Source organism: Saccostrea cucullata, unplaced genomic scaffold (assembly GCF_032062105.1).
Source record: "Saccostrea cucullata isolate Sc308-1 unplaced genomic scaffold, CSIRO_AGI_Scuc_v1 ctg3308, whole genome shotgun sequence".
NCBI lineage: Eukaryota > Metazoa > Mollusca > Bivalvia > Ostreida > Ostreidae > Saccostrea > Saccostrea cuccullata.
Genome location: NW_026921161.1, coordinates 59,836 through 131,924, shown reverse-complemented (window position 1 = coordinate 131,924; position 72,089 = coordinate 59,836). Strand labels below are relative to the sequence as shown.

General features: G+C 33.6%; 2 protein-coding genes and 2 long non-coding RNA genes across 12 annotated transcripts; 3 read left to right on the top strand and 1 right to left on the bottom strand.

The window, feature by feature from the left end:
- Positions 1–9,514: 9,514 nt before the first annotated feature.
- On the top strand, positions 9,515–13,499 carry LOC134259317 (uncharacterized). Its single transcript, XR_009990328.1, has 3 exons — positions 9,515–9,912; positions 12,477–12,541; positions 13,428–13,499. It is a non-coding gene; the product is annotated as an uncharacterized LOC134259317 (long non-coding RNA).
- A 19,826-nt stretch (positions 13,500–33,325) lies between these two features.
- LOC134259307 (uncharacterized) lies at positions 33,326–34,415 on the top strand. The gene is made up of 3 exons (XR_009990321.1): positions 33,326–33,363; positions 33,865–33,982; positions 34,229–34,415. It is a non-coding gene; the product is annotated as an uncharacterized LOC134259307 (long non-coding RNA).
- A 2,803-nt stretch (positions 34,416–37,218) lies between these two features.
- Positions 37,219–47,756, top strand: LOC134259316 (methyltransferase-like protein 25B). The gene is made up of 12 exons (XM_062741915.1): positions 37,219–38,145; positions 38,457–38,560; positions 38,808–38,941; positions 39,078–39,193; positions 40,739–40,899; positions 41,894–41,918; positions 42,359–42,816; positions 44,295–44,624; positions 44,961–45,091; positions 45,871–46,003; positions 46,161–46,348; positions 47,396–47,756. The coding sequence occupies exons 1-12, from the start codon at positions 38,044–38,046 to the stop codon at positions 47,470–47,472; spliced, it is 1,959 nt and encodes a 652-aa protein (XP_062597899.1). The 5' UTR covers positions 37,219–38,043; the 3' UTR covers positions 47,473–47,756.
- Positions 47,757–51,489: 3,733 nt separating this feature from the next.
- On the bottom strand, positions 51,490–71,884 carry LOC134259313 (uncharacterized). Of its 9 annotated transcripts, XM_062741906.1 has the most exons (7): positions 63,652–63,861; positions 62,075–62,195; positions 59,848–59,968; positions 57,252–57,566; positions 55,802–55,960; positions 54,805–54,909; positions 51,490–52,695 (listed from the first exon to the last, which is right to left on the bottom strand). In XM_062741906.1, exons 3-7 carry the CDS (start codon positions 59,909–59,911, stop codon positions 52,580–52,582), a joined length of 759 nt encoding a protein of 252 aa, XP_062597890.1. In that variant the 5' UTR covers positions 59,912–59,968; positions 62,075–62,195; positions 63,652–63,861; the 3' UTR covers positions 51,490–52,579. The 9 variants fall into 9 exon arrangements, with proteins under 9 accessions (XP_062597890.1, XP_062597891.1, XP_062597896.1 ...); XM_062741907.1 differs by lacking the exons at positions 59,848–59,968; positions 63,652–63,861 and adding an exon at positions 71,792–71,884; XM_062741912.1 differs by lacking the exon at positions 59,848–59,968 and having other exon boundaries at positions 54,814–54,909; positions 63,652–63,862.
- Positions 71,885–72,089: the final 205 nt, after the last annotated feature.

The following is a 72,089-nucleotide window of genomic DNA, read 5'->3' as shown; positions in this document are numbered from 1 at the left end:
ATCATTCCTTTTTTTTTTCTTTTTTGTATGATGTTCCCATATCATACAGGATATAGCTCATGTAAAATCGTATCCAACAAGTAGATGCAGTTATGACGTCACAATGGCGTCAAGGCTAGTTGATTAAAAGCACACAACTCGTTGGATAAAAATCGTATCAAACTACAAACAAGAGGCTCATGGGCCTTATAAGTCACCTGAGCATTATTCAACAACTTTCCAGTGTTTGAATTAAATCCTTGTTTTAAGTCAGATGCTATAGAATTTACAATTTGGTCATCATAACTATACACCTAGCAGTTCCTTAGTTTGGTTACTAAATACCAATAGGCAGGGTAGGGGAAAAAATGCATTTCAACAAATCAGTAATATTCCGCAATAATCAGTAGTGCTGCTACCACACATGAACCCTTGACTCTTAGGGCTAGATCCACACATTGCACAATTTTTGGAAAGCCATCCTTGCTTTTCAAAAATATCTGATTAATACCAAGGAGCACATTTCAAACAATTCATTCACTTTCAGTATATAAGTACCGCCCCCCCCCCCCCCCCCTATGGTACAACTGACCCTGGGGCCTTGAAATTTACAATTCTTAAAGATTAGGGCCCTTGCTCATAACAATAATGTAGTTCATCTGCTTAAAACCTAGGAGCAAAGAAGAAAATATTCAAAGATTTAATGTTTTTTCACTATACATATATAATCAATACAGCCCCAACCTAACACTAGAATCCCTGACCCAGGGGCCATGAAATTCACAGTTTTTGTAGAGGAACTCTTGCTCATCATAACTATGTACTTAGTTAGTTTATATAAAATCTAGGTGTAGAGAAGAAGATTTTCAAAGAATTCATGTATTTTCATTATATAATCAGAGCCCCACCCTTAAACCGGAACCCCTGACCCAGGGGCCATAACATTCATAATTTTGGTAGAGATACTCTTGCTCATCATAACTATGTAATTAGTTAGTTTATTTAATACCCAGGAGCAGAGAAGAAGATTTTCAAAGAAACGAATACACTTTTTTAAAAAATGGAGAGAAGACCCAGAGACCACGAAAAATTAACTTTTCCAAAAAAATCCAAATGTGTGAATGTGGCGCTTTTTTGTCCTTTTAAAATTATCTATTTTCACAATATAATCAATAGAGCCCCGCCCTAACACCAGAACCCCTCACCCTGGGGCCATAACATTCATAATTTTGGTAGTGGCACTCTTGCTCATCATAACTATGTACTTAGTTAGTTTATTTAATACCTAGGAGCAGAGAAAAAGATTTTCAAAGAATTCATGTATTTTCACTAATAATCAAAAGAGCCCCGCCATAACACCAGAGCCCATGACCCTGGGGCCATTAAATTCACAATTTTGGTAGAGGCACTCTTGCTCATCATAACTATGTACTTAGTTTATATAAAATCTAGGTGCAGAGAAGATTTTCAAAGAATTCATGTATTTTCATTATATAATCAGAGCCCCACCCTTAAACCGGAACCCCTGACCCAGGGGCCATAACATTCATAATTTTGGTAGAGACTCTCTTGCTCACCATAACTATGTACTTAGTTAGTTTATTTAACACCCAGGAGCAGAGAAGAAGATTTTCAAAGAATTCATGTATTTTCCCAATATAATCAATAGAGCACCGCCCTAACACCAGAACCCCTCACCTTGGGGCCATAACATTCATAATTTTGGTAGAGGCACTCTTACTCATCATAACTATGTACTTAGTTAATTTAATACCCTGGAGCAGAGAAGAAGATTTTCAAAGAAATTATGCATTTTCACAATATGATCTATATAGCCCCGCCCTAGCACTAGAACCCCTGACCCTGGGGCCATAAATTTCACAATTTTGGTAGAAGATTCAATGCTCATTATATTCATGCAAACAGTTTGCCTGCTTGATGTCCAGGAGTATAGAAGAGGATTTTTAAACATTGCACTAATTTGTGTGGTTTTGGCTCCACCCCTCAGGCCCCAGGGGGGCGGGGACCACGAAACCTGACAAAGGAGGAAATACGAGAACGCCATATTTCACGTTATTCTACAGCATGGGGGTATGCTGAAAGGTTTGAGGAAGTGAACATAGACCATATGAGAAGTTTGTTTTGTTTTGTTTTTTGTTTTTTTTTTAAACCATAAAGTGTTGCTCCATTATTATCATGAGAAAACATATAACATACTTTACAAGCTTAAAAAGCGAAAGAAAAGCATGACAAGTTTTTTTTCTCTCAATTTGAACAAGAGGCCCATGGGCACATCGCTCACCTGAGTAACTTGGGTGATGCAGATCTTTACCAGATTCCCCCTCTTGCTATACCTATCATGCCCAACAACCCCCTTCCCTTTTTATTTTAAAACTTTAGAATCTACACTACCCAAGGATGCTTCCACATAAGTTTCAGCTTTCCTGGCCCAGTGGTTCTTGAGAAGAAGATTTTTAAAGATTTGTTCTATATATTTCTATGTAAAACTTGGATTCCCTATTGTGGCCCCGCCCTACCCCCGGGGTCATGATTTTATCAATTTAATATCTACACTACCCAAGGATGCTTCCACATAAGTTTCAGCTATCCTGGCCCAGTGGTTATTGAGGAGAAGATTTTTAAAGATTTGTTTTATATATCTCTTTGTAACACTTGGATTCCTTATTGTGGCCCCGCCCTACCCCCGGGGGTCATGATTTTAACATTGGAATTTCTGCACTACCCAAGGATGCTTCCACATAAGTTTCAGCTTTACTTGCCAAGTGGTTCTTGAGAAGAAGATTTTTAAAGATTTGTTCTTTATATTTCTATATAAACTTGGATTTCCTATTGTGGCCCAACCCTACCCCGGGGGTCATGATTTTAACAATTTAATATCTACACTACCCAAGGATGCTTCCACATAAGTTTCAGCTTTCCTTAGAAGAAGTTTTTTTAGTGACCCCACCCTATTTTGGTCTTTTCTTGATTATCTCACCTTGTAAGGGAACTAAGCCCTTTATTTCAACAATTTAAATTTCCCTTTACCCAAGGATGCTTTGTACCAAGTTTGGTTAAAATTGGACCTTTGGTTCTTGAGAAGAAGTGAAAAATGTGAAAAGTTTACACACGGACGGACAGACGGACGGACGACGGACAAAATGTGTTCAGAAAAGCTCACTTGGGCCTTCGGCCCAGGTGAGCTAAAATCGGCCCACGTCTACGTCAATAAAATAAAATTTCAGCTCTTCTGGAAAGCCATACTCGAAATTGAATAAACGTCTCTATACTAGTCTCATTGAGATAGCACTCATGCACCACGAGTTTTGTCGTGTTTATAATAGAAAATGGCATTAAAATCTATTTCAGAGTGTGTTGAGTAGAAAAACACAGCTAATGTCAATTATTATTGAAGCACCTCTGAAATTTTTTTTTAAATTTTTTTTTTATTTTTTGTGTATTTTATTCTTTGTGGGATAGTCAAGTCAGTACTTCTTGAGACTCACAGTCACTGACATTCAAAGACAACCTTTTAAATTGTTTGCATTGAGTTTAAGAATACCTTAATGTCTTTAAATCTGTGTTTATTGAAAAATTAAACATAAAAACATTAAAGCAGTTACATGTGCATACATGCATACGTTACTAATAAATCAAAACAATCAGAGTAAAAGTTGCATTAGAAAAGTAGATCAAACAACTAAAACAATACATGACAAAGCAAGAATGATGATGATGATATTTCTATGTAATAAGATAATTTTAATTACAATGATTACGGGTATTAACAGTGATATTATAAAATGTGTATTTACACAAAACAATCTATGATAAGCGCCAACACAGACCACTGAAAACAGGATTGGATAAGGTACAATGTTGCAGTAGGAATCCTCTGTCAGCGTGTGTACCTTATCATAATTTGGAAAAACATTATAATGAAACCAATAATATCATCATAGAAAAGCAATGAGACATCAATATGATTCAAGAATATTTACCATCACTTCTCCATCTAAGTTTAGCTAGTACACAATGCCAAGCACAATCATAAACGTCTTATAACACAGGTAACTTATATAATTTATTTATTTAACATGGTAGGTGAGCTTCAATTTCATGTGTTCTTTAGTGCAGTTTATTTTTAATCATCATGTTTCTTTTAATGCGAATATTAAAGAATGAAGCTTATTTCAACTTTTGTTATACGATATGACAAAACTTGAGGCAGTTTACGCTTTATAAATGGCGAAGCGGTGACGTGTTACAGCTAAAATTAAATTATAACACCATATAATCACGTGTCCCTTTGTGCGGTTTTATCATCTTGTCTACATTAGTGTGGTCTTATCATCATAACGGTCTCCACTATCTGGCCACCACCCGCCAGGGTCGGGCGCCAGGGACCGCGCCATGTTCCGAGGGTCCAGGGTCCGTTGAGAAATGTTTAATGGCAGCTGTTAAACCACCAGGCACCGTTGTTGATGCGGGCACAGTTTAATCTGTACCTATCTTTGTCTCTATCCCAGGTAGTGAACGGCATACCGGAGTGATACGTCCTACTGTCACCTAGGAAACATATATACTTCCATTTATTCATGCATAAACAAGATTGATACGTCATATTGTCACCTAGGAAACGTATATACTTTCATTTATTCCTGTATAAACCGGATTGATACGTCATACTGTCACCTAGGCAACGTTAATAAATATATTTATTCATGTTTATACAGGAGTGAAATATTTTTTTTGTATATGTGGGAATTAGAATGTACAATTATGTTGGAGAATGTACACAAATGTACATGTAATACCAATGTTTTCCAGCAATTTCTTATGCAGTGGTTGTAGTTATTATTTCCTCATGCAATATTTCTTAAGGATAATCTTTAATATGGATACAACGAACAATATTAAAGATTAAATGTCCGCTAAAACTATTCATATTGGAAGCAAAACAAACACCGAACTATAAAACATCAGAAATGGGATCACATTCAGGGGCCAGCAAAATAGATTAAGATCACTTTAAATTTTAGTTTCATCTTTTCTAGCCCAGTGGTTCATAACAAGATGTTTCAATGCTTCCTCATTTCACTTTCTTTACACGTATTGATATTCTCCACTAGAAAGAGAGTATTGCCCTTCTTTAATACTTTAACCGAATTCGCATATTCTTTACCAAGTATGGTTGAAATATTGACTCCCTCGGGGCTTTATGCTAAGGTGAGGTAAAGTGCACTGAATGTCTATTATATTTTCAGACCATGAGCTGAGAATAGACTTAAATCAAGATTCTAAACCTAAAAAACTGTAAATGAGTTAGATAGTGAAACAAATATTACATCAAATGCTTTCATTGCAATGCCACACATATTGCAGATGAGTATTATGCGAATACGTAAAATTAAACTAGATATATAAAATAAAGAAAAAGTCTGTTTATTCTCCGTTCTTAGTTAATGGTCTTTGAGCCAGATTTTTAAAGACGGAGCATAGCACAAAAATTTAATAATTTTCAGTAATTTAATTTTAACTTATATTATTAAATCTATTTAATGCAACAAGTTATTTTCAATTGATACCCAACAATTCTATTTTTTTCAAATATTAAATTAAAAAAATCATAACTTTTTTTCACCTAAAGTGTAGTGGACACACATTCAATGAATCAACTGAAGTTTTGTTTGCATCTTTTTATATAAATTTAAAAGTACCTTTGGTGCAGAAATACATAATAATATACCCGCAAGTAAGTATAATGACTCAGAGGTAGTAAAATGGATTGAAAAAGGTTTTGAATCATCTAATCAAATCATTTCATGTGTAGCCAATCATAGTTTACAAAGAGCCGACCAAATGATTGGAATGTTTAACCAATCAGTACAAGTTGAACAGATGCAAAATAGTGTAAATAAAAAGATGAAACTAGCTTTGCTTACTTTTGGTGTATCTCTTTGTTGGAGTAAGGTGACTAGGGAAGGGTACATTTACTGTGTAGGGAAACCATAGAATTGTTAGTTATACCACTCAGCCCAGCGACCCAATTCCGTAGTGTCTTTGTGACTAGCTATGGTGTCTTGGTGACTTTAGCTTGTATTTATATGTCTCAAGGTGTATCTGTGACTTATGGATTTTTAGGGTGCGTTTAGGGTAGTTGCAGACTGTGTTTCGAAACAAAAGAACTACTGTTCGTTATACCAATCAGTCTACAGCTACACTGATATAACATTATAGATTGGATTATTTTTTTTTATTATAAGTGATTCTTTTGTTAAAGTTCGTTATCTTTTGTTTACTAATCATTATCCAGTTAGGACGAAGGAAAAAAGTATATATAGTGAATTTCATTCAGTTGTTCTTTTAGTGTCACCGTTCACGGTAGCTCAGTCGGTAGAGCGCTCGCTCCGTGATCGGGAGGTCGTGAGTTTGTATCTCTGCCGCGACTGACCTAGTCGTTAAAATGGGTAGCAACTGTTCCTTCGCCATGCGCTCGGCACTTTGAAGTGAAAGTTGCGGGTCCTTCGGATGAGACCTAAAAAACCGAGGCACCGTGTCAGCGGCAGGCGTTTGCACGATAAAGATCCCCCACTGCTCAATGGCCCTGAGTGCAGAGTAATTGAAGCCCTTCACCGGCATACGGTGACGTCTCCATATGAGTGAAAAATTCTTTTAATGTCATTGCTATTGAAGTAATATGTTTTGATCTTATATTATAAACGTGATTCTTAGGAAGAAAACCTAACCGAACCAAACTATATATTAATCATTTGTATTTTGTAAAAACCTTTCATATTATAAGGTTCTCATATTTGCTAGAGTAATTGAAATCTTTGACTTCACAATTTCCCATCCTGTCCATGATTCCAATTAATCGGGAATTTATATTTATGTTTAGCTACATTTTTTATTACTTTTTGTTTTCTGATCATCTTGCAATGAGCTATTGTGACGAAAGTGTAGTCAAATAACTTAAAATTATGACAATTCTCAGGTAAACTTGGACTTTCAGTAATTAAGACGTGGCATTCTCGACATTACATAATTAGCATCGGAAACTTATTCACTGTTGGAATATACATGGGATAGAAATTTGGTCAAATACCAATTAGTGTATCGAATATCCAATAACATTGTCTAGTTATGTTAGATGGGGCTTAATTCGTCTCATCCTTGTCAACAACAATTTAAAGTTTCTTGATGTTATTAATTTCTTAACCAATGAGAATCTATTTGCAATTTGACAGACGCTAATTGCGTAGTGCCGAGAATGCCACACCTTACTGAAAGTCTAAATTTACCTGAGAATTGTTCTAGGAAGTCTCAGAAAAATCTTGAGTTAATTAATTAAAAGTTTCCTCAACCTTTATAATGTTTGAGTTTATTTTCTTCTTTTCTGTATGATTTTGCTTGATGTATAACGTTAACTGTCCTCTTTAATATTCTTTCCACATACACCTCCGTTTAGAACTATGTACATCAGCAAGTAAAGTGTGTCTAACGTTCGATACTGGTATATCTTATGAAATTCCCTTGGTATTTTAAACCCACCTTTCATATAGAGATGGATATATACAGGATTTTTGTTCCTACTGACAATACTCGGATGAAAGGTTATCCTTTTTACTCTGTTTTTCGAAAATCATCTATTTTCAATTTTACTTCCTAGAAACCTTTCAATACCTGAAGGTCAGCATCGCATCTCAAAAGATTCTTTTTAAAAGATATATAGGAAACAAGAGCCTAAAGGGTATGTCTGTTGATTTAGTCACAAATTGTGCTATTTTTCGTCCATAAAACCTATAGTTTTGTATATTTTCAATGCTTACATCGTATATTCCTTCTTTTGTTTTGTATGATATCATGGACAATCGGGCAACCGTGTCTATCAACATCTAATTTGCAGTAGTCCTTCGATGTTCATAAGTCTGGGCATCAACAAATCTTGGTTTGCGTGGAATAAACATTTCAATTATTAATCCTGAGAAGACGTGTTGGTCTAGCAACGTTTCTATCCATTCCATTAGCGTTAAACATGGGTCAAACCTGTCAGAAAAGTATTTATCTTATTAAAGAACTTTGAAGTTTATATCCTTCTTAAGCTTCCGTAACGTTCCTCCGCTCACTCAAGAGTAATGTGTCACACACTCTTTCGGACTTGGGGTCAAGATGTGCTTTAAACATGCGAACTTATTCCGATAGAATGTCCAAGATGACGTATAAAACTGTCCAACTTAGACACTTTATTTCGTTAAATGATAAAATTGTCAAATATTGTTTAATCTAAGCTATATACATTTGTAAATCATGGCATTTTCTGAAAATTTCTTATATTATCCTTTAAGATTACATGAAGTTTAAATAGCGATTTACTTGTCTTGTACAATATTCAATTTCCTTCGTCGTTTTATTTATATGTTAACCCAGTTTCTCTTCATTTTCTGAAATCGCCAATGTATTTAAAGCCCAATGAATGTGTAGGTTTCATGTTAACTCATGTACTTAGTTTCGGTTTGTCAGAACTTTAAATCCTGTTCGTCACAAAATGTTATTGTTATTATTTTAAATCTTCTTTTTTCAAATTTACTTCCTGGTAATTCAATATTTTTAATGGTTCATATATTACATTTTAGTCAACAACATATCCATTACTTTAGAATAATAAAAAAAGATACTTTTCTTAAACATTTCTATTACTGTGTCAATTTATGTTCAACAGAGGTAAGTTATTATCAAATACGATTTATTTTCTTTTTAAGTAAAAAGAATACATGTAACCGTTGTATAAGCTGCTTCCACGTTTGAGAAGGAAAAGAAAAAAAGGAATGTCCCATACGTACACGAGTCGATCAAGAAAGGACTGATAATTTAAGACAAGGATACAAGCTAACTTCCTGTCCAGAATTCACAATCATTGAATGGGAATTGAGCGATATTCAAGAAGAGCTCATGATACATAAATTTTTAATGTTAAATTTGTATATTGTACATGTAAAAGTATATCATGTTGTTATATCTTTAAAAATGTTCGAATACAAACGAAAAAAAAACATTTTCAATGTTTTACTTAGCGGGCATAAAAAAATGTTTGACCGCTGAGGGAGATGTTGGACCTGTCGACGAAATGTTTATGCTGACCTCTTACGTCACACAATGGACGGAGCTTAATAATGTCATTTGCATTCGTTGGTGCACAACAGTGACAGACCTGAGAGACCGTACAAGATATGTTTATCCCCCCTCCCCCCCCAAAAAAAAACCACAAACAAATAAAAGGTATTAAAAAACATTTACTGACAATGTTTATTGACCCTCGAACCAAACTGTGTTTACATAAAACAGTTTGGTTTTAGGGTCCCACAAAACGCATTTTGCCCGAGAATTCAGTCAATAATGTACAATGTTTGGATAAAAAAATTCTTTACAGCATTTGTCCTAATTTATAATCTGATATCCTCTTCGTCATCAATATGAGTTCGATTATCATCTAAAATAAAGTGTTAAAAGGTAGTGTAAAGGATATATATGCAAATGACTGTCATCTTTCATGTGTGTTTCTAAACATTTTAGATTATGTGACGTGCACCTTTTCAAGCGACTATTGACAATTCCTTTATTTTACACTGTTTTTCGAAAACTCAGTTGGAAAGAATGCACCTGGGATTTACAAAACGTGTCGAGCATTTAAATGAATGCATATATATTTTTTTCAGTAGTACATTGTACCTCTGTTGTATCGATTTCTTTTAGTAAATATTTCTGAATAACTTTCGAATTCGTTTCTTCGAATCTCAGCCGAAGAAAAAAAGAATTCTTATATATACAATCCCGAATCTTATAAAAATCAAAGTAAGTACGAAAAGTAGGCAGTAGACATCGGTTGATGACGCGTGTTTGTCTAAGTATTATACTACACTTACTTGGGTTAAGGTAAGTCTAGGACTAGTCGGTTAAGTTAAATGAACATAATAGTACAATTATCTTTTTTCTGATCAAATTTTGTGTGTTTCTTTGGCATCGTTGTCGCAATAGTTCATTTCTAAAAGCTTTATTTTTTCTCCCAATACTTTTTAGCTCACCTGAGCCGGAGGCTCAAGTGAGCTTTTCTGATCACATTTTGTCCGTCCTCCGTCCGTCTGTCTGTCTAGTTTTCCGTCTGTAAACTTTTCACATTTTCGACTTCTGCTCAAGAACCACTGGGCCAATTTTGACCAGACTTGGTACAAAGCATCCTTGGGTGAAGAGGATTTACAATTATTAAAATGAAGGGCCAAGTCCCCTCACAAGGGGAGACAATCAAGAAAAGACAAAAATAGGGTGGGGTCATTAAAAAACTCTTCTCAAGAACCACTGGGCCAGAAAAGCTGAAAATTATGTGTAAGCATCGTGGGGTAATGTAGCTTTTAAATAAGTTAATTCATGACCTCAGGGGTTGGGTGGGGTCACAATGTCGAATCAAAGTTTTACATAGAAATATAAAGGAAAAATCTTTGAAAATCTTCTCAAGAAGCACTTGGCCAGAAAAGCTGAAACTTATGTGGAAGCATCCTTGGGTAGAGCGGATTCTTAATTGTTCAAATAATAACCCCCGGGGGTAGGGCGGGACCACAATTGGGAATCAAAGTTTTAAATAGAAATATAAAGGGCAAATCTTTGAAAATCTTCCTCTCACGAAGCACTGGGCCAGAAAAGCTGAAACTTATGTGGAAGCATTCTGGGGTAGTGTAGATTCTAAATTGTTCAAATCATAACCCCTGGGTGTAGGGCAGGTCCACAATAGGGTATCAAAGTTTTACAATGGGGAATAAAAGCATCCTATGGTAGTGTAGATTTCAAATTTTCTAAATTATGATCAATGGGGTAGAGTGGGGTCACAATATGTATTACAAGGGGGAAATTTGGTAAAGAACGGAATGGTCAAAGCTACTCAGATGAGCGATGTGGCCCATGGGCCTCTTGTTTCACTACCTATTTTGCGATTAAAATTTGCATAGGAATACCTTTGAAGAAATCTGTAAAACCTTTTTAAGATCTCTGAAGTCTGGAGTTGGTTGATTTGTATAGCAGTATCCTCAAAAAGTGAAGAAAAAGGAAAAGATAGGCAAGGATTTTATTTCGGCCCTCGGTTTGGGGTGTCATTTAAAAAGATGCAACAGTTTATCAACTGAATAAAAATTGTTATCCCTGCCATAAAATGAGCATTTGAATTTAATGGAAACAATCAATCAGAAGAAGATCATAAAATATGTCTAATTCCATATTTTATCCCTTTTTATGCAAATTTTCGTCCCTTTATGGCACATTTGGTTCCAGAAAGCATAGAGCAGTAGTTCCCCTTTCGACCAAATGTACATATTTCATACACTAGCATCGATCGGGAGAGGGTGAGTTCGAATCTCGGCCGCGACTGACCTAAGTCGATCAAAAATAGGTAGCAACTGTTCCTTCGCCATGCCCTCAGCACTTTGAAGTGAAAGTTGCGGGTCCTTCGGATGAGATCTTTTAAAAAACCGAGGCCCCGTGTCAGCGGCAGGCGTTGGCACGATAAAGATCCCTCACTGCTCTATGGCCCTGAGTGCCGAGTAAAGGTCAAAATTTGAAGCCCTTCACCGGCATACGGTGACGTCTCCAAATGAGTGAAAAATTCTCGAGAGGGACGTTAAACAATCAATCTTGTCTATATAAATTTCAGATGAGCAAGCTTGTGCTCCTTGTTTTTCCGAAGTGAAATATAATGAAATTAATATCAAATCAGGGACAGGAGCCGGTCCTAACAATATCTTGTCCTTTGTGAAAAAAAATGATGCTAGGGTAGGTTTTTCTCACATAGAGAAATACAAGAATAAGCTAAAAATCAAAATTCAAGCTCGGCAGTCCATTAAACAATTCAAAATTGGAGCAGAGCAAACAGGGACCTCCAAAAAATTGAGATGTGATAGGTGCCAACAAGGAATTAGCATCTCCTGAAGAACATCTCCTAAAATATTAGAATATACATGTATTCGAAAATATCTTAATATTAAAAACTACAAATCTTGTGGACGACAAAATGATGATAAGTCACTTTAATACGTGGGGGCAGTTTCAGGTAGTGTAGATGCAAGTTTGTTGAAATTTTAACACCAAATGGTAACTTTGGTCGCCAGAGTGGATTAGAATTTAAGAGAAAATATTGAAACCCTTAGTTTACAGGATTAAACAATTTTTGGAAGTTTGACTTTTTCCAGTATCTTTTTAAAGATACCAAGACCATTTTTGGAAAAAAAAATATTTTGAACAGGAACTGACTTTGGAATAACGTATCTAAGCTAAGCCTGCAATAACATAATAAACATACATAAAACATCAGCAAAAGACCGTTTCATAAGAGATATGGTAAAAAGCAAATGCTGGTTCCATGTATAAGATCAATGAATTTACTAAAGTTATATTTTTTATGGTAGGCACAACACACACACAGGCTTCTGTATATTTAAATATCGTTTAATTTTCAGACGATAAGACATCATGGAAGCTACACAGGATATGTTGAAGATAAACTTGGGATCCAAACGAAAGGGTTTGATACTAATTCTCAAAATAATTCTTTCAACTTGTACATGAATTGGTCATTTAACATTCACTCAATTCGTTTATGATTATATCATTTTTAAATTTAAAAAACGGCATTGCAGAAAATTTCTACCGAATTCATGTACATGAGCTTTGCTAGAACTTTCTAATATGATGAATCTTTTATTAAATCATTTATGAAATTTAATTTTGATATAGAATAATCATTGAAAATGATTTTTCCGATAATTTTAAGTTAAGGTCAGACGATACGTTCCCCAAACATCTCTTTAGTATATCTTGAAAATTATACAAAATATTTATTATTTTCTGATTTCTAAATAGGTTTCTAATAGATTTTTAAAATTTGAAACACTAAAAATGTAATTTTGGCAAACAGTTATTTTTCCTAAAGGATTATATAAGAAATATCATCCTCAGGTATCTTGCACAAATGCCTGGTAAGGTACCTCAATTTGTTTTTGAGTAAACATGTTAAATTAGTAATTCTTCAATGACAAAATATTAGCAAAAAATATATATTAATGAGGAATGTCTCGTCTGTCCTTAAGTAGGAAAGATATACCTGGTCCCAAGCAAGTCATATTACTACAAAATTATAGCACAGCTTTTCATTATGAATGAATCGATTGAATTTCAATCGACAACAAAGAAAATTGAGGACTATGATCATTTAGCAGAGAATGATGAGAGGGGAAACGATAAGAATTCACAGGAGAGTGGTAACCATTACTTTCGAATTCCTATAGAAAGCAAAACTGAATCTAACAAAGATGAAAGCTCAAAACAATTTACCGAGGACGAGGAACAGATCGAAAAAGAAGAAGATACACCGTTTTTCGAAAATTCAACTGGTAAGAATGCACCTGTAGCTTCCATTGATGAAGAAACGGAAGTAAAGAGAAAAATACCAAGATCGTCTGACCAGACCAGCGATGATGACATTTTTAAAAACTTTATTTTTTCTCCCAATACTTTTTTCACTATCTATTTGGCGATTAAAAATTGCATATGAATACGTATGTTCTGATTTAAATCCTCATATGGGAAAGACAAAGGAAACGATAGGCAAGAACCTTATTTTGGCCCTTGGTTTGGGGTGTCAGATGGTTTTGCATCCCTGCCATAAGAGATATATGAGCAGTGCTAAAATATGAAAACAAAACGCAGAATTTGGTTTCGGTAATCAATTATATATTTCGCGGTGCATCTTGTGTATATAAATCTCAGATCTTGTGCTCTATGTTTTTTCGGAAATCACTAATGAATCGATTGAATTTGAAAGAAACACAAGCAGTCCTTTAAACAATACGAAATTGGAGCAGAACAAACAGGGACCTCCAAAAAAATTAGATGTGATCAGGTGCCAAAAAAATGTCGCTATATTTTCAGACAATAAGACATCATGGAAGCTAGACAGGATGTTTTGAAGATAAATTTAGGATCCAAACGAAAGGGTTTGTTACTAAATATAAAATTAATTCTTTCAACTTGTACATAAATTGGTCATTCTAATGCAATTGTTTTGTAAAACACTCTGTGATTGGCTAATGCACTGATGTCCAGTAAAACGAGCATTAACGCGAATTCCGTATAGAAAAAAAAACTGAATTTCTGTAACAAAATTCAACAAAATAAGATAAACAACAAACAAAATGAAAGCTCAAAACAATTTACCGTTAATGGACGAGGAACAGACGCGTCGAAAAAGAAGATCATTACAACAGATACCAGTCGCGAAGGACAGTTTATGATTATATCATTTTTAAATAAAAAAGGCACTGAGATAATTTCCACCGAATTCATATATGAGCTTAGCTACAACTTTCTAATATGTTGAACCTTTTATTAAATAATTTATAAAATGTAATTTTGATATATAATAATATTTCGGATAATTTAAAGTTATTTAAAAATAACTGAAAATTCCTACTATTAAGGTAAGAAGGAAAGATATACATTTTCCCATGCAAGTCATATTACTACAAAATTATAGCACAGCTTTGCATTATTAATTCAGTCATATTATGTTGATTTTTTTTATACTAGCAACTTCCATTGATGAAGAAACGGAATTAAAGAGAAAAATACCTAGATCTTCTGACCAGGAAGAGTTGATTTAAATGGAATTTTAAGCCTGCTTGATTCAAAAATGAAACAAATCATTTAGCAGAGAATGATGTGAGGGGAAACGATAAGGAATCACAGGAGAGTGGTAACCATTACTTGCGAATTCCTATAGAAAGCAAAACTGAATCTAACAAAGATGAAAGCTCAAAACAATTTACCGAGGACGAGGAACAGGTCGAAAAAGAAGATCATACAACAGCTACCAGTCGCGAGGGACAGGCATCACTAAAAGTAGAGGATCAAACACTCGAGACAATTAATGCTGCCGATGAAAACAGCTTAGAAGAAAGAGAAGATGAGACACCGAATTCCGATGATGAAGTTTCCGTAGAAAATGAGCCTGATGAATATATTTACCGAATCCTTAGATTTAACGAAAATTATCTCGAGGGACTGAGACCAAAGAACATCAAGTCTGGAATTAGTATTCAGCAACATGTAGAAAGTGGGAGTTGGGGCCAGGAATCGAGGTATATTTCCTGCTGTAAAACGATTTATGGCATAGAGAGGCTAGGATGTCTAACGAATGAGTATCAAAGAGTAAGAGAGGTGGTGCGGATAAACATCACGAAACTTAAAGACAGAGCCCAAATTATAGATATGACCAAGGAAGAAATACGAGAACGTCATATATCACGTGGATCCAAAGCATGGGATTATGCCAGCAAATTTGAGGAAGTGATCATAGATCCGACGTCACATGTTCCTTCGGAATGTGTTGAAAAATACGGTATCGTTCATATGAGAAGTTTCAAAAAAACATAAAGTTTTGCTCCAATACTGTCATGAGAAAACAAGCTGAATAAGAAGAAAATGCATGATCAGTATGTTTTTTTTTTATTTTGAAGGCCTGACGCAGTACGTTTACGTTTAAGAAATAAAATTTCAGATCTTCTGGAAAGCCATGATACTCCTCAACGATATAGCACTCTAGTACCACACATTTCCATTTCATAGCATGTTGTGTAGAAAATACAGAAAAATGTCAATTTATACATGTTATATTGATACACTCTCTGACAGTAAAATTTGTTTTTTAATTTTTCTTTGTGTTTTATTCTTTTTTTGTTGGAGAAGTCAAGGCACTATTATATTTGTGACTAAATGACACCCAAAAACATCCTTTAAAATTGTTTGCATTAAGTTTCAGAAACCTTAATGTAATTTTTTTCTTTATTATTTCAGTATACAATTATTAGGACAAAAAATATCATTACATAAAAACAGTAAAGCAGTTACATTTGTATATACATAAGTAATCAATAAAAAAAATCACAGAGTAAAAGTTGCATTATAAAGGGTGTTAAGAAAGTTCGTTCCACATTTTTCTTTTATTTTCGAAAAGAAATACAATGAGAAGATATATACAATTTGCGATATTTCATGTTTACAGAGTCCATTCTTGCTACTGATAAGGTTTTTACTGTCTTTTGTTGAATCAGTAAGTGTAGGGAAGGTATTAAAACAAACTGTTTTTTTTTCAGAAAAATCAGAGATGACGCACATTTGAGACATGTATTTAGCACACAGGTCAAAACATCCTTTCAAATACTAGGCAAAAATTATCCAATCTGTGAAAAGATTCAAAATGACAAACCTATTCTTTTGAAAAGTGATATTTTTTCTTATATCTACGTTCATCAGCTTATCTGATGCAAGATAAGCAATGAAGAAACAAAAGTAAACTATCCTTTATTTTCACTCAAAATGACCAGCATTTCCATTATTCGGGTGCTTTAAAGATGTTATGTATATTTTCATATGGAAGAAAAGTCCTATAATTTCCTGCTAGAAATGAATTGCTTTGAATCTAAAGCACCCTTTTGTGATTTTGTCAGACTTGAAAATTAATCTCTTTAGTCAAACACTACATTGAAATTTTTGAAAATATTTCATCATGGAGCGAACTTTCTTAACACCCCTTAGAAGGAATAACAATCAACTAAATTAATGTACACGAAAAAGCGAGAATCATTATATACAATGCACATATAATAAGATAATTTGAATTGCATTGATAACATGTATATTACATTTAACAGTGACGTTCAAAAGTATATTTAAACAAAACAACATATGCAAAGAGCCAACACGTTTTATAACACTGAAGTTTTATAATATAAATTGACGAGTATGGTTTTATCATAATGTCTACCTTTGTGCCGTTTGATCATCATGTCACCCTTTGTGCCGTTTGATCATCATGTCTACCTTAGTGCCGTTTGATCACCATGTCCCCCTCAGTGCGGTTTGATCATCATGTCCCACTTAGTGCGGTTTTATCATCATAACGGTCTCTACTATCTGGCCACCACCCGCCAGGATAGGGCGCCACGGACCTCGCCAGGTTCCAGGGGCCCAGGGTCCGTTAAGGAAGGTTTTATGGCAGCTGTCGAACCACCAGGCACCGTTGTTGATGTCGGCACAGTTTAATCTGTACCTATCCCTGTCTTTGTCCCGGGTAGTGAAGGCCATAGCGGAGTGATATGTCATACTGTCACCTAGAAAGCGTATATATATTTCCATTTATTCATGTATAAACAGGATTGATACGTCATACTGTCACCTAGGAAACGTATTTCAATTTCATTCATGTTTAAACAGGATTGATACGTCATACTGTCACCTAGGAAACGTATTTCAATTTCATTCATGTATAAACAGGATTGATATGTCATACTGTCACCTACGTAACGTTAATAAATTTATTTATACATGTATATACAGGAGTGAAATATTTATTTTCGTATATGTGGGAATTAAAATGTACATTTATGTTGGAGAATGTACACAAATGTAGTGCCAGTGTTTATGCAATTTCTTACGCAATGGATGTAGGTATTATTTCCGCATTCGATATTTGTAAATGATAATCTGTAATATGAATACAACGAAAAAATTCAAAATTAAATGTCCACGGTAGCCTAGTGGTAGAGCGTTCGCTTCGTGATCGGGAGGCCCGGGTTCGATTCTCGATCGCGGCGCCGTGTCATACCTAAGACGTAAACATAGGTAGTGACTGTTCCTTCGCCAAGCGCTCGGCACTAGAAGTGAAAGTCACGGGTCTTTCGGATATGACCTTAAAAACGTAGGTCCGTGTCACGGTAGGCGTTGGCATGATAAAGAACCCTCACTGCTCAATGGCCCTGAGTGCCGAGTATACTAGTAGGTCTAAATTTGAAGCCCTTCACCGGCATCGGTGACGTCTCCATATGAGTGAAAAATTCTCAAGAGGGACGTTAAACAATATACAATCAATCAATCGACTGAAACTATTCATATTGGAAGTAAAACAAACACCGACCTATAAAACATCAGAGGTGGGATCACACTCAGGGGCCAACAAAATAAATTAAGATCACTTTTGGTTTTAGTTTCATCTTTTCTAGCCCAGTGGTTCATAACAAAATATTTCAATGCTTCCTCATTTCCCCTTATTTACAAGTAGTGATATTCTCTACTAGAAATAGAGTATTGCCCTTCTTTGATACTTTTACCGAATTAGCATATTCTTTACCAAGTATGGCTGAAATATTGACTTGGTGGTTCTTGGGAAGGAGATGGAAATATGAAAAGTTAACGAATAATTTTGATTGGAAGAGGTCCCTCGAGGCTTTATGCATAAAGTGCACTGAATGTCTTCTATATTTTCAAGACCATGAGCTGAGAACATACTTAAGTGAAGATTTTAAACCTTAATAACTTGGAAAATGATTTTGATAGTGAAACAAATATTACATCAATTGATTTAATTACAATACCACACAGAATTGTAATGTTATGCAAATATGTTAAATAAACTTGATACAAAAATATATAAAAATCTGTTAAATCGCCGTTCTCAGTTAATGATCTTTGAGCCAGGTTTTTAAAGACGGTACATAGAAAAAAATTAAAAGTTTTGAAAATCTCTCTCTCTCTCACCCAAGGTTCCGGAAGTTGGTCCTCCAACAAATAGTCTGTAGTTGTCCGCCTCATCAGAAACAGAGAATTGATCGTAATATTGATATAACACGCTGCTATCTTGTAAAGTGATAGAGACGTGGAGAGAAGAGGTTCTGCCTTTCGTCAGCTGATGAATCACTTCATTTCCTGTTACATGTTATAAGGAATATCAATTAATAAAAATTAAAAATAGATAAATTTATTTAATTCAAGAAAAGGTAATAAAAAATATAGTTATTACATTCAAGATCGTTTGGAAATAAATCAATGATTAAATTTGTCAAAGAGACAAAAAATATAGCCAAACTGAAAAAAACATTTATGAAGATGTTATTTGAGAATTATATACATGAATCGGAATGATATTCTAGATCCTAATTGTAATGCTCATAACATTTGAATAAGTGTATGACAAGAAAACATTCGTTAAGAGTGACATGAAATCAAATTAAAAAAAAATTATACCAATCCAAAAGGAGTCTTCTAAACTTCCGAAACCGCTTTTATAATCAGCCCAGAATTTGTTAAAACTGATAGATCCGCTCCGCCGTCGCTGAATTACCTAAAGATTACATGAATTGATCTAAAGTACAAAGATATTATATAATTGATTAAAGTCTCCATCTGCTCCTTAATAAATAAAGATTAAAATTTTGATATTTATACGAGGGTTGTCCAGAAAAGTTCGTGGACAAATGCTTAATTTACATAATAAAACTCACAATGGCAATCGTGTACGGTAGTACTTAATTTAGATCATAGTCTGATAAATATACAAAAATTAAAACAATACACACTCTATTTTCATAAAAAAAATAAAAAGAAATTTTTCTTGTTTGTTTTTTCCATAAGCAGATTATCTCATTATAGCTGGAGGTTGTTGGGGAGTGGAGATGTTACCCAACCTGTATAAAAGCAAACAAGACAATCAAGATTCAGCTTTCCACTGAAATCCTGTCTATCCCGGCTGCTCATTTTATACTAGGTGTAGCTTTGTAGATTTACATCTCCAAATTTGTAACTCCTTCGAAATTTGCAATAATTACTTTGAATTTTAAATTGAATATAATTATTGTTACTTCTGACCTTAAGAACGTTTAAACTTTTAATGCACTTTTAAAATAATTTCCAATCTTTTGCATAATCTTTAAATATTATTTGTTGTAGCTAATTTATTCAAATATCTGATCTCTGGTCACTTCAACAATACTATTGGTTCTTTCTTTACCCTAACCAAATACATCTTTTGATAAACAAATAAGTAGCAGCTGCATTCCCATGATTTATTTCGTGGGACCATCCGGTTTAAAGTTTAATTCCTATTGGTAAGCCTCTTTAATTACTTCCAACCAAATCCATCTTTTCATACCCAATGAAGTATAATTGATTACAATGATTTATTTTTATCTTCAAAGCTAGCATCTGTTATCTCTCTAAGCCGAATAGTGCAAATCCATAAAAGAATGATGTGAAGTAACTGCTATCTTGAGCCCCTTTTTCCAAGACGATTTATATTTAATCTGCAACGATTTTTGTATTTTTCAAACATGAGTGAATAAATAAGACGCCTTTTGAATAGTTTCAATAGTTCAGACACATTTTAATTATAAGGAATACTACATTATATTTGATTTTTTAGACCCTATCACAGCTAAATTCGGCCAGGTTTGTGCGAATATTTTCTTTTATGGCAAGAGAATGGGCGGGTCTTAGTACAATAGAGGGATGTGCGTGTCCGGGAAGACCTTATATGGCCGTTGGTATTATTTCGCACTTAGTCATTGTCCAATCCGATGACAAAACAACAAAACATGCTGGTTTACTACGTTTACATTTTATCGCAGACACGTGGTTAGGTAAATTTACCTGTTATCCTTTTCTACATTTCAAACTTTTATAATGGTCTGCCAATGCTGTTTATACTTAATAATACGCATGGATTTTCAGCATTGACGGTTTTTAGGACAAGAAATGCACATGAAACTTGTATTCACCGATACTCGTGTAGTCCTAGCGAATTGCTCACCAAACACGCTACAAAACTATTGTATATCATGTATATTCTATCAGTTGTTTGTAACTGTATATAAATTTTACCATGGTCTCGGAAATGGTACATATGTAGATCCGTGTCTAATCTGTGACTCAAATGCATAAAAAATATCGGAAAGCAGTAAAATTCCAAGCATGTTTCCATAGTATTTTTGTGGTACTCACTCGTAATGAATTTCATTTAACTGATTGGTCAGTTAGAAAGTATCGCCTGTGCCTCGATTAGCATATGAATTCATTCTTACGTCAGAGAATCTAGTTCTGTCGATCTGTTTATAATGGAAAAAGTCAATAAGATTTTACAATTTTTTAAAAAATAGCATGTGAGCGCAGTTAGGTACAATTTTCTCCTTTCACATATAGGTAGATTTCAATAAAATACAGTGACCAGCCAAAGGAGAAAATTGTACCTACCTGCGCTCGTATATTTTAAGGGCTTCAAAGAGTGGGGCGGGGTTAAAATGCAATGTTAATTGAATGTAAACATGATACCCCTACCCCTATAAAAGATCTATATCTTTTGAATTACGTTTCTATTTTTGTTAAAAATAGTATTCTATGAAGGTACATATATCAGTGATTAGTTACATACAAAAATATGAGTAAAATTTAGACATTTAATTTTTTGTCAGTATACAAGGGGCTGCAAGTCACTTCATCCTTTGATTTTTTTTATTTACTGCAATTTTTGTTATGTTACTTTTATGAACATCATACATGTAGGTGTAAATACTATGTATGTGCAAGCTGCACGGGGCAGTCTAACGTAACGTTAATTTCATGATAACGTCAAAAATATGGATTTGAATTTTAACACAAGTTCATAGACACGCGCTAATTTTCATAATCATTCCACACTGCCAAATGAGTGCAATAATATTTATGTTTAGACCATAATTGATTTAACTTTTAAAATTCAAAACAATGTACACCATACTATACGAGAGGCATCAATATAAAAACCTCGCTGTAAAGCCCAGTTTGTCGGCGTTAGATTTATAACAACGTCATGAATATGGATCATCAAATACAACGTAACAGTGATTTTCCACTTCTTGTACTGTCTCCAAAATTTTACACATCGTTACAAAATCGTATACACAAATTAAAAATCAACGGACTAAATATATTCCAATGATTTAAAGTTGTTTGAATAAATATTTCTTGTCTGACGTCTGTTCAACCATATATAACCATATTACATGTGTTATTATATGATTGGATGCTGTCCCGTTCGGATGGCCGACGTCGCTTATTCTGTCGAATTTTGAAATATACTTTTTGCTTTTTTCGCTTAATAATCTCAATCACTGTCTAGAAAGTAAGTAATACTAAAGGTATCAGAAAATTATAACTGTTTTATTTGTGAAACATTTAATTATTAAGCTTTGACTCTTTTTTTTTTTATGAAGAAAATAGCCATTTTAATAACATTATTCAAAGGTTTATGGCATTTTAACTTTGGTAAATGCGCTGCTATCGGCGACCTTAAATGATTGACAGCGATTTAAAAAAATATTAAGTTTCATCAATAAAAACCAAACTATTCTGACTTGGATTTTTATAACTAATACTGTGGTATATTATAATCATCTCTTGATTTTGACAAAAACGTTGTCCACGAAGATTTTTATTAAACAACCCTCGTACCCATAGGTTTAAGATATTAATTAACCTCTAGCGTTTGTGTTCCATTTAATAAGAGAGAGAACTAAAGAGGAAGGGAGGGATAGCTTAAGAAAGAGAAAGCTAGAGAGAGAAAGTGATAGAGGGCTAGCTAGCAAACGAGAGAGAAAAAACTATAGATAGAACGCTACATCGTCCACAATTCTCCATAATGCATGGCACGTTAACAACACGTGGCTTGTCATCCTCAAAGGGAAGAATTTGGTATACACCTGATAGGGTCTGTCAATTTAAGTAAATATCACGGCAGTCCACGGGAAAAGGTCTGTTGTTCTCATTCGGCAGAGCTGTAAAAGGTTATTAAAATGGTTATCAGCATGGAATTTTACGAAAAGGGAATAACCAAATTATTGAAAAAATATAAATACATATAATTTTAAAAATACATTAATAACCTTCTGAAAAATAATATTTCCATCCCGCTTCATCTGCTGTTATGTTTGTATGTTTAACCGAATTATGAACTTGGCACTTTTTTTCTTCCAAGTTAAACCCAAAACAGCTACAGTTGGCGCCACACATTGCCGAGCAGAAGGACAAAGACGGAGCGTCAAATTCTGGTAAATGTCCACTGTCTGACTTTCTGTTATCAAAAGCCACGTCCGTATAAAAATCTTCGAGACACAGATACCGCCAACTGTATGAAAATGACCATTAGAAAAACGCTGCAGAGAACGCTCATTTTGTCATATACCATTGGTGTCAATACGTATATTTCATTCTAGACGTCATTTTAGAAGATAAATTTTTAGCAGTACTGGCACAAATATAATCTCCAAACTCTTTGAATTATTCTGACGATTTGCGTTTGTCATATTGATTGTTTTACTTAACTAATAACAAAATGCAAAATAAAGTTTCAGGTTCAAAACCTTAGAAATATAGCAGAGGCACAGAGACGCCTAATTAAATTTTAAACTCAAATGTGCAGATGGATAAAAACTTATCTTATAATAAAATTAACTAACTTTGCTTTTAGATACAATCTGCTAGTATCATTACGACGAATGTAGATTTATGTTTTCTTGCAAATTGTACGGCCCTTTTTTTCAAACTGAATTGTTTTGATATATATAAATATATATATTTTTTCGGGGGGGGGGGGCATCTACCCGATAATGATAAGAACACAGGATGTGTGTGACAGGTCAAGAGGGAATGCTTACCCTTCCCAGGCATCATATTCCACACCTGATGTTTTAGAGGTCCGTATTTGCCCTGCAAGAAGAAATTAATTTTCTGATGCAGGGGCCTATGCAGGTATACTTGAATGTTTGATGACTAAATGAGGTTTCAATTAAAAACAAGAAACTTTGAATTTCAAGTGAAGTCATTTGTCAAATTAGCATCTTTAGTTTAGCTACAAAGTCTTCTGCTCATGACTTCACGACATGTTCAGTGGTGAATTTAATTATTGTTTTCATTCACTTTCTCCAGAATTACACGATGAAAGCTTAGAAAGAATATATAATATTCACGATTTAATTTTCAGAAGATTTAAGAGAGCCAGTCTTCTAACATTTTAACACGTTAATATCATCTATGCATGCGATTCGCAATCTTTGTAAAGAAATTAAAATTCATTGAAATAAAAGATAGCTGTTACATGCACCAAGCTTAGGATGATTCCTATTTTATCTTTTCAACCTAATAACCTTTTGTGACTGGTATAATACATGTATTTAAAAAAAAACAAAACAAATATCTAACATTCGAAAGAAAAACATTTCCTTTCAAATTATTAGAGAATTCTGCATTTGTCCATTTCAATGGACCAGGTATAAAAATCAGTTGGGAGAGTTATTGTTTTTATAGTATCGGCAGATAACAACATTCATATAATACCCTTTTGCCCATGTCAGTAAAATATGTAACACGGCGGGTGTGACCGGTCGGCAGGGGAATGCTCACTCCTCCATGGCACCTCCATAGCACCTGATCCCACTTCTAATGTTTTAGAGGTCCATATTTGCTCTGCTCCTATTTTGTACTATTAAATGGACTTTTTTATCTTGAATACTGTCCTTATCTGCATATTGTTCCTTCCCTATCATAGATGAATTGATCCTGCGTTTTTCATATAATCTGAATGTCGTCCAAGAAAAAAAAAAGATTTTCAGTAATTTAATTTTAACTTATATTATTAAATCTATTAAATGCAAAAGTTATTTTCAATTGATACCCAACAATTCTATTTTTTTTCAAATATTAAATTAAAAAAAATCATAACATTTTTTTCACCTAAAGTGTAGTGGACACACATTCAATGAATCAACTGAAGTTTTGTTTGCATCTTTTTATATAAATTTAAAAGTACCTTTGGTGCAGAAATACATAACAATATACCCGCAAGTAAGTGTAATGACTCAGAGGTAGTAAAATGGATTGAAAAAGGTTTTGAATCATCTAATCAAATCATTTTATGTGTAGCCAATCATAGTTTACAAAGAGCCGACCAAATGATTGGAATGATTAACCAATCAGTACAAGTTGAACAGATGCAAAATAGTGTAAATAAAAAGATGAAACTAGCTTTGCTTACTTTTGGTGTATCTCTTTGTTGGAGTAAGGTGACTAGGGAAGGGTACCTTTACTGTGTAGGGAAACCATAGAATTGTTAGTTAGACCACTCAGCCCAGGGACCCAATTCCCTAGTGTCTTTGTGACTAGCTATGGTGTCTTGGTGACTTTAGCTTGTATTTATATGTCTTAAGGTGTGTCTGTGACTTATGGATTTTTAGGGTGCGTTTAGGGTAGTTGCAGACTGTGTTGGGAAACAACAGAACTGTTGGTTAAACCAATCAGTCTACAGCTACACTGATATAACATTATACATTTGATTATTTGTTTGATCATAAGTGATTCTTTTGTTATAGTTCATTTTCTTTTGTTTACTAATCATTATCCAGATAAGACGAAGGAAAAACTATTGAATTTCAGTCAGTTGTTCTTTTAGTGTCATTGGTTTTATTGAAGTAAATTGTTTTGATTTTATATTATAAACATGATTCTCGGCACTTTGAAGTTAAAGTTGCGGGTTTTCGGATGAGACCTAAAAAAAGGAACCTAAGCGAACCCAGTTATAAATCATTTGTACTTTTTAAAACGTTTCATAAGGTTCTTATATTTGCTAGAGTTATTGAAATCTTAGACTATACAATTTTCCATCATGTTCATGATTCCAACTTATCGAAAATTTATATTTACTCTTAGCTACAATTTTTTAATTACTTTTTGTTTACTGATCATCTTATATTGAGCTATTGTGACGAAAGTGCAGTCAAATAACTTTAAATTAGGACAATTTTCAGGTAAGCTTGGACTCTCATGCAGTGATTAAGACGTTACATAATTAGCATCGGAAACTTACACAGCTTTCATTCACTGTTGAAATATACATGGGATAGAAATTCGGGCAAATACCAATTAGTGTATCGAATAACCAATAACATTGTTTTGTCCAGCTAAGAAGTGGGGCATAAGTCGTCTCATCGTTGTCAACAACAATTTAAAGTTCCTGGATGTTACTAATTTCTTAGCCAATCTATTTGCAATTTGACAGACGCTAATTACGTAGCGCCGATTGAAAATGCACGCCTTACGAAATTCCAAATTTACCTAAGAATTGTTCTAGGATCAGAAAAATCTTGAGTTAATTAAAGATTCCTCAACCTTTAATCATTTGAGTTTATGCCCTGTTCACACGGAGAGTTAATTCGAATTAAACGAAAGTTTACTGCGAATTAGCTTCGCTTAGCGTTTACACGCCGGAGAATTTAATGTGAATGAGTTTAATTCGAATTAATTTACTGCGCAATACATTACTTCGCATTAACTCCGTGTGAACGCTAAGCGAAGCTAATTCATGATTATTACGTCAAATGAATGGCTCTGCATACATGACGTGATTTACAAATGACGTTATAATAGCCTTATTGAATAGTCTTTTTGAAGAGATATAATTTAATTCGCATTAGTTTACTTCGCTTCAGCTGTCGTGTGAACGCAATTTCATTCGTATTAAATTATTTCGCATTAATTTACTGCAAATTAAACTCTCCGTGTGAACAGGACATTATTTCTTCTTTTCTGTATGATTTTGTTTGATGTATATAACGTTACCTGTCCTATTTAAAGCCATATATGGCGTAACTGACCAAAAAATATATTTTTGAAAAATACAAAATTAAGTAAAGAAATATAGTTAATACATTTAAATTAAAGCTTTTCATACAATTCTGAACACGGAGAACACCTCGTTTCATCTAATCATACAATTTTATCTTCTCTGTAATGTGTTATTTAAATCTTTTGTATTTTCTTCCAAGTCGGAGAAAATTACGAGAATCCAAATTAAATTGTGATATCTTTATAACACAATAGACTTAGATTTTGTAATTTACGGAAAAGTTCTATCTTTATATAAAGTAATGATACAAATAATAAGTTCTTATAGCTTTAGTCTAACAATTTTCATTTTACATACGCCATATATGGCTTTAACGTTTTACTCTGTTTTTCGAAAATCATCTATTTTCACTAAATTACTTCCGAGAAACCTTTCAATAGCTAAAGGTCAGCATCGCATTTCAAAAGATTCTTTATAAGAGATATATAGAAAACAAAAGCCTAAAAGGTACGTCTGTTGATTAAGTCACCAATTGTGGTATTTTCCGTCCAGAAAACCTATAATTTTGTCTATTTTCAACACTTACACCGTGTATTTCTTCTCTTGTTTTGTATGATATCATGGACAGTCGGGCAATAACAAAATTTTACTGTGAATAGTTTCAGGTGAATCGTAAAAGGGACAATGGAAACTATAAAAGAGCCTAAGTCGGTTGGAAAAAAACAGAATGGTGCGTATATGATAAGATACGATACTTTGCTCTGTAGCTTTTTCTCTATTAATTTTTGGATGAATGATATTATGTTTGTCTGGAAAAATTCACGACTGGAAACACTATATATAAAAGATGCTTTGGTTCATTGTAACAATAGAAACCTCCCCAAAGGCACTTTCTTAGCAAACAGCCATTTTTTTTTTATTTTGTAAGACAAAAAGACACTTATCTTTAAAGAAATTGAAATGTCGGCTACAATAGGTCTGTCCGTAAAATATCAAACTATTCCAGTTAAAGTAACTTCTCAGGTACAGGTGAAAGCTCAGTCCTAGTTATTAGGTATCAATCAGATCAGACAAGGTCTAAAGCTAAATTCCACTTGATAGAATATCTCTTCTGAATTCTCATATTAATATATATTTCAGTTGCATGCATTTCAAATATCATATACAGGGTTAATATGATTTTAATTTTGCAATTTTCTACCAAATGTTTTCAGGTTTTTTATAATAGACGCACATGCTTTTGTTCAACAGAATTTGTAAAAATGTAGTACAAACATATTTAATATGTACCTATATAAATGTTCTAGTTAAAATAGTTTTCTTAAATTTTTAATCAGGATCAGCTGATGACAAGAAAAAGGTAAGACCAAGGAGAATTCCAGAACCGACCCGTCCCAACGTAAAACATAAAACATTTACTAAAAATACATCTACGAACAAGTTGGCCGTAAAAGGTAGGAAACGTACGATTGGCTATGGCGATATCGCGGGCTCAACAAATCCAGAGCTTAATGCTGCGAGGCATGCAAAGATAGAAGTACATAAAGAGGAATCTGAAACAGGGTCTGGTACGAAAGCCCAGAAGGCTCATTCGAGATTCGAGTTTCCAAATACGAGATTCGAAATTCGAGATTCAAAATTCGAGTTTCGAGATTCAAGATCCAAACGAACCAATCAAAAGCGGGTTCAACATTTGATTATTTCCCTTTATTATGTTTTTACTATCAAGAAATAATTCAATATAATTATATCAAATGGGTCATTTCATTAAATTACAATGCAAGAAAAAGTGTTATATATATTGGAAGGAAATTTAAATAATAAATGGATTTTTAATCCGCAAAAAATATTTCAATTTATATTATAGATTCTTAAATATTAAATAGATTACATATATCAAGAGTATATAATTATATTTTGTACTACGACTAATTACCGGCCGGCTAGCAGGTGGTCGGTTATGTGATATGAAAGTTTGAAGTCGCTGTGCGTTTCTGCGGAGTTCAAACAATTTAAATAAAAATAAGTTAACATTAATATAATAATCTATTAAAAAGACGGTCTAAAGGTTAAAGAAGAACGCACAATAAACATAAAATTAAAAATTCTTAAGAAGAATGAGGTAAATATTTCGCTTTAGAAATTTAGACATGTTTGAGGTGTGTGTTGGGCGTAGTCTAAAGCAAAGACCGCGTTATGTATATTACACAATTATACTTTCTCTATTCAAACGGGATTTGTTGTACGTATTTATTTTAAAATGACGTGTACATATGTATATATATAAACATTTTGAAAAATATGGTTAAATGTTAATTCATTAAAAGACTTAGCAGGCTACAGAATATTACAAGATTTGGCCCTTAGCAGACGAGGATAATGCACGTTTTACAATGTGCCAAGAATTTTCCCGCTACAACTCAAAGAGAAGAAATGTAGTGGCGGATCTAGAGGGAGTTTAGTTCTTTCCTCTAAGAGAGAGCAATTTTAGGATACCAACATATTTGTTGCATTTTTATTAAAGTAAACTATACTGCATATCTAGTTGTAGATTACATTAAATTTTAGTTTTAATCTTTTAATGTAAATGCCATACAGGCCCACGGTTCAAAAGTTGTTGACCCAGAGTACCAGGGGTTAATACTGAACATGCATTATATAATTAAGAAAATCATGCAATGTCGAGCACAAGCTTTTAATATCACGAGGATATATATTAAAAGATAGATATAAGATATTTTAAAAACAGATCACCATAGTCTTTAGTTGCTTCATAAAAGGAACATTAATTGGTTTGCGGCCGATTTTTGACGCTTGCGTCAATATATGTTTCTTGTCTTAATTTTTAGAAAAACACAGGAACGTGTGGACAAGACACCCCCCCCCTTGATATTGAACCCCAGGGCTTAATTATCTGTTATGTGTATCCTTACAATACGAAAAAAATCGCTGACGTAAAACCCCCAGAATAATCCCTCAACCAAAAAAAAAACAAAACAAAACAAAAAAAACCCCCACTATTTATTACCCCACTTTACAAGAAAGAAAGCTGTTTACGGAGAAAATGTGGGATTATGACGTGATGCAAAGTCAGTCCGATAGCATGGACGAAGACAGAAATACATTGTATATATAGAGACAGTGTGAATCGACATTTAAAGTTAATAAAAACAAAATAAATGCATTTAATTAATACCAGTGGGGGTACAACGTAAACAGACTGGAGTGACATATCCTTCTCTTATAATGTATAGTGGGTATTTGGGGGGGGGGGGGGGTGTTGAGCGATTATTCTGGGGATTTTACAATTTTTTTTTATTGTAAACATGATGAAAAAGTTTAATAAATATAACTTGTGAAAAAAATGTCCAATAAGCCCTAAGGTTGAATATCGAGGCGGGAGGGAGGGAGGGGGGAGAGGTGGTACCGTCCATAAGTACCTGTGGTTTTCCTTACAGAGGAAATGCACAAAATTCAAGTTTAGTAGACAATTCAAAAATATATATACTCCTGATATGTGAAATCTATTTAATATTTAAGAATCTATAATATGAATAAAAATATTTTTTGCTGATCAAAATTCCATTAATTATTTAAATTTCCTTCTAATATATAATGGAGTCTCAACTAAATTTTGATTTGTCTCAACTATTTTTTTTATGCAAATGTCACTGTTTAAAGCTTTGTTTATAAATGACTCGTGCATCACCTTACAAAAACCTATGCTGAAGCACACATTTGAATTGACAAAATTTTGCTTTTCAAAGTTGAGCAAAAAAAAGTTAAATTGGTAAAAGTAAAATACTGAAATTCCAGACGGAGATATTTTCATTAGAATTATTTTTCCATTTTACATCTCCTTACCTGCATTGTTGCAATGCTACTGAATTTGTGCAACTTTATCCGAATGCAGATAATTTACATTTCCCAATACCCCAATGCAGGATTACCATTACTATGCAGTATGAATGCAGGCTCTGTCAGGTATTGTGCATTATAATGTCTATCACTGTCACGTCAGTCAATGAAGGCATGGGCTGACCTTACATCAATCAGTCAATGCAGGCATTGGTCGACTGCACAGTCAGTCAATGCAGGCATTGGCCGACTGCACATCAGTCAGTCAATGCAGGCATTGACCTTACATCAGTCAGTCAATGCAGGCATTGGCCTACTGCGCAGTCAGTCAATGCAGGCATTGGCCAAGTGCACTTCAGTCAGTCAATGCAGGCATTGGCAAAGTGCACATCAGTCATTCAATGCAGGCATTGGTCGACCTTACATCAGTCAGTCAATGCAGGCATTGGCCTACTGCGCAGTCAGTCAATGCAGGCATTGGCCGACTGCACATCAGTCAGTCAATGCAGGCATTGGCCGATTGCACAGTCAGTCAATGCAGGCATTGGCCGACTGCACATTAGTCAGTCAATGCAGGCATTGGCCGACTGCACAGTGAGTCAATGCAGGCATTGGCCGACTGCACAGTGAGTCAATGCAGGCATTGGCCGATTGCACATCAGTCAGTCAATGCAGGCATTGGCCGACTGCACATCAGTCAGTCAATGCAGGCATCGGCCGACTCCATAATCAGTCAATACACCTCATTCTTCTTCACCGTAGATTTTAAATCCCCAGGCTTGGCTGACTTTGACAAACTGTTCTATAAAAAATGGCTGTTCGATTGTTAATAATTATCATGTCAAGAATATGTATACTCGGTATTGATAAACATTATCATTTTAATTTGAAATTGATAAATATAAAATAATAGGAGGCCAGATAATTTTAAAACCATAAAGCATCGTAATGGACATAAGAAATGTTAACGTGCATGAGGTGAAAGTTGGTCTTCTTTTTTTTTTTTTTTTTTTTTTTTTACAAAAGTGTTATTCATTTTATAAATTCTAAAGAAGCCAGCATAAAAATGATTTTGGATGTTAACTGACAACAAAGTACTAAGTGTTCTAATTAATTGATTAAAATTTTCACTGCGGGGAATTTGGTGAATTTCCAACATGACTGAAACTAATGTAACAAAACAAATTCACTTAATATATGCACATGTATAATGGTATAAATATTTTCCTAAAGTATATGAATAGTAGGAAATAAAGTGGCACATTTAGTCGTGCATATGAGTTATTCATTTAATGTCATATATTATAAAGTGTTTTCTTGATCCTCTATCTTTTTCTTTTCCTTTGGTCTGTATTGTAGTTTTTAACCCTGTAAACATGAAAAGAAATGCATGCAGTATTAAAGTAAACTTCTTTTAAAGTAATCGAGAATTACCGTTTATTTTTACATTTCCTTTCCAAATTTTTTTTTCAAATATTTCATTTAATTTAACTCTGTTTATGATTAGAATAGTTCACAAATAGTTTAAACTTATTTCTTCAAATGAAAAGACTGCAAGAATATGATGGCAATATATTCTGTAAGGCAGATTAACTATGCATTCCCAAGCCTTCACAAGACTGAATAATTTATTTTCCGGATAACCAGAGGCATGTCACGTTCTAAATTTTAAATTCACCAGGTTGGAGTAAATACAAAATTTAGAACAAGACAACTACTTTTTTAAAAAAAAATCTCCAGACCCCCCCCCCTCCTTCTTTTCAGAATTGAATGAATATTCTATCCCTGTCATTCAAACGAATACAAACAAACCAAAAAAAAAAAAAAGAAACCTAATCTTACCAGTGTTCTTTTTTTTTTATTTTTTCACTATTCACTTTCATCTGTATATGACTGGTTTGTAATGCACTAATGGACGAGTTTACATGTCCATCCTGACAAGGAGAAGGTTTTAAAACTGAAATAAATAATTATTATCCTCAATTTTTTTAATTGTGAAGGAAAAATAGATTGAAATTACTCTGATTGTAGATATCTATTTCAATTCGTCATAAATTAAAATTTCTTGCGATGCACCATCTTTTGAACGCCTCTGTATTTAAAAGTGAAAGTAGCTATTAAGACCGAGTATAAATCATGTATTTTAAAAAAAATTCGGCCGTCTAAATGTAAGTTTTATGTTACTTGTAAGTAAAGACTTTTATCTATAACTGGTTTATGAACAGACGTGCAAACTACTTACCACGAAGAACGATATACAGTCTGTAGGCCTGACGTTACACTCAATCATCGGCCCCTCTGCTGTAGGCTGGTCAGCTATTTCGATGCCTCGATTGGTAAAACGTAACATGTGCACGTGTATAATCATTCAGCAAAAACACACAACCTTTGGTAACTGGAAATACGTCCTTTTTATCGTTGAATTTTAAAAAGATCATCTTAACCCCTTTGCTTATTAACGTTCAGGGACGTAGCATCCGGGGGGGCCAGGGGGGGCCTGGCCCCCCCACTTTTTTCCCCAACATAACCTTTACTGTAGTAAATGGCTTTGAAAAGTTGGCCACTACCCCCCCCCCCCCCCCCCCCCCCCCCCCCCGAAATAGGATTTTCGAGTTTGGGAAACTTTTAATTTTCGTTTTTTTTTTTTTTTTTTTTTTTTTTTTTTTTTTTTTTTTGCTTGTCAACTTTTTCAGGTAAGTAAAAAAATTTTTCTGAGGTTGGCCCCCCCACTTTCAATAACGATGCTACGTGTCTGACGTTTCGCGGAATTTAGTTTCTGTAATATTGTGACGTCATATAAGTACGTAGTGCATCACCCAACAGTTAGGCCTTTTTGAAGACTGATCATTCACACAGCAAAGTAATATGTGGGCGATTAAAAAAGTATGGAGTTTTTATTATGCAGTGAAAAAAACACCAGTTGTGTTCTTCTTGAAGCAAAGCTTCGTCCAGTGTATCTTTATCCTATAGACGGAAAGTTCCAGCTGCAGATTTAAGACACATTGAAGGTTTGTACAAAGTAGCCTACCATGCTTATATTTAAATTATGCAACTATATTGTGTTTATTTGGCAAATGATTCAATTATTATTCAAAATAACTTGCCTTTTTTTAATTTCTAACTTGCCCAAGTAATATAAAATTAATAATATGAAAAAAGGAAAATGCTTTTTTTAAGGTTATTTGTGGGATTCAGGGTTTTCCAGTTTTGATGTACAGCTTCTTTCTAAAATAAATCGTATTTTTTCGATTGCTAGCGTAGAAAAAAAAAGAAATAAAGTCGTAGAAATGTTTGCAAATTATGGCGTGCGTTTAGAAATCTTTTTTTTATGGTTGTACCCCTTAATTATTTGGTACGATAAGCTTTTTACTCCATGCCCCACTCTCACCATTTCGGCTGTTGTGATTTTTTCCCCAGAAAAATAATGCATGCAGTGGCAAAAGTTACAAAGTTCATGCTTGTTTTGTCTAGGGATTTTTAAATACATGTCTTATTTTTTTTCTTAACAGTGTTGAGTGACACTCAGATGGAATCTACAGCAACATTAGACTACAGTCTGTGATGATATCCGATTCTATGAGACCTGAGTCTGTTTGTTAAAATGGTGGCAAACGACCATATCATAAGGTTTTATATTCAATATTGTGCCTCACTACTTGTATTTGATTAATGAGTGATGATTATACATGAATACATAAAATTAAAAATCTGCGAAAGAAGCATTTTAATTAATATTTAGAGCGTATAACATCAATTATTATGTTGGGACAAGACGATGAATTGTAATTATTTGATGAAACAATGACGAAAATTATATACAAATTTACACGAATTCAAACAATGATGTGTAACTAACTCCGATTCTATTTTCAGGCGAAGTACTGAGAACTGCACAGACTAAATGGATTACTTTAGGAATCAAGAAGACAACATTTTGACAATGCATAAAAGATTCTACGCAAATAATTTTTATCAAACTGTCCTTGAAAATACATCGTTTTTATTTAATTTTACTTTTCTGCAAATTCTTCTCCATAATTAAAATAAACGTTAAAATTGATCATTCATCGGCATTACTTGGTTTATAGAAGTCTGCTGTAAAAAACCAGTTTTGACAAATACAATATGTACATGTATAACTATATTTTTTACAAGGAAGATTTTATTTGCATTAGCTGTATGAATTAAAGGTATTCCAATGCCTGCAGTCCCTATACATGTATATACGGTGGAATGTACAACGCCTGCATTGCATCAGTCTTTTGAGTCTATCATTGACTGCATTAGAACTTATGTGCATGCAGTCGGCCAATGCCTGCATTGACTGACTGCGCATTCTGCCAATGTCTGCATTGACTGACTGATGAGCAGTCGGCCAATGCCTGCATTGACAGACTGATGCACAGTCGGCCAATGCCTGCATTGACAGACTGATGTGCAGTCGGCCAATGCCTGCATTGACTGACTGATGAGCAGTCGGCCAATGCCTGCATTGACTGATTATGGAGTCGGCCAATGCCTGCATTGACTGACTGATGTGAAGTCGGCCAATGCCTGCATTGACAGACTGATGTGCAGTCAGCCAATGCAGGCATTGACTTACTGCGCAGTCGGCCAATGCCTGCATTGACTGACTGATGTGCAGTCGGCCAATGCCTGCATTGACTGACTGATGTGCAGTCGGCCAATGCCTGCATTGGCTGATTCTCTCAAGGCCCAATGCAGGCATTGGCCGACTCTCTTAGAGAGCTAATGCCTGCATTGACGGACTCTCTTGAGAGCGTGAGGGAGTCAGCCAATGCCTGCATTGGGCCTTGAAATGCCCGAGTGACCATAGATAGAAAGAGAGAGGGAAAAGGATAAAGAAAGAGCCATTCACATTGCCTGCATTGGCCTTTTTTATAGTTGTGCAACCTGCATTGGCCAACAATAAACACATTGCTGTAAGAAATTGCGATGATATTCTGGCATTGACTTAAGAATAATAGCCACCACTGCATTGCAAGTTTATTCACTTTCCTAGGTTTAAAATACATTTTCTATTCCTTTAACGCCAAATTGCATTAGTTAATTACATTTAGAACAAATTCGATTGCATATGTGATTAAGATAAAACACAAATCAGAATACGCTAAAATTTGCAAGAAATTGAATGGACATCATGTCATTGTTCCTGTTGTTACTTGTATCATATGAATTTGGAAATAAGTGAATAAAACCATACCATTTGTTTCGGACTAATTTTGTAATCATAAACAACTTCTTTTATAAATTTATTAAATTTTATTTACTTTGGTAATAGAAGTCAAAATGTCTTTCCAAATTGCCCATAACATCGAACTTAAATTAAAAAAAAATAAATTAGACAGATAAAAATTAGTTGAGACCCCATTATATATAACACTTTTTCTTGTATTGTAATTTAATGAAATGACCCATTTGATATAATTATATTGAACTATTTCTTGATAGTAAAAACCTAATAAAGGGGAAGTAATCAAATGTTGAACCCGCTTTTGATTGGTTCGTTTGGATCTTGAATCTCGAAACTCGAATTTTGAATCTCGAATTTCGAATTTTGAATCTCGAATTTCGAATCTCGTATTTGGAAACTCGAATCTCGAATGAGCCTTCTGGGCTTTCGTAGTCTGGTGATCAGAAAAGCGTACAAAGAAAGTCAGATGTAAAGTATGTATATCGAGTCCTTCGGCCTGGCGAAAGATATGAGAACGGACTGTATCCCAAGAATATTCACTCGAGTATAACTATCCAACAACACGTGGAAAGTGGAAGCAATTGCCAATCATCGAAATACATTTCTTGTTGCAGAAGGCTTTGTGCCATAAAGAGGCTGGGAAAGTTTACAAGAAAGCCACACCTAGTAAGGGATGTAGTAAGGATAATCATTAGCAGACTCAAAAACAACACCCGAGTGATAGATCTGACTAAAGTGGAAATACGCGAACGTCACATTGAGCGCTCGTCAGTGGCTTGGGGGTACGCTGAAAGATTCGAGGAAGTCATCTTAGAGCCAACATCTCATGTACCTCCAGAATGTTTTAAGAAAATTGGGGAAATTCATAACAGAATTTTTAGAAAAATATAAACCTCCATCCTGAAATGCTTCATTTCCAAAGGATGGTTAGATACAACAATCTTATTCATCTTGGGTACTTTTTATCATCTGTAGTCTGCAAGATTGTTCCACTTTACAAAGAGATATTTTTTTAAGTTTTATTATTTTGAAACAATGAATTAAAAAAGGAAATTTAAAGATGACCAATTGAGAGAGAGAGAGAGAGAGAGAGAGAGAGAGAGAGAGAGAGAGAGAGAGAGAGAGAGAGAGAGAGAGAGAGAGAGAGAGAGAGATTTCAATTCCTTTGTTACAACAAGTTATTATGTAGGAATTTCTATTGCAGTTCTGACTCTGTATAGCTGAAATATTTTATCATATATACGTACTATTTTTTTTGCGCATAACATTTCAGTTCAAAGTAAATAAATGTATTTTTAATGGCAGCTAAAGGAGGAAAATATATTTATTGTTTTCATATGTATTTATTATATGTTATGAATTTACAATTACTATTTATACATGAAATATATTGTATAAAATATTCGATCATATGTACACATGTTATGTATGTAAGAATGTTATATATAATATGCAATGTTCATTAAAATAATAAATTATATAGTACTTGTATACTAATTTGTTTTCATGAAATGCTTAGGAAATATATGTTTGTTTTATGTTATATTTAGATATGTAGTTCAAACAAATTTACAGAATTAAAAAAAAATTGCCCCCCCCCCCCACCCCCGCTTTTAATGTTACTTTTTAGTGTATGGAATGCGATTATATAAAACATATTGTGTCAAATATGTATACCCTATAATATGCCATTCCATATTTATGACCAAAATTAAAATCTAAGAAAATTAGATGAAACATATGGGTCGAGGTCAAGGGGTAAAAACTGTAACATGCTCATAAACATCATCGTACAAGATACATGTAGTACATGTCTAATATGAAAGTCCTATCTCTATCAAAAGTTATAAGGAAAGATAACATTTTTGAAAGGTGGGTAAAACCTCGAGGTCACGTGGTAAAAAATTTTTTTTAGTGTATTTACAAAGTTCTTGTCACAAGTAATATACATGTATAATCTGAAAGCCCTATCTGTTATCCTTCAAATTTATGTCCAAGGTTAAAGTTTCTTAATTAAAAGCTGACTAACCTTCAAGGCCAATATGTTAGGGGGTCAAAATTCATGGTAAACATGTATTTAGAAAGTCTTCTGACAGGTAATACACATGCAATATGAAATCATGAAATATTACTTTTGGGATGTTTTCTATTCTCTTTAGAGAAGTGGTCCGAGAACCCATCCAGGCTCTTCTGTTCTTTTCTTTTTGTTACCCGTTTATGATAATTTATTAATTAATTTACATTAATTTACTTTAATTTTTTTTTTCGAGCCTCTCCCTTCCCTTTTGATTAATGTTTTTCATGTCCATGTTTTCAAAAAATAAATTGCCGTGTTTTCATATCGGGATCGACCTTTCAAAAATTGTGTACTTTCATTTCGAGTTTTCTCAGGTTTTGATGGTAAACACATGGCTAGCAGATTCAGACCGACTTATGGCCAAAATATTGTTAACAATCATCGTAATCAGTCTTGATGCTGTGTGACAAAGACTCCATTGAATCTATTCAGCAGTACATCATCAAGCTGACTGAATTTCTCTCTCTGTATACTTTGATTGTTGACGCCTATGTATCGGTAAACACCGCTTTAACCATGTTAACTTTTTATTCTTACAATTTCTTGAGAACTACTCGATAGAGACAGTAAGTTATGCATGTTTTTAGTTTTTACGTGTTTGTTTCAATAAATGTTTTCCACATTTTTGTTCCCTAGCATTTATTTAAAATCAAAAAGAAAAGAAATTAAAAGAAAAGAAATTACAAGTAGCTAAAATTATAAATAAAGGTTATAAATAACTTCATTCTGACGTATCACTTCTTCTCCTTTATTTAACATGTGCAGTTCTGTTATCAGTGTGTTTTGTTTAGTTTCATTGTATATTTTAGGATTACTTCACCCAGCACCATTGGGATACCCTCCCCTCAGTGTGGAAAGAGTCTCTGCGTAACACAGAACCTACAGAACTGGTGTGGCTTTTGACAGAGGAAAGGTGAATGTCTCTAATATATTTGTGTAACAGGCGGGAAAAAATGTCGGCCAGACTGGTACTCGATCCCAGGACCTCCTGCTAACCGGCAGGTGTTTTAACCACTGAGATAGCTTGCCAATATACCTGTATCCAATCCCCATTACACATGTAACAGTGCATATCTTTCATTAATGACAAAGTCCCATTAGTATGAGTAACAAGAAAATTGAAATTAAACAAGGCTTGAAATGGTTCCTTCCTATTTCAGTCAGGTATCCAGGGTGTGGCCTCTCTCACTTCTTGCCTTCAGACAGTGCACACGTACTTACTCACTACAAAGGTCACAACAAGAGGTCAAAGTACAGGACTTGTCAAAACTTTCCTCACAAAGATGTGTACAGGGTAAGACAAAATAAAAATTATTATGAGAATAAAAGAAAAAAAAATGTTTTATTTTCAAAGTGACAATTTTTCTTCCAACCTCAGAGATAGTATTGCATCTGAAAAAATCAGTCTGTGATGTTTTAATTTTATTCAGATCTGAAAACCAGCTCAGTTTGTCAACGACTTGCAAATCCAGACACAAAATACCATGAGTATCTCAGGAAGCATGTTAAACCAAAGAAACTTCACGAAATCAAAAATCTTGGAAAGGTAGAAATTTGTGATATAATTAGACTTTGCTCAACTATTATGCAGATTTTTATTTATAATGTCGTGGGATCATGCTATACTTAAACATTTACAGTAAAACTCAATTATAACAAAGTTCCATATGAAATTACTTCTCTATATCCGTAATTGGTTATATCCGTATAAAGAACTCGTTGAATTCATATAGTTTGGGATCCAAGATTACTTTGCTATATCGGAGAATTCGCAATATCTGTGTTTTCTGTTCTTCAGGTCAGGATCTTAAATTTTTTTTTGACTTTTATAAAACAGAGACATCACAAGCCCTAAGAGTGCAATGATAAACCGTTTGACGATATACTGCAGTTTATTTTTCTACAGTTCAATTCACGATACATGAAACAGATATTACGGTTCAGTTCAATCGATCCGTAACAATCTGAATCGTCTGTTTTGGTTCCTCATTTACAATTTCAAAATGACTTCCGCATGAAACATGAGGTAAATGAAACTGCAGAAACAGCAATTAAATTTTTTTCCAGCCTCATATTTAATGAGTCGAAGGATGTCATCACTCTCCTAGGGTTAGTGTACTGACCATTTGATAAAACTTTTAAGCTTAAAGTATATGATGACAAACATCTGACTTTTTAACCCAACATGTCATGTATTGTGATACGTATCGTATCATGAACTGAATACTGTGATAGGTACCGTATCATGGGGTAGGCATATTATTATACTTCATATAAATAAACACAAGTAAAACGGAACCTGATTGGCTGAGGCAGTCACGTGACCGTTGTGTTTGTCTTGCAACAAAATTTCGTGTTTCCCACATTCGGTTCACCTTGGCTGACTACGCTATCCTACATCTAGATGTAATCACTCAGCTGAGGTGTACAGAACATGTTTCATGTCGTGTTCCCCGATTGGGACGTCACAATGCGGCGAATACGATGATTTATGCTGAATTCGATTTTTTAAATCTTTTGATTAATTATGTCGATATAGAATATTAAAATGTAAATACATGTAGTTAGAAAAATGTTTCCATGAGTGGGAAATGAATGTTGTTACACTGCAGTGTGTGTAAATCAGAATGACTTTGTCAGGGAGTTTTTTTCTATGAAACGCTAGTGGTGTGACTTACACCCATTGGTATTTCATATTGTTCTCATCAAATGTTTATTTTATTTATATATTGGATTCTCTTTATATTTTCTGCATTGTGCTTGATTCGGTATAATAAAATAATTATTGCATGAATGTTCGGGAGACCTGAAGGTTCCTCGCCCATGAAAAATCATATTCCCCTCCGTCGTTGCTCTCAGGGAATATGATTTTTCATTGGCATAGAAATCTTCATGTCCCCTCACTATCATGCAATAATTGTATATTGTTGCACACCTAACAAGCACCCTCAGGTGACAAACCCAGTCAGAGGCCTCTCAATTTTTGATGTTACCATGTTAACAGTCCTTACTAAAATTATATATTATAACCACAACATACAGTCAGTGATTTTAATGACATTTTTCTACATATTTGATCTCAATTTTCTAGGCTTTAAGGTTTCTTGGAGATGCATGTGACTGTGAGCATATTGTGGATGTGGGAGCAGGTCAAGGTCATTTGTCTAGGTTTATGACCTTCCAACATGGGTTCAAGGTCACAACGGTAGAGGCTGAAGGATGCCATGCCCCCAAAGCACAGAAATATGACAGGTAAATGTAAAATGTTAATATCATGGTCGAGCCTTTTCTATCTGTAAGCAAGTGTTCCTGAGCAATTTGTTGAATTAAACATCCAGATTTCTGGAATTTTATTCAGAAAGTGCTTGTGTAAGTTATGTTCTCCATAAATTTTCAGACCTGTTTACTCTTACGATTTCGCCGTATTTTTTACGGATTTTTAGTCTAAAATACGTCTCACGTTTTGCCATTATGAAAATACGGAAATCAGAAACAAGTTAGTTTGGAATTTAACAGTTAGTTTTCGTTATGATCTGTCGTAGATTTACTTTATTTATCGCTAAATATCAGAAAGATTTCAAACACCTAAGCGATATCAGGTTGCCAAAACGCTGTGGTATTATAAAATGACCTTGTTGTTAAACAATGTTTTTGTAATCAGAAAAGCATTTTTTCTCTTTTAATATATGTAAAATTGATGGAAAATGAAATCTTACTGGCAAATGCCAAATCTCACGGACAAATCTTAAGCAAAATACTGAGAGACAACGTTATGGGTAAACAGGTCTGAATTTTGTCCAGATGGTGAAGCTTCTGAGCTAATGAGGTAGACAGGGGATTCTTACTCCTCCTTGTCACCTGATCCTACCTTAGATTCTGAGATCCATAATCAAAGACACTATGATATTTGAAAAGTTGTGGTCTGTTCATGGGTGTCAGAAGCAAATTGAGAATGGGAGGCTAATTGAAAGTGGGGGGCTAAACCAACAAAAAAAGGTAAACTCCAATTTTCAATTATACAGGACCAGTAGGTCTGTTGTTTAAACTACTTCACTATTTATTGCTAGTTTTTTATCCCGTTTCCGATAATTACATTTAAATTGTAGGCAATTCTTCATTTGTCTTGATTTATATTTCTTTTTTAGTTTCTGTTAAGAATTTTTATTATTGTCTATTTTTTTTCAATGATAGTTATGTCTTTATACTGATATGAATAATTATAATAAAAGTAATTTTTTTTTTCTAGAGATGCTCACAGACAGATCTCAAAGGTAGGCGCTTTATTTAAATTTCTGATTTCAAAAGTTTCATACTTCCAACATGTCAAAATATAATATATTTACAGTGTACTCCTAGTTTGGACTTTCTGATGAACACCGACATGTAGATTAAACCACCTTAAGCATGCTATTGAACTTCTTCCTATTAAATTCAATAAAATTTATTAAACTATTTTCCTTGAATTGCAATTGCATCAATAAGAAACACATCAATTGTAAAGTTTCCAGTGATTTAAATATTTTAATTGAGCCATTGCAATTGGAAAGTGAAAACTGTGGATAAAAGTCTTCCAGTTCATTATGTCTTCACCAGGTGTAAAATGTTTGTTTATTTTGTCTTTATAAAAAATTGTTATTAACAGAATAAAGGTCTCATTTATCTATTATACCTTGTATATGTCATAAAAGTCAAAGCGTAATTGGTTATGCAGGGTAAAGGTCACACTGAGACTGAAAGTGAGGCTGAGCTCCCATGTCATGTGACCTGTTACATCACAGCAGACACAGCCCAGGGGAAGTTTCTAGACATTATACAGGAGTCATTCAACAGGTCTAATGTTGACAGCCATTGTAAAGCAGAAGGTGACTTGGGACTTACAAGAGAGACTACACAACAAGTACTTACTAGTGGTTCAAAGATAGACATGATGCAATCTGCTTCATTAGAGGATCAAAAAAATTTAAAAAGTTGTAATACAGAATCTAACAAAAGGCTAAAGTTGACAAGCACTGATATTAAATGTGATGATGAAGAGAAAGATTTGACTTCTCCTGAAAGTGTTCAGAGTAAAAGAAATTCTTGTGGGCACATTCCAAGCAGCAGTCAGTTGAGTTTTTCAAACAATTTCTGTGATAAATGTAAAAAATACTTAGGTATAGAGGAGATTAGGCCGGAATTAAAAATATCTTTGTTTCCCCTAACCCGACCCTGAATTCTCAAGGTGGGTCGGTAGGTAGGTAAACAATTTTATTTTATGACAGCAACTTTGAAAATACGTTCTAAGATTTAATAGAAAAAACTTTTTAAGTTAGAAAAGTACAAAAGAAAGCGATTTGTGAACAAAATGCTAGGTATCAAACATGCTGTTTAAACGTGTTAAAGGAAAATTCTTGATTAAATTTACAACTGTTATTTAGTTCAACTTGTGAGATATCTCACCCCAGAGTACATTTATATAGATCGAATAGATAAAGACAAGATTCTCAAATACGCAAAGACCGGACATCCGAGTATATTTTTTCAAACCTTCAATCAGCCCTCAGTGCTTATAGACAATCAATGTACTTTTTGATGGCCATCAGATTTGCAGTGTTTCTAGAGCAATTTTGCTTTAGAGTGAAGAAGTAAGTGTCTAATTTTAAGTCGCAGGTCCAAATACCAATAAGGAACGTTGAAAACAGTCTTTCAAAAGGGACCATAAAAACTTGTGTCCAGTCTCGCAAAAGATCCTGGCTCAAAAAAATCCCTTACTGCTTAATTGGCAAAAAAGTGCTGAGTACGTCTAAATTTGAAGCAATGGGGAAATGTTCAAATGTCGTCCAAACAAATCTCGAAGGGATTAAAAGCAAAGAAACAACCAATCTTCGAGGACCTATTTAAAGATAAATACATCGGACGTCTCAGGAAACTGAATCATGATTTCAAAACTATTTGTAAAGAGTATTTAAACAATATTTAATTGAACCAAACTGAATCTACAATTGATAAAAAGGCTACATGTATATACCGTATAGCGGGTTTTCTTGGCGGGTGTAAAATTTGGCGTTTTAATTGCTCAAAGGTATGCCAATAATTTTGGCGTTTATTTCTTTACGGAAGTTAATTTTTTAAAAAGATAACTCAAATTAAATGAAATGCAGTGAAATTGAATGATGTGTTCCCTAGGTGGGCCCCTTATCTGCTCATTAGGGGGCCTTACATGTACCATGTATTACTTACCTTACATTCAACAGACAGGTTTGTTTGTTGTTGACTGTCCCTTTCGAAAATTTATTCACTCACATCGAGAGGCCAAGACACCTCCGAAACACTCTTCATTAGTCATGGTAAATTTTATTATCAAATTGTTTCAAGAGTGAAGAATTCTAGTTAGCTAAAGGCATAAGACTGAGACTTCGCCGTTGTTTTATTAAAAACTTTTTCTCATGCAGTAATCACATCTTGGCGCATTTTCTTCAACAAATCACAGTAGAACAATGTCGGCCGTTCTGCTAAAAACTGATTTTGATGAAATTGTATTTTATGAAACTTAGTTAACAATAAAAAAAAAATTGAATCTTCTTATTTAAAAAATCTTTTCAGTCGGTGCGATTTAATTGGGTCGGTCGCGTTAGGGGAAACAAAGGTATTTTTTATTTTGGCCTTAGCACATGTGTTTGTGGCATAAAGACAAACTACCCTATGATTGGAGAACAGACTTCATTGATGAGTGGAGATGATGTTTATAAATCTGATAAATGTGCTGCAGCTCCAGGCAGACCAGGATCAGATGATCGGAACTATGAGACTGAGGAAGGCTATTCTTTAAACAGAGGACTTCAGGGAAAAAGCACTCAAGTTAGACAGCAGTTCCTCCTGACTGGACTCCATGCCTGTGGAAATCTAACTCCCACAATGCTAAGAGTGTTCACTTCTTGTCCAGACATAGTGGGACTGGCATCTGTCGGCTGCTGTTATATGAAAATGTCTACCTCACTGTAAGTAAAGTGGTTAAAGATTTCATTTCTATAGTTTCTAAAATTTTATTGCAACATTTTTGTTCAAATTTAAGTTTTATCACTGTACAGTGTACTTGTATGTGCTTGGATGTTTTTATATATGGAGAAATATGATTTGAAGATAACATAATTTTTTTCTCAGTATGAGTGAAGAATTAGTGAAAATTTATAAAGTTAATAGTTAAATACCCTGTTACATGAACAAGTAAATTATTTTCACATAAAATGATTACATTAGTGTTTTTTTAATATTTACTTTGTAAACAAAGTTATTTTTGAATTGATTTTACTGACTTTGCATTTTTTTGTTTTTAGGAGCAGTAAATCAGACCCTGTGGGGTACCCCATGAGTGATTTTGTTACCAGGTTACCACACACGGCTCTTAGTTATGAAGCCAGAGAGATGGCCTGTCATTTTGCAGATTCCTACATCGAAAGATTGAAAGGTAATTCACAATATTAGACTTCATTATATCAAGGCTGTAGTCAGCAACTTAAAGCCATGACAACTGTTATTTGAGAGTTTTTCACAGATTGGTTCCTTGGCAAAGTGTTGCGAACATGCTTTGATAATGTAAATAGTTGGTTAACTGATTTTTCCCCCAATTTTTCCCAAAGTGGCAGTTCAATTTTATTTTTTCTCATGTTCTCATAGAAAAGTGTGAAAGTACAGTGAAACCTGTATAATCAGACATGCACTGGGAGACAAATCTTGTGTCGGAATAGACAGGGTGCCAAATTGCAGTGTTAAAAACAAGGAAAATTCTAAACTGGGAACGAAATTTTACGTCGGAATTTACAGTGTGTCGGATTATTCAGGTGTCAGATTACACAGTTTTCACTGTAAAAGATATACTGTGAAATCACTAATTCTCATGGGGGTTTAATTTTTGGTTTTCCAGGTATGAAGAGATCCATGAATTCATGTCCACCACAAAAAGTAAAATGTCATATTCATGACTACTCAACAATTGTTCATCCACAAAATCAAATCCCAATGAATCTGTAGATTTTCCTAAACCACGAAAATTTGACCCCACGAAAATATGAGATTTTACAGTATCACTAGGTTTATTGTTGTTTATCCTCAGGCTAATATCAGTGTTGTGTTTATTATTCATGGAAAAGTATGATACCTGTATAGAAATATCACTAGTTCTATTAGATGTTCTTCATCCATCATGTCCATAGGCTTATATCAGTGATGTTTTTATTATGCGCTTAGCTAACCCACCCTCTCTGAAGCTACACTGTTACAGAGCTGCCCTACAGTGGATAATTCTCTATTTAAAACCTGATTTTGTAACCGGGGCACAGAAATTGACCATTAGAAAAGCTGAAAAACTAACATTCAGGCAGTAAGTTTCTATTCAAATACTTGTACAATCATAATATTTATTTGACAATTGTTAATATTTTTGGGAAAAGAATTGTAATGTAATGAATGATTATTTATTTGTTAATCTTTTTGGTAAAAAAAATTTTGAATAAATGAATGATTTTTTATACTTACAGATATGTAAGTCTTGGACTACAGAGGCTAGGTTTGAACTATGAGGTGCCAGAGGAAATTCTGGTGGGAGCCACAGAGCTCCTACAGGAGTGGAGACAAGTGGTGACCTTCTACAGCCTCCGTCTGAGTCTGAGTCCAGTGGTGGAGACTCTGCTGTTACTGGACAGACAGGTGTACTTATATGAACAAGGTCAGTGTTTACATAGACAGACAGACAGATAGATAGACAGACATACAGGTGTACTCATATGAACTAGGTCAGTGTTTACAAAGACAGACAGACAGATAGATAGACAGACATACAGGTGTACTCATATGAACAAGGTCAGTGTCTATACAGCTAGACAGACAGACAGAATAATAGACAGACATGTGTACTTATATGATCAAGGTCAGTGTCTATACAGCTAGACAGACAGACAGATAGATAGACAGACAGGTGTACTTATACAAACAAGGTCAGTGTCTATATAGACAGCTAGACAGACAGACAGACAGGTGTACTTATACAAACAAGGTCAGTGTCTATATAGACAGCTAGACAGACAGACAGACAGGTGTACTTATACAAACAAGGTCAGTGTCTATATAGACAGCTAGACAGACAGACAGACAGGTGTACTTATACAAACAAGGTCAGTGTCTATATAGACAGCTAGACAGACAGACAGACAGGTGTACTTACATGAACAAGGTCAGTGTATATAAAGACAGACAGACAGATAGAGAGACTGACAGACAGTCAGACAGATAGGTGTACTTATACCAACAAGGTCAGTGTACAAACAGACAGACAGATAAACAGCTAGGCAGATGTACAGGTATGATCACGGCCAGTCTCTATACAGAAGCCTCTTTAGATTTGTTTCTAAGGGTCACTTATTTCTGGTAGATTCTAATAATCAATATTTTTACAAAATAAATTTTCTTTAGGATATAAATTAACATTTTCATTCTTGGCAAGCTGTTTTTTGGTCCAGAGTAGAGTGGACCAAGAACCTTTGACTAGCAAAGGTGATAAGGTTTACTCAGGAAAAGCAACAAAAATTGGTTTCCCGGGAATAGATTATTTAGGATGAGGTTATGTTTAATCAGTCAATAAATGCAAGCTATGGATGCATAATAAATTGTAGTGCAACGTCTTCAGTCTAAATCTGAATTATACCTTTCCATTTCTAGACTTCATTACAGTTACAAATAATCAGATATTGTACATATTTCTTTGTTTTCCTTCCAGGTATGTCATCTCTACTGTTACCAGTTTTTGATCCAAAGATTTCGCCAAGAAACTTTGTTTTGTTAGCAAAGAAGTGACATTGCATATAGAAATGACTTATCTTCTATAAAAAAGCTTATAGCTTAGTGGCATTTTGATTTTTTTTTATTAATGGAACTCATAATATCAAGTTCCAGATTTTTTTTAATAAATCAGTGTCACTGAAAATTAGATATAATTGTGATTTTTTAAGCATGTTTATAAAAAAAATTTTTACTGTGTTTTAATTTATTATGAAACAGAGCATTATTGTTTGTGAGACATAATTCAAAATGAAATGCATTATATAAATATTTTCCCTAAATAAACTTATGAAAGAGCAGCATGTTTTATTTTATAGTAAACTAGATACTTACTAGAGGGGTCAGAGATTAAAAGTTATAAGCAAGGATAAAGATTTTGCACATGTAGGTCAAACTAGTGGTTGAAGGAAAAGATTTAAAACCAGAAATATCATAAGGAAGGTCTTGTCACAAGGAATCACACAAAATATATGAAAACACTAGCATCAATCAATCAAAATATGTCCAAAGTCGAAATCAAAATTTAAGGTATAAAATGGTGCTACAAAAAGAACCTTCTGGACACTGTCACACATGGAATGTTTTTTTTTTTTTGAAAATTAAAGCCCTAGCACCAATTACTCAAAACTTGAACACAGAGTTCAAATGTGGTAAAACTTTCAAAAAGGAGGTCAAACTCAAACTCAGGTATCTGAATTAACAGACCAGTAGGACAGACATACCAGCAAGTTTATATGCCCCTGAATATTCGATTACTGGGTATACGAGTACATGTAATAACTGATGGACATTTAAGGAATCACCGTCTAGTTAGAAGAATATGCCAAGCACACCAACGATAGTTGGAAACGTGGGATAACTTATGAATAACAGTCTCCATATTCATTTTTTGATGGCATGAAATTATAAATCTATTCTAAAGTTCAAAAAGTAGGCTAAATAGATTTAAAATACACAAGGCCTCCTATGTCAATTTCAATAGTACCCGCCCACTGACGTCAAAAACAAAGACAGCCGTATGTGATTAAAATGCATATACCAGGAGGTATTTTTTCCTCCTTAAGTAGCGTCAGACACAAAGACGCGCACGAGATTTAAATGAATAATATTATACATTCATTGCATGATAGTGAGGGAAATATGAAGACTTATTCTACCAAGAAAAATCATATTCTCCGAGGGCTTCGCGAGGGGAATGTCCCGAACATTCATGCAATGAATTGTTTATTATACCGAAACAAGCAAAACCTTTGAAATAAACATAAACTTTCCAATTCGGCACCGCTCTCAAATTCACTTTCATTTTTTACGTAAAGTTACTATAAAACCCTTTGGTCAACACATCATCAAGTTTGTGACGCAAACTAGGCTATTGTGACCTCTACTACTCTCGGGAGTTTTCGTTCAACGAACGAGAACTATATTGCGGGAAAATACACTAGGTGTTCCGAAGAGGTGTAATATGATGAACAGCGTGCCGACGACCGTGAAATATGAAGTTTTACAGCCCGATCACGGGATAACTTAGAACCAATTAGATAACGCGTTGTGTATAATATTATTATGAGGTATAATAATAGGCCTTCTTGGCTTCTGACGTATCGCTTGACGAAATTAACATACGGGGTTGTGATCAACAAATCGAGTAAACGAATTTTCAAAGTTATCACAGCGAAATCAAATTGAAATAGACATATAAATATTTATTTTAAATCAAGAAATATATACTTTGATGTAAAGTGTGATAAGAATACATGTTATTAATTTAAACCCTAATTTCTTTGAGGAAAGGTAGATATAGACAACCCCCATTGTAATATCACCCTACCAACAAGCTTCACATAAATAAAGTATTCATGAAATAGAATACCCTCAACACTGATTGTCGTATTATCATTGTTAACACAGATTTTGAGAATCGGATCTAGAACATCAATTTAAACACTACAATGTTTGAGCAAGACAAACCTTCATGAATTTCCTCCACTTCTGTATCACTATTTGTCTTAGTTCAGAAATATGACGGGATATTTGTGTAATTTTTCTATTCAAACATCTATATCGAATGTAAATATGAGTAATAAAATAAAAAACAAGATGAAAATTTCGCTGTGAAATTGGTTGGTATTTTATCACACATACCGGGAAGCACTAATTTAGATATTTATGTAAGTCCTTTTCGATACCCAGACCACAATTGGTATCTTTATAGCCCATTCAGATATCAAAACCGATATGTTTGTATTCATAGTTTTGTCGATATAGTCCAGTGTGTTTTCGAATCAAAACCGATATCTGTGTTTCACAGAGATGTAACAAATAATTATGTCTTCACAGCTAACTTAGATATCTGGAACGAAATCTGTCTCTCCAAAGCTGCTCACGGAGATATGAAGTTTAATATCTGTTTTGGGTCTATCTCTCTCTGTTTCCAAAAACCAACAATACAAGGAAAGCGTGTTCCGTGAGTGAAGACCTGTATTTGATTGCAAGACAGTTGAGCTTCAAACCTTGACTTTTTTTGTAAAAAAAACTTCCATCTTACCCATAAATGTTTGACAACTACACATTTTAATATGAGGAACTTTATTGGTATTCAGAAATATACAATATATTTCTTGATAATACAGATTGTTGGGAAATAAAACATTCCTAATTATAACAACAATAATTTGAATTCTACAATAATATTATTAACAATCCGCATTTTTTTTTAATATTTATTCATATCATTGAATTTGATAATATAATATAATGACTTTTATGAATATAATATAATTACTAATGAAAAAAGAAATCAAACCTAACACTCATAAAAATCTAAAAATAATCATTAAAATAAAACTTAAATGCTCAAAAGATATTAAAGATATTTCAAAATTTGTTCACTTTAAATGAAAAATGGCACTTTTTTCTACTCCAAGTACATCATTTTCTTTGTATTGGTTTGTAAATAGTAAAACATTCTATATAAATATCCATGTGATATGGAGGTAACAAAGAGTTTTCAAGCTAAAAAGTCCATTCAAACAATATTTATACAAATCAGGAGCAGACCAAACAAAGATCTCCGATAGGTTATCAGAAGTGTGTCCAAGTGAGCGACCGGTCACACTGCCGTGTGTTTTTTTTGTCATGATCGTGTATATAAACGAAAAAAATCCTAAAACAAATCAGTGTAAATAATGACCTAACAATTAGTATGATAAACGCCTATCAGCATTTGATTAATTGAATGATTTAGATTGTATTTGCTGACAAGGTCATTGTATCCATTGTAGAACATACAAAATAATGACGTTACACGAGAACGTTCATTTTCTTTCATCATAAATTCAAATTTTCATTGTTTTTTGGAAGTCTTCTTTTGAACAGATTGAAACTGAAGCACAAAGGGATGCTTAATGCTCCAAGGCACCCGATCCTACCTTTATACCCTATTCACTCGTATTGTTTGTAGATTGTCCGAGGATGATCACTGTTCATAATCTTCACCTTTTCATTTTATACCTCTTCATCATACAATATTGAGCACACCGACAGACATATGTTATATCTTAAAATGTTTAATTGATTCATGCATCAAGGAAATAATATTTATCTTTGGCATATTGAAAAAGAAACTCATAACTTCTAAACCATTGACATGTTTCACCCAGTTTAATTTTTGCCCCAAATTATGGTATTTAGAGAACAACAAAGATAATGCATTTATTTATAATGTTTTCTTCAAACTGTTAGTAAAACATGGGTAAAAAGAAGTAACAAGAGGCCCATGGGCCACATCGCTCACCTGAGCACTGTGGCTAGGTAAAAATATAAATTGGTTTATTATTGAAAAGGTAAAATCCAAAAGTAGTCCCATGAACAATCATGGATTTTCTATCTTTGAGAAGATGATTTTTACAGAATTTTCCTATATATTTCTATGTAAAACTTTGGTCGGCCATTTTTGCCCCGCCCTACCCCCGGGGGTCATGATTTGAACAAACTTGAATCCACACTACCTGAGGGTGCTTCCATATAAATATGATGAATTATGGCTTGGTCATTCTTGAGAAGAAGATTTTTAAAGATTTTTCCTATATATTTCTATGTAAAACTTTGGTCAGCCATTTTGGCCCCGCTCTACCCCTGGGGGTCATGATTTGAACAAACTTGAATCTACACTACCTGAGGATGATTCCCCATAAGTTTCATCTTTCCTGGCACAGTGGTTCTTGGGAAGAAGATTTTTAAAACATGCCATCAAATTTTCATTAATTCTCAATTATCTCCCCTTGAATGAGGGCGTGGCCCTTCATTTGAACAAACTTGAATCCCCTTCACCCAAGGATGCTTTGTGGTAAGTTTGGTTGAAATTGGCCCAGCAGTTCTTGAGAAGAAGTCGAAAATGTGAAAAGTTTACGGACAGACAGACAGACGGACAGACGGACGCCGGACAAAATGTGATCAGAAAAGCTCACTTGAGCCTTCGGCTCAGGTGAGCTTAAAAAGGTAAGAACATAGTTGAACAATATAGTAAAAATGGCAAAATAATAAAGAAAAAAGCTTTTGATTTTTTTTTCCATCGCAAACATTTAAAGAAACACATTTATACTAAAACAAGTGAAATATCCATAAATAAAAAACAAAGTTTCAACAAAAAGCTATACAGGATTAAAAAAAGGCAGAGATATGTAAAATTAAAACCCTATTCAAAGTTATTAAACAAGTTTTTAAGTTCTTAATAAAATATATATAACTATTCTCTTTATATCACATGTATGCACTGTTTAAAGACCGATTGTTCTCTTATTTTTTTGTGAACGTGGTAGGTCGTGAAGTTGCCCTACATTGTTATGTTTATGTTTTCTGTAATGGTTGGAATAGTTGGAAAATGATATTCTGTTTGGAATAATGTAAGAGGTAAAGACATTCATGAACACATATCGATCTTGAAAAAAAATTATGAGCAGTACAGAGAGGGCATAATCACGGACCCCTGGAAATTACTGGGAAGGAATCTGGGGCTAAGAAGGAGGGAGCATCCCTTATCGAACCAGACACTCCAACCTGTGAATTGTTGAGGTAGACGTAAACGTCCATAACAAATCAATAGAAATTTCTTAAAGGAATATATTTAACAGTTACATTGCGGAAGGAGAAGTGCAAGTAGGGGAAGTAGAAAACATCCGAATGGAAGCACTTTGTAAGAATGTCCTAACTGTCCGCTTGTCTGGTCATCCGTGCAATTAACTGAAAAATAAAACAAAAATTATTTCCTACACTTCTGATTTTATATGAGATAACATTTGAAGGATAAAATATTATGTTTATTAAAAGTGAGATAAAATTTGAAGGTGAATAAAACTTATGTTTATTTTTTAAAAAAAATCAAATTTAAAGTCATGAACAGATCTAGTATGTAGAGCTGATTAATTAAAAGATAAAACAAATGAATCTAAAGTCAGAATATCTAGCTTCCAGTTTGAAAATTTCTGCAATTTTTTTCTCTCTCATTCCAACATTCTTAAGATATTTTTTCTTTTTAAAATATGTTACTTAAATAAATTGTTTAAATAAATCTATATGACCGATTATCGTCTACCCCGTGTCTAATCTTTATTTTCTTATCAAAAATCATTAATATAGGGTCAACGTTCTTGTTTCACTCGTCAAATTTTATGTGGACCTGTCAGATCATTTTATTGACTTTTAACTTAACACTTGGCATCTGATACAAGCTCTGATTTATTGGTGGTTTGTGTTTGCCCTGCTTCCTTTAGATGAGACCGTATAAACCGAGGCCCCGTGTCACAGCAGGTGTGGCACGATAAAGATCCCTCCCTGCTCAAAGGCCGTAAGTGCCGAGCATAGGCCTAAATTTGCAGCCCTTCACCGGCAATGGTGACGTCTCCATATCAGTGAAATATTCTGGAGAGGGACGTTAAACAGTATACAATCAATCAATATACCTTGGTAACATATAATGTTTACAGATACAAACCTTTTTAATTGAAATGTTCATGTTTTTTATTACATTGTTTACTTGTAAAATTCATATTAAAAGTTTTTCTTTTTTTTTTACCTGCAATGTTTGTATTTACGGATATTTATCTTATTTACTTACTAGTACGTTGTTTAGAGATACATACATGCACTATGTTTACATGTAATAATGGTATTTACAGATATTTATCTTATTTACATGCTAGTACATTGTTTACAGATACATACGAGGGTTGTCCGTAAAGTTCGTGGACAACATTGATAATTACTGACAAACATTGACAAAATATATGAAACAATTATTTTCATTAAATTCATGTTTCATTTTATAAATATTCAAGTTTTCAACAAAAACAAAGCACAAATAGTTATATTTTTATCAGATACAAAAAAGACACACTCTCATACCCGGAGCACTGAAACGTACATTCTTGACGTTACCCGACGTCAAATGCTATATACGAGCACATGTAAATTTTCTCAATATAGTTACCGTTTAACTCAATATATTTCTTATGTCGTTTTAATCAGTCATAAAAATGTGCACAAAATGTTCAGGTTTTATTCGTAAAATAATATTTAACAATGCCTGTCTCATATCTCGCAATCTTCCAACCTCTGTCCGTGTAAAGACGATTTTATTTACGGAAATACGTAAGTCATGATCACGTTTAACTTACAAAATTCATTTTTTACAGCACTGCAATGTTGGAATGATGGTCTTCCTTCACACATGTCATCCTGTAAACTGTTTCTTCCGCCCGAAAATTATATATTCAACTTAAATACTTAGGAAGGGTTTTTTAAATATATTTTCCCCGACTGTTTACAGCATTTATGGGTCTCTGTTTGTGTTTTTCCGATATCTACACAGAATTTTATCGCTGCTCTCTGCTCCACCTTTTCCGAAAACATCCCTTTTTCGAACAATCTCGATCCTGTCTTATTAGATTCTAACCTCGATTTCTCAGCCATTTCTAAACTCTGAACGTTCAAATTTTGCAAGTTTGAAGATTTAACTTTTGTCAACCACATAATGTAAAAGAAATACGAATTTCCGCGGAATTTGACAAAATACAAATGATATTTATAAAGTAATAAATAAATTTTTAATCAAAATATTGCAGTGCCCCGGGTCACCATACCAAACCCAATAATGAAGCCATAATTTTAAATATATATTTGAAATTGAATATAATTTTACATTTGGATTCTCATTTAGTATAGGATTATAAATATGTTAATAATAAATATCAATGACACTATTTTTATTTAAAGTTTAGCTTGTCCACGAACTTTACGGACAACCCTCATATACCATGTATACCTGTAATAGTTAAGTTTACGAATATTTACCTTGGTTACTTGTAATGTTGATGTTCAAAAATTGTCCATCCATCTCACATTGTATCTCTTGCCCATACACGTATGGTAGAATTAACTGAGCACCATTCGGGATACCTGAAAAGTTACAAAACACAACGTTTAAGTATTTCAGAAAAAAAATATATCTTGAAAAAACTGCATATTAGACAATCCTTTCTCTGATTTGATCATAACTGCTGTAATAATCATTTTTACGATTCTAAAATTTGACGTTGTAATTGTCATTGAAAATTAAATAGATGTATTATCAAGCTTAAAAAATTTATCAGAATTGAATATAAATAATGGATACCCGTGGCTGAGTTTGTTATTTTTAAGACTTTGATATAAATACTGGTGACCTGTGGTTGACTGTGTTATTAGTCCCCTACTGGTGAAACTGGAGGGGATTATAGGTTTCTTCTGAGTCTGTTTGTCTGTCTGTCCGTTCTTTTGTCCCTTTGTCTATGAGTCTGTCCCACTTGGTTTCTTTTTTTAACGCTTGCAGATATTTAGCTGATTCTTGGTATGTAAGTGCATCTTGATGAGTTAAAATTCAAGTTTGAATTTGGTTCTGCGTCATTGATCTTTGACGGAATGACATGGTATTTATCCCATTTTTTTAAAAAAATGGGATTACTATCGGGTTCCTGATGCAATAAATTAATGTTCCATACGAGCTTGTATTATATAGAGAAAAGGGGAACCCGGTAGGGGACATGCATAAACCGTTTCACGGTAACTGCGGTACTGCTCTTTTGCAGGGCAAAATGATAAAGTTTGGTGAAATATGACGTAAAAGTAAATGTGAAATATACGTCGTTTAATTATCTCTCATCAAAAACTTCGTCAAATGTTATTATTTTGCCCTGCAAAAGAGTAGTACCGCAGTTATTGTGAAGGGGCTAATTACTTATACAATACTCTCAGTATGCTTGTTCATGGGACTTTGGTATAAATACTTGTATTCTTTGGCATACTCTCATACATTCTTGTGATTTTTCCTGCCTCCTGCACGTAACCAACATGTTTCTGGTTGTTAAGTTTTTTATCGTCATTCCATGTTTAGATAAGTTGTAGGAGTTGTGTTCACATGTTATCTGCACATGCGTTCTGTTGCATCCGACAGAGTGATTAAATTGAGATACTAAAACAATAGAATAATACTCTTTTAAAACAAATATTCTTCAATGAAAAAAAATTGCAAACAAATCAATCAAATAAATAACAAAACTAGAGGTACTGTGAGCAATGAGCTCACTAAATGATACCCCCCGCCTCCCATAATGTCGATGTGTTGCTTTATATTGTTTTACGGTAATGTGTAAAGAGGAATAACTCCTCCTATCAATGTTATCCAGAAGCTTCTATTATGTGACGTCATAGGTAAACAAAAAATGGCAATGTCCATGTTTTGCTCTGGGAAACCTAAAATACGTGTCGAATAAAAAAGTAAAATAGGAGGTGCACAATGGCAATATGTAATAAAGATTCTGTGAAAGTTTCATTAAATTTCACTCAGTAGTATAAGAGGAGTTGCGGATAAGAGATAAAGCGTAACAGACGGACGGACAGACGGACGGACGGACGTACAGACGGACGGACGGAAATCCCGATCACTATATACCCTCCCACTTTTCAAGCGGGGGGTATAATAAGAGGATGGAGGGAAAATCAATTCAAATAACTAAACCTGTATTCAACATGTTCAACGTCACTTTTAAGAGCAACAGAATTTCATTTTTATATTAGAGACCCTTCCTTCAAAATGTACACAAAATGATCAGAGCCCTTTATTTGATGTTTACATAAAAAACAATTGATTGCAGCCTTTACGATAGGTGTTGTATTAGTTGATATAACAATATTTATACTGTAAATTTCCTCTCAGACAATCTAAAAAAAATTTGTTTGTCGCCCAAAACACTCTATACTGTATACGCTGGAAATGTCCTCTCAAACTTAAAAAAGTTTGTTAGTCGCCCAAAAAACACTGAAATGGTAATAAACATTTGCAAAACAAAAATTAGACGAAGTAACTTTTGTTTTTGACTTAGAAAAGTGCATCGGTAAAGAAAATAACAGGGAGAACGGTAGACAAATCAATCAGAAACTGGGGTTTTGATTCAGTTTGGTAGACTTGTGATCATATAACAGATTTTCTCATTTTTGAGCTTCTTTACTGTTCGTTATCTCAATATTTCAGTATCGATGCAGCAAGTTGAATTTACTTTATTTAAAATGCAATACTTACTTTATTTACAATGTTATACTTACGACATGTAATGTAATACATGTAATACTTACTTTATTTACAATGTAATACTTACGACATGTAATGTAATAAGATGTAATACTTACTTTATTTACAATGTAATACTTACGACATGTAATGTAATAAGATGTAATACTTACTTTATTTACAATGTTATACTTACGACATGGTACCATGTGTAAATCATATTCAAAGACACGTCCATTCGAACACGTGACGCTTACTTCCAAAACATTGTCGATGTGTGATTTATAATCCATAGGGAAGAAAACATTGAGAATGTTGTCTTTCCCGCTGAATTGTCCACCCTTTACACATATTCTGTTCTCACAGTGTGTTATTTCGTTTCCTCCTCTTATTTTAGCTCTAGCTCCACGGAATTCACAGGTGACATGGATGCTTGCATTTAACATCTCACCATCACATACTCCTTGACTGAGTTCTTCTTGATTCAGAAAAACGGATGAGCTTCCCACAACTAAAGAAATCGTACATAATTATAATGTATATCAAGTATTTTTAAATGAATAATTGCGTGCTTGAAATGAATAAAATGTCAACAACCAATGTAAAAAAGCATTTAAAAAAATACATTCTTTAATGGCAGACCATCCTCGTTAAATATGACTCAATGTAACCCAAATTGTCGACATATGGAGGGAATTGAGATTTTGAGGTTATACGATGGATAAAGTTTAATTAGGTGGTAAAAATTTCCGAATAACATTAACATTGTCATGGTACCGAAGCTAAAAAATGTATTACATGTATTACAGGCATTATTGGCTGGCTACATTTAATACTGTTTAGCAGCAGGAAATACTGTTCATATAGGAGCATAAAGATTGATTATGTTTTAATACATTTTTAACAGTGAAATACTGTAATTTATTCATTGAATAAAAATGATATTCTGTCACAGAGTGAAAGGATTTCGAGATTAAAACAGTATGAAAAATATCAGAAGTGCGGTGAAACTACTGGATTTTCCTTCCAATAACAAAGAATGTTGTAAAATATACTCCTTGTGTAATAAAAGAAATCTGACATATAGAATAAAACCGACAAAGATCCCCAAATATGTTGTTGAAATCCTTCTTTACAACGTTTTCATCTCACAACACTTAGCTATAATGTCTCAACCGCTCGACTATGACGTCATGTAGCCTGGAACTCCATTATAAAAAAACGAGGAAAAGGGAAAATTAAAGAAAATGTAGTAAACAGAAAATTCAATTTTCGCAATCGTGAAACTATACTGAAAGGAAAAAGAAACGCACAAGAACATGATATGGGAAAACTTTCTGACTATGTGACCGAAAATTATGAAAATTGGTCAGTTGTTTATTTTGGCTACTTTGCACTAAAATCACTTGTCAAAACTACTCAACTATGAAATGTATGGCATCACGTATGGGAAATGATAAATAGTAAAAAAACACGTGCATGTTAATGATGATAATTTTGTAATAAAATTTTGTAGTACCATACTATGCATTAGAATAATAGACATCGTTTTTGCATATTTGCAGTCAGTATAAATTTCTTGCAATCGTGGTATGACTGGCGGAATCTACTGTGGGTTTAGTAATTGAATTCAATATTGCATAAGTGAATAAAAAGGCAAAAACATGCTGATGTACAGATTGTTTTCAACTTTTCAACCAAATAAAAGTATTTTTTGGTTGTCAGAGAGTGAACTTAAAATGTTCCCAACCAACCATGACGGTGACGTTGGCGCGTACCAGCGTCACAACAAGATAGGGCTTTTCATCACGCCACCTCGGTTATTGTCAAGGCATTATCACCGAAACTGATATTTATTCAGCAGACAAACATACTCACTTTCCGCTCTAGTTTGGGCCGCGAGCTTGGCCAGCTTACGTCAATTTTACTCTCAAACGCACACGTACGCGTCGTTTGCGTAATGTTTTTTAGCATATTTACACTGGAAAAATTAGCTAATATTTGTCAATACTTTTTTACAACCATTCACAAGTACCAAACCTGCTGAGTTCTGTATATTCTATCCTAAATCGAAAATTCGCGGGATTCGATTGAGCGGGGGCATTTGTTATCATTGGAATAATACAGATAATCTCAGCTATTAAGACTACCGTCGGAAGGGTTGACTAATAATGCTATGAAAAAAATAAATGCTCTGTTGAACTTAAAGCACAGGAAAATCAAGTTTGTTACTGATGCGAAAGGGAGATTATGAGAATTTTTAGTTTTATTTTTTGGGGGTGACACCATATTGATATCAGTATCCCAGGAACTATCACTCAAAATCGCACAAAATTTTGGTAACTTGTTGATTAAAGATGAATTAAAATGTATGATAAAAATACTGAAAAACATATTTGAAATAATTGTTTTAATTTAACTCAAAAGTTTAATATGCGTTTCTTAATCCTTTCAGTATATAAAGAAAACCTGTCCCACTCGTGATATAAATTCCATATTCAACTACAAAACATATTGAATATCCTCTATATCTGCAATGTTCGGTCGTAGACAGACACTTATTTAATCAAAGAATTTTACTTACGTGGACACTGTAATGACACAGGAATGCTGTATAGATTATCAAATCTTTAGAATAATCAAAGCTTACTCAGATTTCTCAATTTTCTTTTCAGATGATAACAGCAAATTATCGGCACACTAATAACATGAGCAATATCAATAAGTATGGCAAAATTGACGACTATAAATTGATGTCATTTAAGTATATAACAAATAACGTCTAAAATTACCTTGTAGTGTTAAATATAAAATACACTGACGAATTATCCAGCTGTCTGCATAAATAATCTGCATGATACATATGGCACACTGAATATGTCTCCTTGTTAAAGTCTTGTTAATTCGATATTGCTATGATAAAAAAAAGAATGAAAAAAATTTAAATGACCCGTTTCTTTATACAATGTCAGAAGCCAGAGTAGGGGTGACGTGCATCTTAACTAGGTCTCAGAGGGATAGGAGATCACGTATCTAAGAAATTTACGTTAGGGTACTGACTTTTGACATGTTGAAACTGAAACTGGTTTATTTGAATAAACGCCTATTTTTACTTCAACATATTAAATGGCGTTGTACTAAACCTGTAAAATAAATATTGACGTATAATAAATACAAATATTCATAGATACATGGGAAGTGATAATTAAAATAAAGCATTTAAATCCATAAAGAAGTACTTTTAATTTTTTTTTTAAGTTTGACTTTTTTTATGTACAGAGGCAGTTCATTACACAATTTTGGTCCCATTGTATGAAAGCTCCTGTCGCTGAAAGTTTTCGATGACCTTTTATCAAATGGTACTGTATAACAACTTTCATAATTTCGAGAAGTACGCAATTAAGCTGTTTCATAATTATATAGAGAACAATATGATACCCTTTTCCATATCACATTCTGTATCAGCCCGAGATATTTCGGTCCAGGTAGTGTTATTGGTCGAGGGCTGAAACAGGGTGTGATATGGGAAAGGACGTGTTTATTATGTTTATTATATACTTGGTATTAAAACACAACAGACATTAACTTGATATATAAATAAATAATCATGCATGGACTTCTGACATGAACAAAGCTCCTGGTCTCACGCTGTTTGGGTACATTTCTACCTCAATCTCAAATGTGTCCTATCTATAGTTTGAAACAATCTTCTGTCAATTAGATGATCTTTACATTTTAATAAAGTTACATTTCAGAGAATGCCCCCCAAATATAGTTTATGACTTAAGGAATATTGCAAACATTCAAAAATCCTCTTTTAATATAACGCTGTGTTTACCGATATATTTTATGAAATAGGTGCAATTAAATTGCCGTATTTTTTTTAATTAATAAAGCATCCTTTAAAATTGTGATATCTTGAATATATCCCCAAAAAATTCATAACTTTCCGATCGGATGTTCGTTCCAAAAATAAGAGTTCATCATTAGGATTGAATAAATGTTGTTTAGTAATTGTAATCTTGATGTTCTCAGTAGATGTCAAATAAAATATGCATATATTCTTAAAAGTTTACATGCATATTCCGATTTACTTCTACATGGACATGATATCGAGGTGCCGAAGTTAAAATATAAATTAATGAACTCACGTATTTACAAAGTCATTGTACATGTGGTATTGAGGTGCCGAAGTTTAATAAAAGGGAAAATGAACTTATGTATTTACAGGCATATTGGAGTACATTAAATTCTATTTAGTAGCAGGAAATACTACTCAGTATATATATATATATATATATATATATATATATATATATATATATATATATATACATATATAGGGCAGTTATATTAGTTAAAGAGTTGTTGTAATTTGTGCTTTCTAAATAAAATTAAATAATTTCATCACAACATGTATTGGTAACAATCCTCTAATAAAATAATGTCCAAATAACTGTACCTCACTTCCATTCTCAATGACCGTGTAGTGTAGGGCAGCGTTGTGAGAATTCCATCGGCATCAAAAGCAAGTTTTTTAACTTGCCTAGATAGCCGAGCGGTCTAACGCGCTGTTCCTGTACTGCTAGGAGACAGATTCCGTAGATCGAGAGTTCAACCCCGGGCTGGGGCGGAAGTGAGTATCCTTGTAAAAGTGAATTTCTCTGTGCTTTCTCTCTCTCTCTCTCTCTCTCTCTCTATATATATATATATATATATATATACAGGGGCATTAAGATTGATAATGAAATGAATGGATGATATTAGCTGTTCGATCGTAGAAACGTATATAGTGCAGGAATTTTACTTACATGGGCAATGTGATGACAGAGGAATGCTGTATAGATTATCAAATCTTTGGAATAATCAAAGCTTACTCAGATTTTGTGATTTTCTTTTCAGATGATAACAGCAAATTTTCTGCACACTAATAACATGATCAATATCAATAAGTATGGCAAAACTGACGACTATAAATTGATGTCATTTAAGTATATAACAAATAACGTCTAAAACTACCTTGTAGTGTTAAAAATAAAATACACTGACGAATTATCCAGCTGTCTGCATAAATAATCTGCATGATACATATGGCACACTGAATATGTCTCCTTGTTAAAGTCCTGTTAATTCGGTATTGCTATGATAAAAAAAAGAATAAAAAAAACTTTAAATGACCCGTTTCTTTATACACTGTCAGAAGACAAAGTAGGGGTGACGTGTATCTTAACTAGGTCAGAGAGGGATAGGAGATCACATATATATGAAATTTACGTTAGGGTACTGACTTTTGACATGTTGAAACTTAAACTGGTTTATTTGAATAAACGCCAATTTTTACTTCAACATATTAAATGGCGTTGTACTTAATTTGTAAAATAAATATTGACGTATAAATAATAAATAAAAATATTCATAGATACATTGGAAGTGATAATTAAAAAGCATTTAAATCCATAAAGAAGTACTTTTAATTTTTATTTAAGTTTGACCTTTTTTATGTACAGAGGCAGTTCATTCCACAAATTTGGTCCGATCGTATGAAAGCTCCTGTCGCTGAAAGTTTTCGTAGACCTTTTTTTTAAAATGGTACTGTATAACAACTTTCAGAATTTCGAGAAGTACGCAATTAGGCTGTTTCATATAGAGAAAAATATGATATCCTTTTCCATATCACATTCTGTAACAGCTCGAGAAACCGTGGTCCACTAGATGTTATTGTTCGAGGGTGAAACAGGGTGTGATATGGGAAAGGACGTGTTTATTATGTTTATTATATACTTGGTATTAAAACACAACAGACAGGAACTTGATATATAGATAAATAATCATGCATGGACTTCTGACATGAACAAAGCCCCTGGCCTCACACTGTTTGGGTACATTTCGACCTCAATCTCAAATGTGTCCAATCTGTAGTTTGAAACAATCTTCTGTCAATTAGATGAGCTTTACATTTAAAAAAATTACATTTCAGAGAATGCCCCAAAATGTATTTTATGACTTCAGGCATATTGTAAACATACAAAATCCTCTTGTAATATAATGCTGTGTTCACCGCAATACTGGTATTTTATGAATAGCTGCAGTAAAATTGCTGTATTTTTTTTTTCAAATTAATAAAGCTTCCTTTAAAATTGTGATATCTTGAATATATCCCAAGAAAAATCAAAACTATCAGGTGCAAATGTTCGTTAAAAAATAAGAGTACATCAATAGGATTAAATAAATGTTGTTTAGTAATTGTAATCCTGATGTTCTCGGTAGATATCAAATAAATTATGTACATATTCTTAAAATTTTACATGTGTATTCCGATTAACTTCTACATAGATATTATATCGAGGTGCCGAAGTCAAAATATAAATGATGAACTTACTTATTTACAAAGTCATGGTACATGTAGTATCACATGTAGATTAAATGAACTTATGTATTTACAGGCATATTGGAGTACATTAAATTCTATCTAGTAGCAGGAAATACTACTCAGTATATATATATAGGGGCATTAAGATTGATAATGAAATGGATGGATGATATTGTCTGTCAGATGTTTTGTGGTAGACATTTATTGGTGCAAAAATTTAACTTACATGGGCGGCCGGGCCACTGTAATCACTCAGGTATGCTGTAAATCCTTAGAATAATCGAAGCTTACTTAGAATTTCTATTTTCTTTTCAGATGATAACAGCAAATTATCCATGTTATCGGCACACAAATAACATGTGCAGTTACAATACGTATAACAAACTGACGACTGTAAATTCAAGTCGTTTACCTTGCAGTGTTAAAAATAAAATACACTCCTTTACCTTGCAGTGTTGAAAATAAAATACACTGTCGAATAATTCATCTGTCTGCATAAATAATATGCATGATAATATGACACACTGAATATAGCTCCTTGGATAAAGTCTTGTTATTTCTATATTGCATATACGTATGACCATTAACTTTAAAAAGATAACTTTTAAATGGCCCGTTTCTTTATATATTGCCTGAAGAGTGATTTTTATCTGGGTTAGAACTTAAAGGGTTTGGAGATTACTCATCTTATCAATTTATGTCTGGGTATTGACTCGAAATTTCGCATTGCAATATATAGAGAAAAATACATACTTGTAAATCTGTAAATTTTTATGTCGATTTTATTTAGCGAATTCGGGTTAAAATTATGTTGATTATTTTTTACGTTTCAAAATTTTGCGAATGACCACTGCTTTGTTTAAATTCTCTTACTGGTGATTTAATTTTAAGAAAATTATTTTTGCGAATGCAGTGCACTCACAAATTTGCTAAAAATTTATCTATCTCCAGCAAAAATTTCCAGATTTACGATACCCTTTTCCACATCACACTTTGTATCAGCCCGAGATACTTCGGCCCACATGGTAATATTTTTTGAGGACTGAAACGGGATGTGATGCTGAAAAGTTTTTGTTTTATTATCTATATTTTGTACATACTAGGTGTTAAAACACAATACACATGAACTAATATATAAATAAATGATAATGCACGGACTTCCGACTGGTTGTGTAAGTTTCTACTTCTATTTCGAATGTACCCTATCTACAGTTTGAACAAAATCTGTCAATCCTTAAAACAAAAAAGGTTAAAATTAAGGACAGATGATATAAACAAACTTTTGTTTATAAAAATTAATAGCGAGCGCAGCGAGCGTCGCGAAGCGACGCTCGTCACTGCGAGCCCTAACGACAACGCCTGGGCGAAGAGAAAATTCGAAATACTGCACATTCATTCCTCAGAATTTTTTATCTGCAGTAATTTTGAGCCACAATGCATCACTTAGCAAAGTTGCTTTCTCGCGAGAATGACGGCATATGTTCAACAAAAAGTTTACTAGCGTTGATTAAATGGATACATATTGAAGATAAATTGTAAATGTAACCTTTTTCATTAACTTTCAGCACTGTTCAGTTTTTTTCTTGGTATTTGTTACTTACAGACGACGTCATGTGACGTCAGAGTCTAGAAGCACCAAATGTCACATGCGGTTTGACGAGCCCGATCTAAATTAAAACATTCAAGAGTTTGCGCTCGCTCTAACGGTCGCACCGTCAACATATTAAAATAACGATTTAATCATGTTTACGTAGGTCAATATTCAAATGAACAAGTTTAACCAAAATTTTGATTTCTTTTCATTCAAAGGGATCTGATATGTCAAAAAATTATATACAGTATTGAGGATGATTGGTAAAAGATATACTTTTGGACACCAGAAATGTTTACAATTTCTAAATCTTTTTGAAATTTATTATTTTAACCAATTACAACAAGAATAGGCCCAACATAAATACAAATCAAGACGTCCATTTCTTGTTTGTGTCATCAGACTTAATAGAATGCCCCCACCCTTCTGAAAAAGGTGTTCTTTCACAAGTGCTATTAGGTTTAATTAACTAGGGGTGTTATATTATTAGCTATTCAGGTTCAATAAAGGGTGTACGGGGATTTATCCCGGGTTGTATGCCAAAGGATGTATGGAATACAGCCCAGGGTAAATCCCCGTACGCCCTTGATTGAACCTGAATCACGAATTTATTTCCTATTTATCCGTAAAATTTATTTGTAAAAAAACATAAATTCAATTTACTGTGTCTCAACCTATCTATAAATCATTTATACCACGTACTACAGCGCATTGTGACGTCACGTTTTATTTACCTCCAGCTCAAGTCGGGTGTACGGAAATTTACAACCGACTTTGTAACCAATCAAAGCTCTTGTTACAAGCTACATAGGAAATAATGATACGTATCAGACCTGCAAATACATATCAGCCATATATAGTTTATACAGCTATTTTAACTTCAGGCATACTGCAAAAAAATCCTATTTTTTTTACTTGTTTTTTAATAAACTGCAATATTTTAAGCTGCATTGCAATAATACAATTTTTTATATAGTTTATTAATATTCCCTATGCTATCTATACAAACGCAAACAGTTCATTACACTCATATTCATCGGATTTTAGGCTGTATTCACCGGAGGGTCAATGCGCGTGCAACGGCATTGTGACGTCACATTCAAAACATCCAACAACGTTGTAAACAATTGTTGCAACGGCCGCAGCGAGCTATGTATCTGAGCAGGAAAACAATTACTAGTATTCAAACGTTTTTCATGATTATTTTTTTTTAATTTGGACATCTTACACATAGCAAAACTCGAAAAGGAAAACACGGAGGTTACAAACAGTAATCTGGATTTTTTTTTAATTTTAACAATGGAAAATCGCAAATGAAAATGGTGTCGTCATACAGCTTTCAATATCTTATCTATTCAAATCCCACTATATAATAAAACAATTATGAGCTCTTTTGGTGTTGAATATGGTTTGTTATTCACCAGAAAAATGTCCATATGAAGCCTCGGTCAATATGGATATTTTTCTGGTGAATAACAAACCATATTCAACACCAAAAGAGTCTATAAGTGTATAATATATTCAGTTACGCAGATACGTTTTCTTAAGTAAAGCAAAAGTATATTTATCAGGTGTCAGGTCATTTCTCTCTAAAACTTTTTCTTCTGCCAGGTTATTTTTCACGATAGGTCATTTCTCTCTTCTGCATGTACCTAGGTCATTTCACCCAAATTTTCATCTGGCCTGGTCTAATGTAATTATGTCCAATTTTTTGCCTAACCTTATTGGAATCTAGAAGATACATATGTCTGTGGAATTTATTAACTATATGACGTCTGTGACGATAAAATGATAGCAGGGTCCGCGTAAATTTGAACGGCCCTCGTACATAGGCATGGTATCAAAATAAATTACGTTTTTTTCCCAAGCTTTATTAGCTACATTTATTTCTACATGTGTTAAGCAGCAAGAAATTCTTCTTCTATAGGAGCATGAGGACTAATAAGAAATTGAATTGATAGTATTGTCCGCGAAGTTCGGTCGTGGACACTTATTAAATCCATGCAAGAAATTCTACTTACATGTATGTGCACTGATTTATTACACAAGTATGCTGTATAAATAAATAATGTCTGTGAAATTTCTGAACTATATTACGTCTGTGAGAGTAAATAATAGCAATTGCAAAAGTTGTTTCCTTTTGTGGGGTCAACCAAAAGGACAAAAGGGAAAGAAACGTCATTTTTTCTCTGTATGCTACCAAATATGCTACCAAATATTTGGGCGTGCTGTGATAAATCCATCGTGTTTAATTTTCGTTTTGATGTGTGGGTTTACCCATCTTGGGGCAATCAATACATAAAAAAGGCAGAGCTTTTTTAAAGTCAAATGACGAAGTTACAAACCTGAAAACTAAAAAGGCTACTGTGTGGATTGTATGGGTTTATCCCCTAAGATTGCGGCCAAGGGACATAATTTTGAAAAGTGTGAAATGGTCTGTACATTATGATTGGCGAATGCATTGCAGTAGTAGTTAATTGATCAACACTTAAACAGGTCGAAACCACTAGAATTTCTGACGTCAGCATAAATTTGCATATCTGTTTACTTTCCCTACTGATGAATGAAACGCAATGCATTGTGGGCTACTACTAGTACCCAGCTGAGTTGAAAATAAAAGGAAACTTATTTCTAATTCTTTTTTGAGGTTTGTGAAAGAAATGTTTAAAATGATGTATAATCTTTCAATTCTATGCTCACATTTACAAAATTTGCGCTATGAAGTCTTATATCAATTAATAAAACAATGGCCTATAAGTATTGTTCAAAGAGACGTAGGTGCTATCGTGTCGATAAAACACTGAGTTTTTCTCCACGTGATATACGTGAACATAGTTTTAGCAGGTAATACATAGGTCCTTGGTTTTAGTCTGCAGGAGAGGGTGTGCAATTATTATTTAACTCCACAATATTATCAGAAAGTGTTTTATGTACATGCAAACGTCGAAGTGTTTTTAAGGTATTAGAAGCAACTATATATCATCTAAAACAACTCAAATATTAAATGTGAGCATGGAGCAATGTCGTTAGAACATAATCTTTCAATTTCGGTCTTACAAAGTGACAATGGGGCTCTACAGTTTTTCCGGTGACGAGGTAAATATTGTGCAACAAACCGACGAAAACCACGTGTCGCCATTGAATAATAAACACGTAGAAGAATGTCATGCTTTAGGAATCAGTCGCTTGATTGGACAACAGGTGTGACGAAGACATTGTCACGTGTTAAAAACTGGCTTCCATATAAGGTAGTGGTCTCGACCTGTTAAACGAGAGGGAAATTAATTTTGATTTTTTACTTCATAATAATACATTTTTAAAATATGAGACGTTTTGACGTATATCATGTATCAATATTCAGCTTGATAAGGCATTATCAGCAAACGAAATTGCATTAATAAGCTTGTGACAACACCTTATATTTATATTTGCTAATGTCTTTCCTTATATGACAATACTAAAAAAATGAAATTCAATTTTCGATGACATGCAGTCGATCACATGATCAGACTTTCTTGCGTATGGAAAGGAAACTGCACGTGCAATTTGGAAAGCTCCGACTGTCACGTGACGTCACAAAACGTCTTAGCAACGTTACGTTGCATTTCAAAATCTAAGTCTAAATAATGCCTATATTTGTTTGTAAAATGAATAAAAACGTTCAATTATAAATATAAGAAATAAAATATCATTTTTTAGAGTTGCATTTAGGAATGACATGAAGTCGATACGTGATCAAAGAATCTGGGGGGATAAGGCGAGTCATTTGCCCACACGGATTTTGTCGCTCTGAAAGCATTTCGGAAATTTCACAGATGTACGATTTACTTAAACATTTAAACTTTGTACAGCGCTGTCCAAATGACAATATCTAATTTTTAAACCTTGCGGTTATCGTTACAGTATTTTTAACTTGATGCTTTTCATATTGCATGTTAGTTGATCTATAAAATAATTTTATGTTTTCAGGGTTTGGGAGATAGTACGCTTTACCTTTCCTTTTAACTGTTTTTGCATATAAGAACAGCCATATCGCGCTGGTCTACCCATGACTGTTTACATTTCAATCGTGTAATGTAGTCTTGAACTGAATGCGTACAAAATATTATATACACATGTAGCTTGAAAACTTGTTTATTAAAGGAAATATATTAATTGACAGTAAATAAATTCATCATCTTATCTTTTCATTCTATTTTTAGTGAAAAAAAATATCAACCTGAACTTAAAAAAAAAAACGTGATTCGAACACTCGCAACAAATACCTGGGTGTTTCAACACCGCCGCTATGACTACTGAGCCATGAAGTCGCACATACATTGCCCTTTAAATATCAAATAGTTCTATATGTTATTAGCAAACGCACATTTGGACTTGGAGTTTTATAGAATATGTTGCGAAATTTAAGTAGGAAAACTAACTTTTTTATATAGAGTGGGTCTTCGTACCATTTTTTTGAAAATGGTGAGTGATATATCCTTCCATACCCTTTCAATATTTGTTTACAAAAAAATGGTACAAAGACCCACTCTATATAAAAATCACAGTTTTAACATTCCATTTCTATCATTTTTATGGTTACTTAAGCGAGTTACCATTTTGGTGGGTTAATTACAAAAACTTTGTAAGTAATTTGATTCAGGTTTTATTTTTACTGTATGCATATGGTTATAAATAACTCCCAAATTTAACAAAAAGTGGAATTTGCAAGAATTTTTTAATCGATATTTTACCTGCCCGTGCGTAGGCATATGACTAGCCTTATCCACCCAGATTCTTTATCATAACGCACTTCGGGCGTTATAAAATTTGATCACGTGACCGACTTCATGTCATACCCCAATGCAAGTCTAAAAATGATATCTTATTTCTTAAATCTCTCTTTTTTGCGACAGTCAAATCAGCACTTACTGTTATTTCCTAAATGCCCAACACCAATTTAAGTTATATGCAATAAGGAAAAATTTATTTAAAAAAAACTATCAAGCAAACAGTATGAGGAATTAGTTATTGTTTTCATCGAATATTGCCAAAAAAGAAAGAAAAATAATCTTGATGCCGAATGCAGATTGATCATAAATAAAATAACTCATTTAACATAATGTCGCTTATTAATAAAAAAAAAAAACAATTGAAGTACAGCATATTTATTTTTTAAAATGAAGTGAATTGATTTCTGGTGAATTGAATGGAATGAAACTATAAACATTAACAAAACATATAGTTTTACATATCAAGTTGCACTTATTTTAAATATTGAATGAGTATCATAACGAATGCTTTGAAGATTGACATCGTCCGTGAACTTTTTAATCAACCCTTGACAATATCTTGACAATACAAAACTTCATTTTCAATAAAGGTAAACAGCCACATACTACAAAACTAATGAGAAGCTCTTTCAACAACATTTTTATAAGGTTATCAGATGAGTTAATTTCAGCCCAAAAAGGAAATGAAAATCTGCAGGCATGAAATAACGTGTACAATACTCGCATTCAATGCAAATACACTTAGGGGCATGGATATATTAAAAATGTAACAAATTCGAAAATAGAACCAAAAAAAGATGAACAATTGCAGTTTCAATCAATTACAAACTGTCAATCTTAATGTGATCTGTTAACAATTGTTCTGATGTAGAAACATCATGCAGTTGTGTAATCAAAAAAGGGAGTTCATTCTTAACAATGTCACTTCCTTGTTGTAATGAACATTGATAGGACTGCAGTGACCCGACATAGGCCCCACAGATTTGTTGGCAAATACAGTATTTGCCGGGAAATATCTCTGAGATAAATTGGTACATTAAACTCGTCATCATATAGCAGTAGAGACTGTAGATCCTGTAGAGATTGTTGTGACGTCACTGTGTCACCCAGTCTGTGGCGATTCAGTATTAACAACATGTGTAGCATTACTAGAGTAATAGAGTAGATCAGTAATAGAGACATACCATACTTGTTACTGAATTGCTCCATCACTAGTTCATTAATGTAAGTGTTCTCATTACACAACATATCATCCTTCGTCACGGCCCTTCTCATTCTTCTACCCAGAGGCACTCCAGCCATGCACTGTCTGTACATATCTACATTGACATTATAACCATATATGATTTATGGACATGACATTTTCACCTGTGCTTTCTGTAAAATATTCAGTGAGTGTTCATATCTACTATCTCTGTACAAGAACATAGCAAGATACAGAATGTCTAACACATTACCAAACGTGCATGACACTTTAATCAATCTATTTGATACTTTTTTAGATTTGTATTGAATCTTATTGCAATACTTATTTGGATAAATATAACTTTGAATGAGGAAAGCCATGTTCCGTAACACAAGTGCTGTTATTTTTAATAATTAATATGTATTAAATCCTTTAAAAATCAGATTGATTTACAACTCATGCCAAAAATTTTCAAAATTGTCGAGGATTAGATGAAAAAGATTAACATATCGTCAAAAAGTCTTATATAAATATGAAAAAAATTTAATCAGAATTAATGTGTTCTATCTAAAATTGTTTTTGAAAAAAAAATAAGTTAAAAAAATTGAAGAAGCAAATGTCCTGCTAAAAATCGACGATTACGCTTAGGGTAGTCAGAATGATTTAATCATTGATTTAACTTTCCCTTTTTAAACACATTTGTTAGCCAAGGCTAATTAATTTGCAATTTCTATTGATTTTTGGTAAATAAATTTCCGGTAAATACAAAACAAGTAGACATCTTTATTAAACTTTTTTTTCAAAAAAATAGACAAACCTGTTTCCACGGAAGGGGGAACTAATATTGAAAATTCCCTTACCTGTACTTTCGGTTCGTGCTGTCATTGATTGTACTCTTTGTGAGATTTTAATGATCAAAAACAAAACAAAGTGTATATTTAACTTCTGGAAAACATCTCATATAATATTTCGATTTATTATGTCAGTGTTAGTACACAGTTCATATTCTACAGACTGTCACTTAAAATGTTCTCGATATAATTATTTACAGAGCTCTTAGTCAATCTGAAATCTGATTTCTGTAAAATTGCAGAAAATATTGAGCTTAACTAAGT

Bases quoted from the DNA above. Each gene is read 5' to 3' on its own strand.
- LOC134259316 (XM_062741915.1), top strand. From the start codon at position 38,044: ATGCTGTGTGACAAAGACTCCATTGAATCTATTCAGCAGTACATCATC. The intron at 38,561-38,807 runs GTGAATGTCTCT...TTCCTATTTCAG, and splicing joins TGGCTTTTGACAGAGGAAAG to TCAGGTATCCAGGGTGTGGC. The intron at 45,092-45,870 runs GTAATTCACAAT...TTATGCGCTTAG, and splicing joins CTACATCGAAAGATTGAAAG to CTAACCCACCCTCTCTGAAG.
- LOC134259313 (XM_062741907.1), bottom strand. From the start codon at position 62,138: ATGCAGATTATTTATGCAGACAGCTGGATAATTCGTCAGTGTATTTTA. The intron at 55,961-57,251 runs GTAAGTATAACA...CTATTGTTTTAG, and splicing joins TTTACACATGGTACCATGTC to TATCTCAATTTAATCACTCT. The intron at 54,910-55,801 runs GTATGAGAGTAT...GTAACTTTTCAG, and splicing joins GCAGGAAAAATCACAAGAAT to GTATCCCGAATGGTGCTCAG.